The sequence below is a fragment of the Phocoena sinus genome, chromosome 19, assembly GCF_008692025.1.
Source record: "Phocoena sinus isolate mPhoSin1 chromosome 19, mPhoSin1.pri, whole genome shotgun sequence".
Taxonomy (NCBI): domain Eukaryota; kingdom Metazoa; phylum Chordata; class Mammalia; order Artiodactyla; family Phocoenidae; genus Phocoena; species Phocoena sinus.
The window spans coordinates 48,659,281-48,720,228 of NC_045781.1; the positions used below are offsets into that span (position 1 = coordinate 48,659,281).

A 60,948-nucleotide genomic window follows, 5' to 3' on the forward strand; every position below is an offset into this window, starting at 1 on the left:
ACTGACACCTTGAAAGCAATGAGCACATTCAGTGCACAGATCTTGGTTTCTAAACACCATTATCCATTAAAGGGAAACCAGAGCTCTTTGGAAAAAGGGCTGAATACAGGGCTGAGCCAGGTAAAACACAAGATGATCCCATCTATGTTATAAGGACACATGAATCAATATGAAAGAACGCCCAATAGACAAGGCTGGAACCATTTTCCTAGAAAACTATATAACAAATGGAACAATTAAAATATGGGACAGGGCTTCCCTGGTGGCACAGTGGTTGAGAGTCCGCCTGCCGATGCAGGGGACACGGGTTCGTGCCCTGGTTCAGGAAGATCCCACATGCTGCAGAGCGGCTAGGCCCGTGAGCCATGGCCGCTGAGCCTGCGCGTCCGGAGCCTGTGCTCCGCCACGGGAGAGGCCACAACAGTGAGAGGTCCGCGTACCACAAAAAATAAATAAATAAATTAATTAATTAATTAATTTAATTAAATATGGGACAATTTTCCTAGCAAAATAAATATATAATATTGAATTATACCCCAGAGAACAAAATAAATATCCATCAGCCCATACCAATATTTATAAAATACTGAATAAATGGAGGGAACAAATCTTCCTTATGGAAGAATTCCAAATAACATGTTGAGATACCTGCCTTCTAAGAAGTGGAAATTCATTTCCTTCCCCTTCAGTATGGGGAGGACTTGCCATATGGCAAAGAATAGAATATGGAAAGAAGAAAATCATGATTTTATAATAGAGAAGTAGTGAAGAAACATCTTAGGCAAGCAATCAAGGCTAATTTCAGCAGTGATAACTTTTACTGAAATCATATACCCCCTGACATGATGCAATGAGAAACACACTCTACCTCTGAGTATATTTTAGAAATATACTTTCTCTCTCAGAGTCATGGACATATACACACTAACAAACGTAGTAAGGTAGATAGCTAGGGGGAAGCAGCCGCAAGGCACAGGGATATTAGCTCGGTGCTTTGTGACAGCCTGGAGGGGTGGGATAGGGAGAGTGGGAGGGAGGGAGACGTAAGAGGGAAGACATATGGGAACATATGTATATGTATAACTGATTCACTTTGTTATAAAGCAGAAACTAACACACCATTGTAAAGCAATTATACCCCAATAAAGATGTTTTAAAAAAAAAAAAAAGAAATATACTTTCTCTCTTTTCAAAGTGAAATTTACTTAAACATGTAATGAATGCATTATATTTAAATTACAATTCCTTTGTAAGCCTCTGCTACAACGTACTAAATTTATGACTATATCTATAACCACTGACTCTAAACTAATGCAAAAAAATTAAATGCTGACCATTACAGATTTGCCCTCATTTTTTTTTCGTGTTGAATTTTCTCATCTAGGATCCACTAAGTTAATGCAAAAAATTAATCTCAAAATTTGACTACTGGAGTGCAGGTGTCTTGCCTTCTGGTCTTTCAGGATGTTTGCTGAGAATGTGACTCAAATGAGGTCCTACCCTGTGAGACTGCAACTCATGTTGTTAATGACAGAAGATGGAGATGTCTTAACCTTCATGATGCTTGGTATATATATGTTAAAAAATAATGCTCTTAGTAATTTCCAGATTTTCTTACAAGCATGTTCCAAATTTCTTTCACATACTCTGAGCTCAGTTTTTATTTTTGCAGGCTAAGGGAAATCCAGGGATCTGTATAACATTTGGTTGATACCACCATTGCTTGTCAGGGAGGTAAGGCAAACAAATGATAAGGATCAGATCTTCTACTAATTTAAGTGATCTGGGTGTGTGGTTAATGCACGCCCTTGACACCACAGCATTTCTATGTGGATGCAACTATCCCTCCTTTCCACATATGATTCTGTATTTAGGCTAGGCTTTAGGAATGCCTAATATTAAGGGTGAAAAAAATTTAGTGGATTTTCCCCTCAAGTTAGGCAATTTTCTAAAACTTATTTCATGATCTTGTCCCTAAATGATTCATCTAAGAGAAAAGAGATAACAAGACAACATCACTAAGTCTGTGAATTCACTCATGATACAACACCAAGTGTTACTAATCCCAGCATCAGATGTGAGCCTACTTTGAAGGGTGATGAAGGGTGACATTCTGGGGCTCTGTTGATGATTAGTTAGATGCTCTCCTTTGAAGAGACTTACAAATAAAACAAACAACCGTGAATGAAATGATTAAACAGGGCCTGTGAAGACCTTCAGAGACTGTTGTGGGTTTAGGCAAACAAGAGAATGCATTAGGTTGTAAGAGACAGAAAAGTAGCTCAAAGTAACTTAAGCAAAAGAGGAAGAATTTATGGGATCTCACAGTGAGGAAATACAGAACTGCCTCTGGCTTCAGACCTGGCTTGACGCAAAGACTGAGTACCTTGAGGCCTCCTGGTCTGCCTCTCCACCTCACACTCTGGATTCTTTTGGCGCCTTTCCTCCGATGGCCTCCTATATGCCGGCTCAGCCACCCCACTGAAAAAAGGCAGTCTTTTCTCTTTTCAGGCATGAAAATTTCCAAGGAGACCACCCCGGGGTCATGTGCCCTTCACCGACTGGTCACTAAGGTCTGGGCTGCGGTACTCCAATTGGACGGGCTTGGCCCAAGCCTTGATTCCTCTGTCCAGGGAAGGGTGAGGCCAGGTGATTCATGGACCAAAGGGCCACATGGGTGAGGGAGGAGAAGTTCCTAAAAGAGAAGAGGAGCGCCACTTTCAGAAAACAGGGGACGGAGATCACAGCCCCTACAGCTCTCTCAAGCGAAAGTGTCCTCTGACCAGAGACACCTGTGATCATATGGCAATCATCCACCAGGGCCTCAGAGAATGCCCCAGAGGGGGCCTCATACGCCATCCACTACCCTGTTACTGTTCTGAGCAAGATCTACCCAAGCACAACTATGGAGAGACGCTTCTCTGTCTGTTGCAGCCTTGTGGATCTGTGCACTCCATCCGGAGCCCCTCTCTCTCACACAGTAGGGACAGGCTCCCAGAAGCCATGTGTGTACCACGTGATCTTGCTCTACCCACAGCTGACTGGTAAAAGGCAAGTCTCAGAATTGAACTCATCAGATATTTGCTGAGGAACTTGGAACTGGGGCCAACAAGGCAGATCTTCCTATGTGGCTAAACACGAAACATGGGAATTTGAGAGCTTTGTGTGGTTAGGATTTTCATTCAGAAACAAGGAAAGCTGGGGGCTCAGAATTAAATGACAAAGATAGAGAGAGAGGTGTGGAGAGAGGTATAAGGATGTTTGGACAGAGGTACAGGCAGAGGGCAGAGAAAGAAATCTCAGGATTTCCAGTTTCTGATTCCATCCCTCCTGAAGTTCAGCTGCTTTCCATCCAATGTGCCATGAGGTAGGCTCTGATTCCTTACCTCCCTTTTAAAGAGCTCACCAGAGCTGGGTTCTCTTACTTTCAACCCAGCATCCTAACCACTAGAGCAGTGTTAGGAGATGGGCCAGTGAGTAGGGAGGCTGTTTTCTAGGCACAGGACCGTGGCACAACACATCTCTGACAAAACTCACTCAGTCCCAGGGGTGCTGAGGCTGAGCTGTTCCACAAAGCCCATGAGCATCAAACTAGACCACCAGAGAAACACATCAGGTTGGAAGAACTGAGTGATGTTCTGCCTGTGCAGGAGGGAGAAGATAGACTCAAGATGGTCCTTGGCAGCTAGGATGTGTGATTTAACCATTCCATCATACTAAAAGAGGGTCATGGGACTTCTCTGGCGGTCCGGTGGTTAAGATTCCACGCTCCCAATGCAGGGGGCCCGGGTTCCATCACTGGTCAGGGAACTAAGATCCCACATGCCACACGGCACGGCCTGAAAAATAACATAACAACATAACAGAACATAATATAAAATAGGGTCATGTAACCTGGGGCCAGCAAGACAGTCCTGGTTGAAAATATTCTCTAACATCAGCCTGGATGCTATCACAGTGCTCTCTTAAGCATTCATTTATGGTCACACTTACTCAAGATAACACAGCTAAAACTGTTTCCCAGATCTAGGAAGGAGAAGATTTTAACCCATGTGTCACAGTGTCAAGAGAACAATAACATTTCACCTGAATTCACAAAGCTCCAGCAATGCTAACAACAAGCACCACATTGTTAACTGCGTGTAGTATGAACAGATAAAAAGGAAAAGCCCTGAGCATTTTTCTAATTGTAGGACCTTGAACAAATTACTTGAACTCTCTGGGCATCATTGTACTTCTTAGTAAAAAAAAAAAAAAAAATTGTTAAATAGCCATCACTTCTTAGGGTTATTGTGAAAATTAAATGTGCCAATATGAAATGCTTCATACAGCGCCTAGCATATAGTAAGTGCTAAATAAATATCAGCTTTTGTTTTTATTACTAAAATTATAGGGCTGCCTCCACCAAGTTAATTTCAAAAGCACATGAACTCTTTCCTTGTCCAAAATTATTCACACACCATTCTATTACACATTCATCACTTTGGATTGCCAAATCTCTATTGTAATGCACAAAACTCTAGTAGGAAACATGAAATACCACATTCAAGACTTTTATAGTTTTCAAAGTAGAGGGACTTCCCTGGTGGCACAGTGGTTAATAATCCGCCTGCCAATGCAGGGAACATGGGTTCAATCCCTGGTCTGGGAAGATCCCACATGCTGCAGAGCACCTAAGCCCGTGAGCCACAACTACTGAGCCTGCACGCCACAACTACTGAGCCTGTGCTCTAGAGCCCGTGAGCCACAACTACTGAAGCCCATGCATCTAGAGCCCAGGCTCCACAACAAAAGTAGCCACTGCAATGAGAAGCCCGTGCACTGCAACAAAGAGTAGCCCCTGCTCACCTCAACTAGAGAAAGCCCACGCACAGCAACAAAAACCCAATGCAACCTAAAAAATAAATAAATTAAAATTTAAATCCCTAAAAAAAAAAAAAGTAGATTATTTCCTCCTAATGGGTTTTAACGAAGAGAAAGGTGAGATTAACCACAACACTCTTCTGACAAGTACAGATTTGGACAAGTGACATAGAAGTAGGTGGGCAGTGTTATAAGCGGTGGGCTGAGAACAAAACGTCTTGATGGAAAATTTGATGATATCACGATGATCTGTAATTCTCAGTACTCACCAGGCAGATGAGCCGGTGTCCTTAGAAAAACTCGAGACTGTCAAAGCTCCGTAATTTTTGGAGCACATGTCTACATATACAAATCATATATTTTTCTGCCATCTACTGGTCATTTTTGAGAAGGACCATAGTCTTTACGTGAGCAGAGACGGCAGGGTCTTGATGCTGCTCTTCTTTCTTGGCCTACCTGGGGCCTTGCCCACAAACCTCACTGGAACTGTGGAGTGTGAACTGGGTTTGTGGGATAAGTGACAGGGCTTTTGGGGTTGATGACGGTGGTGTATGGAGACATGTGGGGTAGTGAGTATCGATCCGTGGGCTTACAGAATGGGGTTTATATTTTCAGGAATGGGTCGTCTGTGGACTTTTATATCCCATCGAGACCAGTCACTGGATGTAGGCTGCCGCTTATGGGTAGGAAACCAGTCCTTGCACTCCAAGTGTGTGCCCTCCATGGCTGGTGGCTGTGAATGGACCCAAGTTGATGTGGCGCGCCCAATCCTTCCCCTCCAAAGAAGAATCCTGAGGTACACCTGCCCACTTACAGCCTGAATCCCAGCAGTTCCCCAGCACACAGGATAACTTTTCTGGACACAACTCTCCCGTTCCACCCAAGGACCCCACCAGCTCATCCAGCTGTTAATCCTATGACCTTTCCATCCAGACCCCTAACAACTACGTGGAATGCAAAAACTCCTCCAGTTCATTTAAACTACTTGAAGTAATCCAAGCAGTACTTCAGCCTGTCCTTTCACTGTAGGGTTATAATGTTTGGTTCCTTGATGTGGGAAATGGGGACAAGCTGAGGTGATTTTGTGAAAGTTCATTGAGTTGTACCCTTAAGTTTTGTTTACTTTCTATAAGTAACATATGCATTAATAAAATTTATGAAAATAAATCTCAGGATAACAAACTCCATCCTGATGAAAAATCCCCTTGATCCTCTGTATTCTTCATTTACCTTTTTTTTTTTTTTTTTTTGCGGCACACGGGCCTCTCACTGTTGTGGCCTCTCCCGTTGCGGAGCACACGCTCCGGACGCGCAGGCTCAGCGGCCATGGCTCACGGGCCCAGGCGCTCCGCGGCACGTAGGATCCTCCCGGATCAGGGCACGAACCCGCGTCCCCTACATCGGCAGGCGGACTCTCAACCTCTGCGCCACCAGGGAAGCCCTTCATTTACCTTTTATCTCTTATTCATCCAGCAAACTCATGCCTGACCCTAACCCTTCCCATTCCAAAATTCCTGCCATCTTCTCACTCCATCCAAAGCAAAACACAGCCTGGACAAAGAAACAGATCCAGTGGGATCTGGAGTCAAACTCCACCTGACATGCCCCGAACATTCCCTAGATGATTTGCTGAACCCAAGAATCATTGGGCAAGAGAAGGGAGGGTATTCTAGCTCCCAAAGAGTAAAACTTTTAAAATTTTATCATAACACAAAGGAGACTATCTTTAGGACTTCAAGATACAAAAGGCACAAAATATGCAGGAAATTGTTAGTGAGTTTGACTACTTTTAAGTAAAACATGTTTCCAAAAATAAAATAAAGCACAGCCAACACTATGACAACACAGTAAGGTGCAGACACAAGTTAGAGTTGTAGAAGATGTACAGCAGATATGAGTCTGAACAGTTCATATTTTGGGAACTGATTAAATGTCTCCTTTTAACATAATTTCACAACACCAAACTTTTCTAGAGTCCTTCAAAGACAGCGCATTCTCTATTTTGTTTTGTTCTATTCATTTTTAGACTTTAGAATAAATTTAGATTTGCAGAAAAGATTCTAAGATGGTACACAGAATTGTTTACAGCCTTAACCTAGTTTGCCCTAAGGAGAATATCTTACATAACCAGGGTACATTCGTCAAAACTGAACAATTAATATGGGCACAGTACTATTAACTAAATGATAGACCCTGTTCAGATTTCACCAGTTTCCCCATTAATGTCATTTTCTGTGCCAGAATCTAATCCAGAACATCACAGCATTTAGTCACCATGTTTCCTTAGTCTCTTCTGATCTGTGACAGTTTCTTAGTCCTTTTTTGTACAACTTAGAAAATGTAAACAGTATTTATTGATCATATATTTTGTACTATATCCCTCGATTTCTGTCTCCTGTATTCTCATTATTAGACTAGGGTTACGTTTTTTATGGGAGAAAAAATCCCCGAAGAGCAAGTACCCTTCTCATGAAATCATAACAGGAGTATGTTACATGCCCGTGGTATCTCTGGTGATGTTAATCGTGATCATTTGGTTAAGGTGGTTTCCACAATGTCTTCTCCACTGTAAAGCCACTTTCTTTTTCTTTTCTCTCTCCATACCCTATCTTTTCTTTTCTTTTTTTTTTTTTTTTTTTTTTGGCCGCACCGCAAGGCTTGTGGGATCTCAGTTCCCCAACCAGGGATTGAAACTGTGCCCTCAGCGGTGAAAGTGCAGAGTCCTAACCACTGGACTTCCAAGGGAATTCCCTCCATACCCTAACATTAGGAAGTGAGCCAGAAGTCCAGCCTACACTCCAGGGAAGGGAAAGTAATTGGAATCAATTCAAATTGTTCTGTAAGGAAGATCGACCTCCTTTCCCCCCATCTATTTATGCATTCAATGATTCATTCACATTATCATAGACTCGTGGATATTTAGTTTCTTGGGTTATATAATCCAGTACTAGTATTATCTATGTATTTGCTCAAATTGTTCCAGCTTTGCTTATTGGGAGCAATTTCAGGTTGGCTCCTGTACCCATTTGCAAACCCCATATTTTTTAAAATCAGAGAATGGTATTTAAAAGCCAGTATCTAGAGGAGTAATGTCAGCAAAATGGCAGCTCTAAGCTCTTGTCTCCCCACAGACACATCAAAAAACAGAAACTATCAGAACCAATTTTATCAGAACTCTCCAGCAATCAACAATGTACAGCAACCAAGCCAATGCTGAATCAGGAAAAAAATGAATCTTCAAAATTGTAGAAAAGTTTTGTGGTTATTTTATTTGCCCTTATTCCACCCCTCTCCCCAGCCAAGCAGCAGTTTTAAAGCAGTAGCAACCTGCATTCCCTGAAAGGAACGCTTCTCCCTGGATCAGGAAGGAACTGAGTAGACCTTTTTTTCAAATTACTGTATATCTGTTCAGATCTGTCTGGGGGCTACCTATAAAACTAATAAAAGTTCCTCATCTCTGTTTCATCTAACTTGGAAGCCAGCACAGGACAACAGAGCAGAAAAGTAACAGGCATTCCTCAGAAACACTACAAGGCCTATTAACTACCCTCAGATGCCTGGGGTAAAAATACTACCTTCAAAACATTCAATAGATTGCTTAAGGTCAGAGAGCAAAACTTCAGAGCAAAATCTGGGAAGACTTTCTCTGGGAAATCACGCATTCCAAAGCACTCACATAGACAGGGAAGTTAGAAGGTTACGCACAGGCCCAGGACAGACACACGCTCAGAGCAGACCTGAGAGGATCCTAAGTTTTCACCTGGGATTGATCCAGTGCAAGCATAGTTTATGTGGACCTGGTCAACTCAGAGTGAGCTGTTATTTGGGCCAGGATTCTATTAATTACCTGGATGTCATATGATGCCAAATCAAACTTGTTTCTCGGGATAGCAATGTGAACTCAGACCTGTGCTGAACAGTGATGGAAATGGTCAGTTAGACTCCTTGTCCCAGTATATAGTTACCAAAAGGTCCAGAGTCCCATTGGAGGACCAGGAAAATGTTTACTGTATGGTGTTAGAGGGTCTTCCCTTCTGTGGACCAATCCTCTCCAGCATTTAGTGTGTTCCCAGTAAAGACAGTGGCTCAGGACTGGGGAAGTGTTCAGTTTGACAGCTTCCCTGAGCCTCCCACCCCTCTTTTACTTCATTTGATTGTACAGATTGAGAACTACCATGATGGCTGCCCATCTATTCTGCTTTGGGGGGACTCTTTTCTATTACTTATCTCGATTACTTTCAGCCATTCAGGCCCCTTTGTCTTCCATTCCCACCTTGTAGCTCACGAAGATAATCGTGTCACCAGGCTTTTGACGGTTAAGTCCTATACCTAGTACCTATATTCTTGGTTACCTACCATTTCCAATGCTGTTAGCGATCTCAGATCTGAATGGCATTTCCTATCTTCAGTACTGAGCTTCGAGGGGAGCCACTAAATAACTTTCTATGATTCTGATGCCTTTCTCCCCAGTGCATTACTTATGGATGATATAAACGGTTATCTCATGGGCCCTCTTAAAGAACTGAGTTGTCTGATAGTTTTTCTGGTCTTACATAGTTTATCCACTCCAACACGCCTACTTCTGTGCATCTATGTTACCTTCTTCTGTCTGCTACGGCATTTCTGGTCTTTCTCCATCAAGTACTTTAGTTATTACACATTGCTAGGAGCCATCCTAGAGACAGGTTGACACCACCTAAAACAGTTCCCGCCTTGGTGTTAAATCCTGTATCCTTGGTGTTCCGATCCAAATGGAATCTTCAATACCACCTGGCCAGCAACCTCAGAGTCTGGTTCCACATCCACTCCATGGCTCTTGTCAGTACATGATATCTATGTACTGTCATTATACTGAGATATTGTCTCTATTCTCCTAGCATGCTCAACGTGTCCCTCACTGGGATACATTATGACCTTTTCATAGGTATTGACTTAGTGGGAAGCCCTTGAAAGGCTCTGAGTTAGAAAAATATTTGGTAGAACGTGACAGAGTGCAGCACCAGGGAGAAATGGCTGATTCCAGGACAGAAGCAGGGACAATGCAAAATGATCCCAGGGCATCATCTCGTGCCACAAGTCAAGGATGTACAGATTTTTCCAGCTTTATTGAGATATAATTGATAAAACTGTATATATTTAAAGTAGTTAACATGATGGTTTGATATATGTATACATTGTGAAATGATGACCACAGTCAAGCTAAATTAATACATCTATCAGCTCATATAGTTGCATTTTCTTTAAAAAATTATTTCAGTGCTATGAGAACGCTTAATATACTCTCTTAGCAAGTTTCAAGTATACAGTACAGTATCATTAACTATGGCACCATGCTGTACACTCAATCCCCAGAACTTATTTATCTTATAACTGAAAGTCTGTAACCCTTGAACCCACCTCTCCTCCATTTTCTCCACCACTCGGTGACCATGGCCGAGAAGAAAGCACAATTTTTAAATAAATACGTAAGAGTTACAGATATCCCAAAAGGAAACAGGAGGTGATCTCAAAGAGATCTCAATGGCTAAAGCTGGAATCATTTGCCCAAAGTATATAGCGACAGTATAGGATTATGCCCAAAAAGAACAAAATAAATATCACTAACTATATGGATATAAATTAAAGATTGAATAAAGAAATAAATGAGGAAAAGAGGCAAATCCTTCCTACAAAATTTTTCCAAATAACATACGTAGATACCCCTAGAGCAGTGGTCCAGAACTTTTTGGTACCAGGGCCCGGTTTTGTGGGAGACAATTTTTCCACAGATGAGTTGGAGGGAATAGATCAGGCGGTAATGCGAGCGATGGGGAGCGATGGGGAGTGGCAGGTGAAGCTTCGCTCCCTCGACCGTTGCTCACCTCCTGCTGTGCGGCCTGGTTCCTAACAGGCCACAGCCTGCTACAGGTCCACAGCCTGGGGGTTGGGGACCACTGCCCTAGAGGACTTCACTTCCTTCTTTGAGTGCAGACTGGACTTAATGACTCACTCACTTCCAAAGAATAAAGTATGGAAAGGTAAAATTAGCAACTTTACAGTGGAGAAACCTGACAGACACCTTCAACCAAGTGATCAAGGTGAATATCACCAGTGATGGTTCATACTGATATCATGTATCACCTGATATGATACAATAAGAAGGGGAATACACCTCTATGGTATTCTTCTTGAAAATCCATAACCCAAATTTAAACAAGAGAAAACACCAGACAGACAACAATGAGGGACATTCTATAAAATACCTGACTAGTACTCTTCAAAACTCTCAAGGTCATGAAAAGCTAGGAAAGATTGAAAACTGCCACATATTGTAGAAGACTAATGGCACTTAAGGAGTCAATGTCATCTGTTATCCAGAATTTGACCAAGGAAGTGAAAAAAGATATGGGTGGCAAGACTGATTAAACATGAATAAAGTTTATAGTTTAGCTCATAATATTGTACCAATGCTAATTTCATAGTTTTAACGAATGTACAATGGTTGCATACCATGTATTTTATGTACTTTCCCTGGGGAAACCGGATGAAAGGTATACAGGAACTCTCCATACTAAATTTCCAAAATTAAAGTTCATTTAACAAGTTAAAATGTAAAAACAAAATTGTGAAAAGGCCCTTCCTAAGAATAAACAAAATAAAGCAAAGGAGTCTAGGGCAGGTGGAGTTGGTGACTTGTATTAAGTAACCTAAGAAGAATGATTCCAATTGATTTGTGAACCCATCATCAGCCTGTATTTCTCTCACAGATATGCCCAAAAGACAAAAATAAACTACAGTTGACTAGTTATCTCCTAAGTAGCTTGAGAGCCCTGCAGAAGCTCTGTGGAGTGTCTCAGCCAAGAACGCCAAAGGAGGAGCACTTTAGCACAGTGGCCTAGGCCAGGTATATGTCATCCCCAGCATCTACGTGCAGAATTCTTTGTGCTTAACCTATTCTGAATTTGTTGAACTTCTTAAATGCACATAGTAATACTTTTCCTCATATTTCAGCTTTCAGCCATTAAATGTCTCTTTTTGACCCCTCCCTTCCTTCCTTCCTTCCTTCCCTACTCCCTCCCTCCCTTCCTCCTTTCCTTCCTTCCATCTCTCTCTGGGATTAGCATTGCATGTTTAATGTAGTATGTTTAATGGTTTCCCAAGGGTCTCTTAAGATTCTCTTATTTTTCTTTGAATACATTCTTTTATGTCCATCAGTTGGACAATCTGTATTGATCTATCTTCAGTTTTGCAGATTTTTCCTTCTGCTAGCTCATATCTGCTGTTGAACCTCTCCAGTGAATCACCCATACCAGTTATTGTATTTATTTAACTCCAGATATTCCTACTAGTTCATATGTATGATTTCAATGTATTTATTCATGTTATCAATTTTATGAGTCATGTAATTGTATTTTCTTTGATTCGTTAGTTTTTTTTTTTTTTTTTTTTATGCGTTACGCGGGCCTCTCACTGTTGTGGCCTCTCCCGTTGCGGAGGACAGGCTCCGGACGCGCAGGCTCAGCGGCCATGGCTCACGGGCCCAGCCGCTCCGCGGCATGTGGGATCCTCCCAGACCGGGGCACGAACCCGTGTCCCCTGCATCGGCAGGCGGACTCTCAACCACTGCGCCACCAGGGAAGCCCCGATTCGTTAGTTTTTAAAGCATATTTATAATACCTGTTTTGAAGTCCTTTTCTACTAAGTCCAACATCTTAGCCCCCTCAGAGAAGATTTCTATTGATAGATTTTTTTCTTCCTGTGTATAAGGAACACTTTCCTACTTCTTTGCATGCATTCTTGGAAAACTGGCATTTTACATAGTATATTATACTAACTTTAGATTCTGTTGCTGCCTTGTGGGTGGTTGTAGTTGATGGATTTTTATTTGTCTGTTTAGTGACTTCCCTGGACTAATTCTGTAGTCTGCTTCTCCCTCAGTGTGTGTGTGACTGCTGTCATCTTGTTGCCTACAGCTTGAAATTCCATTCCTACACCCTCATTGCTTCCCTACAATAACAAGATGGCATTTTTTCCTATCCCAACTAGAGAGTATGGGGAGCTTTATGGAAATGATGGAGCAGGAGAAAGGGAATCACTAAATCTGTATTTGATGTCCTGGTAGACCCTTAAGAAATGTATGTATGAAAGGGGCTATAACCAACACAGAAGAAGGTTTGAAAAGTGAATTACAATATAGAAAACCAAACAGCTTTCAAAATTGGCCTCTGGGTAGCATACACGTGAGGGAGACAAGAGTCACACTGCAAAGGCTTTGAAAGCTAAATTCATAGCTGAGCTACAGCCCATAAAAGCAGGCTAGAATATGCATTCCAAACCAAAACAGATTGATCACCTACTAAAATGGAAGATTTTCAAAGGAACCATGTACAAACAAACAAACAAACTCATAGAAAGAGAGATCAGGTTACCTGAGGCAGTCGTTGGGGGATGGGGAAATTGGAAGAAGTCTGTCAAAAGCACAAACTTCCAGTTATAAGATAAATAAGTACCTGGGATGTAACGTACGATATAAACAAATATAATTACCACTATCATATACAGTGCTCATATATATGTTATATATTAAAGTTGTTACAAGAGTAAACCTTAAGAGTTCTAATCACAAGGAAAAAACCTTTTTCTGTTTCTTTAATTTTGTCTACATAAAATGATGGATGTTCACTAAAGTTATTGTGGTAATCATTTCATGATGTATGTAAGTCAAATCATGCTGTACATCTTCAACTTATACAGTACTATATGTCAATTACATCTCAATACAACTGGAAGAAAAAAAAAGCAAATGCAACACCATAAAATAAATAAATAAATAAAAGGAACCATGCCATATAATATTCAACAAGCCCAAGACACAGTCTAAAATAGCATAGTTGCATTCTCCCTTGTAGACCCAGAGTTTGCCTTGCTGCTACTCCCAGCTAGAAATCATCCCTAGTAATTCCTGCTGCATATATTGTTTTAATTTCTTGTGATTCAGAAAGGCTCATGGGAACAGAGATCATAGCCCGGAGTCACCTCAGTGTGTGTAGATATCCACAGACAAGAACACGTTGTGGTTTACAAATAGTCTGTTCCAGAGACTCAGGGCACCCTGGGGCAGGTATAGAACGGACATGGCTGGTCAGTACTGGGAGACTCATGAAGAATAATGTGCAGGGAGTGGGACCTTTTGTCCTGGGAAGATGGGTTGGGTACACTTTTGAGGAACGCATACCAAGGGTTAGGGGTAGGACTCTGGACAATGGTCAACTTAGCCTAGATGAGGAACCAAGGTAAGTGCCTCCTGAGAAGTTCAACTTCTCCCGCGATGTCCACTTTTGGATGTAAATAGTTATCCTCCTTAGAAGTTATACAAATGAACTCATATACTCTCCCAGTTGCCTTGATCATCTATAATGAAAAATAGGAGTGTGGCATGGCCTGAAGAGTATGTAGGTGTTTTAGTCAGCTTAAGCGGCTATAATAAAAGAGCATAGACTGGGTGGCTTAAACAACAGACGTTTATTTCTCACAGTTCTGCAGCCTGGGAAGTCCAAAACCAAGGTGATGACAGATTTGGTTTCTGGTGAGGGCCCACCGTCTGGTTTGCAGATCACTGCCTTCTTAACCAAGGTGATGACAGATTTGGTTTCTGGTGAGGGCCCACCGTCTGGTTTGCAGATCACTGCCTTCTTAACCAAGGTGATGACAGATTTGGTTTCTGGTGAGGGCCCACCGTCTGGTTTGCAGATCACTGCCTTCTTGCTGTATTCTCACATGGTGGAGGGTGAGCAAGCTCTCTGGTCTCTTCTTATAAGGCCACTAACTCCATGATGAAGACCCATCCTCACGGCTGTCTAAACTTAATTACATCCCAAAGGCCCTACCTCCAAATACCATCACACTGGGGGTTAAGGCTTTAACATATGGATTTGGGTGGACATAATTCAATCCATAGCAGAATAATGCCCCCCTCCCAATATGTCTGTGTCTTAATCCCAAGAACCTGTGATTATGTTACCTTACATAGCAAAAGGGAGTTTGTTGGCATGATTAAATTTAAGGACACTGAGTTGGGGAGATTATTCTGGATTATCTGGGTGGACCCGATTTAACCGTGTGAATATTGAAAAGTAGAGAACCTTTCTTAGTTCTCAGTCAGAAAAGTAAATGTGGCGACAGAAGAGTACTCAGAGAGGTGCAACACTGTCAGCTTTGGATATGAAGGCAGGAGACCATGACCCAAGGAATATAGGAAGATTGTAGAAGCTAGAAAAAGTAAGGAAACAGGTTCTCCTCTAGAACCTCCAGAAAAGAACACATCCCCAATGATCTTTTTTTTTTAATTAATTAATTAATTAGTTTTTTTGGCTGAGTTGGGTTTTTGTTGCTATGTGTAGGCTTTACTCCAGTTATGGTGAGTGGGGGCTACTCTTCGTTGTGGTGCATGGGCTTCTCATTGCGGTGGGTTCTCTTGTTGCAGAGCACAAGCACAGGCTCTAGGCATGTGGGCTTCAGTAGTTGTGGCACACGGGCTCAGCAGTTGTGGCTCGCGGTCTCTAGAGCGTACGCTCAATAATTGAGGCGCACAGGCTTAGCTACTCCGCAGCATGTGGGATCTTCCCGGACCAGGACTCGAACACGTGTCCCCTGCATTGGCAGGCGGATTCTTAACCACTGCGCCACCAGGGAAGCCCTCCCAATGACATCCTGATTTTTAGCCTGGTGAGTGAGATCCATGTTGGGTTTCTAACCTATAGAACTGTAATAAGACACATTTGTACTGTTTTAAGCCACTGAAGTTGTGATAAGTTGTTAAAGCAGTAAGAGGTGATTAATACAAGGGAATCTGTGGGAATCCAGAGTCCTAATATTTCAAGAGAATTTGTTGGGCTCTAGGAATTCACCCAACCCCATTCACCCAGAGCTGTTTTTAAAGACTTTGTATTTTGGTGGGGACATGGAGGTTGGAAAAGTTCATTTGTTTAAATGTTGACTTCATGGACAGGCATATTCCTGCTAATATGGCCAGGATCCTGGAATTTAACACAGGAGGCTGGCCAGGGTAAGAAAGGAGTTACAATTCAGGAATTCCCTGCTATGAAGAGACTAAAGAATTTATCCTTACACATAGACCCAAACCTTTGGAGGAGAAAGTGTGCAGAGACCCTTTCCAGGCTCCCCTAACATGAATCGATGGGCCTGTGCAATCTGGGAGATTTGATGGGGGTTGAAAATGAAGGACATGGGCTTCCCTGGTGGCGCAGTGGTTGAGAGTCCGCCTGCCGATGCAGGGGATACGGGTTCGTGCCCCGGGCCAGGAAGATCCCACATGCCGCGGAGCGGCTGGGCCTGTGAGCCATGGCCGCTGAGCCTGCGCATCCGGAGCCTGTGCTCCGCAACGGGAGAGGCCGCAACAGTGAGAGGCCCGCGTACCGCAAAAAGAAAAAAGAAAATGAAGGACAATCTGTCTTCCTGTGGAGGCTGCAGTGACACTGAGGGGACCGGCCACAGATACCAGATAATTCTGGATTAAATGTGAATTCCCAGTTCGGTTTCTGATATTCAGTATCTGTCACGTACTGATTAGTCACGTGCATACCTTAGTTTAAAAAGTATCTATTAAAACCCTTTGCTATTTTTATTGGGTTGTATTCTTCTTATTAAGAGTTCTTTCCATATATTCTTTGTCTGAGAATTTGAGACATTAAAAAATTTTTAAATGTGCAGTGGTATCTCACTGTGGTTTTAAATTGCATTTCTCCAATCCTTAATGATGTTGATCATCTTGTATGTGCTTATTTACCAAATGCACACTTTCTTTGGTAAAATTTCTTTGTCAATTATCTATCTATCTATCTAATCTATCATATTCTCTCAGTCTGTGTTTCTGTTGTTATTCTTGTGGTGTATTTTGAAGTGCAATTCATCGTTTTTTTTTTTTTTGGATGACTGATGCTTTTGGAGACATAAGTGAAAAAAAACGTTCCTAACCCAAGACTGTGAAAATTTTTCTTCTATGTTTTCTTCTAGAAATGTATAATTCTAACTTTTATGCTTAGGTGATTGACGTATTTTATATTAATTCATTGTATGGTGTTAATTTAGGGTTGAGTATTTTTTTTCTGTATGAATATTTACTGTTCCAACTCCATTTGTTGGCAAGACCATCATTTCCCCCACTGAATTATCTTGTCATTTTTGTTGCACCGTAGAGGTGGGGGGTGGGGGGGAGGAGTTCTCTAGTGTGGTCATTGATCTATATGTGTAAACTTTCTCACTATCATATATATTTCTTTCTTTTTTTTTTTTTTTTTTTTTTTTTGCGTTACACGGGCCTCTCACTGTTGTGGCCTCTCCCATTGCAGAGCACAGGCTCTGGACGCACAGGCTCAGCGGCCATGGCTCACGGGCCCAGCCGTCCCACGGCATGTGGGATCTTCCCGGACCGGGGCACAAACCCGTGTCCCCTGCACCGGCAGGCGGACTCTCAACCACTGCGCCACCAGGGAACCCCTGTATTTCTTTAATATAACCTAAGTATGTGATTAAACCTGCTAGTGTAGGTCTTCCCTCATTTTTTAAATGGTTTTAACTACTCTAAAATATTTGCATTTTCATGTAAATATTAAAATAATCTCATAAGTTTCCTCAAAAATGCACATTACGGTTTTCATTACTATTATATTAAAAAATGAAACTTCTGTGGAGTTCTCCAATCAATGATCATGGTATACATCCCAACGTATTTACATCTTCTTGGTTTCTTGCAGCAAAATTCTATAGTTACCTGGATACAGGTCTTGCACATATTTTGCTAAAATTCCCACTAACTGTCTTGTGGTGTTGATGCTATTGTTTATCCTCTTGATTTTTTAAATTTCATTACTTTTTTATGTTAGACATTTTATTAAATATGCAGTAGTATCTCTTTGTGATTTTAATTTGCAGTTCTCCAATGACTAATTAGTTCAGCCCTTTTTATATGCTTATTTACCATATGTAGAACTTCTTTTGTAAAGCAGTTGTTCAATTTTTTGCCAATTTTGTATTTGGTTATTCATATTCTTGTTGAAATTTGAGAGTTCTTTATGTATTCAAAATACAGTCCTTCATTAGCTATGTGATTTTCCCCTAATTTGTTGCTTGCCTTTTATTCTTTTTTTGCGGTATGTGGGCCTCTCACTGTTGTGGCCTCTCCCGTTGCGGAGCACAGGCTCCGGACGCGCAGGCTCAGCGGCCATGGCTCACAGGCCCAGCCGCTCCACGGCATGTGGGATCTTCCCGGACCGGGGCACGAACCCGTGTCCCCTGCATCGGCAGGCAGACTCTCAACCACTGTGCCACCAGGGAAGCCCTCCTTTTATTCTTTTAACAACATCTTTCAAATAGCATAATTTAAAGTTTAAGGAAGTCCAATGTTTCAAAAGGTTCTTTTTTCAGCTTTGGTGATTGTGGTTCAGGGTGATTTGTGAGACTATGATCAAGATGAAAATCAGAAGCACAGATATCTGAAGACTCGAGTGTAGGAGGCTATGCCTCTCAGGTTACTTACTTGGCTCTTGGCAGAACTCAGTTTTTTGCCTTGAGACCCTCTTCACCTGCCTCATGACACGGCAGCTGGCTTCCCCTAGAGCAAGAGAGATGAGGGAGATCAAAAGAGTTTGCCCAAGAAGGAAGATGCAGTCTTTATAACCTAATCAGCAAATGGCATCCCATTACTCTGCAACATTCTATGCCTCAGAACCGTCATTAAATCGAGTGCACACTCAGATGAAGGCTTTACACACAAGTATGAGCAACAAGAGGCAGGAATAATCGAAGGATATCTTGGAGGCTGTTTACTACAGTTCACCCTCTGGCACCTAAAATTCACAACACTTCCACAGGCAAAATACTCTCATCCCCTCCCAAGGACTCCCAAATTCCCATTAAAGTATAAGCTAAAGAATCCAGAATCTTATCATCTAGATCAGGTCCAGATATGGGTGAAACACCTCTGGCGTGTTTCCTTTTGCAAATTACCAGAATCATCCCATTTCATGGAAGGGAACAGAGATCTCAAGTACTTATGTAGCCATACATTAGGCCCTGGGAAGGCCCTGGCTAGGTCTTGTGGAAGGTCACACAAAGATCTGAGGCCAGTTATGAAGCTCCCAGGTCCTAGATTGGGCTAATTATATGCAACATTAATGGCTTCATCTTCAACCTAAGAATGTTCAAGACCTGTCAGGCCCTCAGTGGAAGGAGATGCACAGGTCAATAGCTCGTGGCTCCCACCCCAATCTATGGGGCTGGCCATGCCCAAGCCAGTACTAAGACCAGTCCATGCCTCGTTATGGGACGGGGAGAGAAGCAGGCTTTCTCTTATCTGAGTCTTTGAGGCCTCAACCAGCTTATCTGGTCTGCACTACAGCTTGTTGATGTCCTAAAAGGTCTCAGGTCTCCTTGACCCCTGGAGACCCTATGTGCAGCAATCATAGGAGAGCACAAGTCGAGCAAGGAAATGTGCAGATTGCATCAAGGACTTAGTGAGAGGGCAATTACGGGTCAGAAAGCAGTCACCATGCCTTCATAAATTCTGGATACACACTGGTCTGTAACCAGACCATCAGCTCCTTCCCAGTCCTGGCAAGGCCCAGGGCCAAGGAGGTGTTTGGCTAGAGGATGCAGGCAGGTCAGGCTCTGGTGGCCCTGTTCTCCTCCAGGGCTCTCCTCTTGGGCTGTGACCCCAGGTCATAACCATTCTCCAAGATCTTCTCCGTACATAGCAGGAGATCACTCACTTCAGAATTAAATCCATTCGATCAGGCACGCTCTGGACCTCTCAAAGTCCCCAGGGTACTGTGGAGGAGGCAGGGTTTGGCAGGATGGGCCTTGACTAGCTCATCTAGTCTGCCATGACGCCTGAACTCCCAAAGTGAGTGCCTCCTGCCTCGAGCCCTGTAATCCCCCAAAGACCCTCTGAGAACAGGAGAGCAGGAAGAGGGATATAGGGCCACTGGGATTCAGAGGAAAACCAGATTGTAGATAGGAGGAGGTCACAGGCAGTACAGGAACCTCTCCCCATGCACCATGCCCTTTTCCACAGACCTGTCCATTACCCCATGAGCCATGGCCCTGTCCCTGCCTTGGACTGGGAGCCAGGCTTACAGGCTCATCTGAGAAAAAGGGTCAAGCTGCCAATGGCATCCATGAGGCACGACCCTACTCTTCGAAGTACACCCACATCTCAAGACCATCTCCTGTGCGTGTCTAAGACCTTGTGGGATTTACCAGTCAAATGTAACACTCAACCCTCCAAACAGGCCAGATGTTCTCCCTGTCTCCCTATCCCAGACGACTCAAGGCTTCCATGATCTTTAAGAGAGGTTCACAGGGCTTCCCTGGTGCCGCAGTGGTTAAGAGTCTGCCTGCCGATGCAGGGGACACGGGTTCGTGCCCCGGTCTGGGAAGATCCCACATGCTGCGGAGCGCCTGGGCCCGTGAGCCATGGCCACTGAGCCTGCGCGTCCGGAGCCTGTGCTCCGCAACGGGAGAGGCCACAACAGTGAGAGGCCCGCGTACCGCAAAAAAAATAAAATAAAATAAAAAAAGAAAGGTTCACAAGATGAAAGTTTTCTTACCCCCAAAACACTCTGGATCTAGCACCCTCTCTAGCTTGAGGTTTTATACTCTCAGTGGGGTAAAGATGCAGACTATACTTGAGATTGAGGAAAAAACAGCGCCAGGGTGTGACTTGCAGGTGAGGAAGAATTCAAATAGCAAAGTACACAGAATGAAGAGGCAGAGAGGAGAGGACAATTTAGGTATACTTACTTATTCTATTATACTGATGTGTGAACATCGTAAGGTAAGTGTACAACTCCGTGAATTGTTACAAAACAAAACAAGTGCCCACACACAGATAAGAATTCATGTGCTTAGTGAGCTTTGGGGGCTTGGAGGAGGGGTGATGGGATTAGCAAGAACGGTGTTTGGAATGACTGGTGAGCCTGGCAGTCTTAAAGTGTTTGGGAACATTGACAGGCTTGGGGAGATTTACGAGCTTAGAGATTAAGACAACTAACCAACTGGGTGAGGTGCAGTGAAATGCGGGAGGCTCTTATTTATATAGTTTCATTGACAGTGGGCAAGCAGAGAGGACATCAGGAGCCGGTCACCAACAAGTGGATTGAACTCCATGTTTTCATGCAAATGGGGCTTCTTCATGTGACAGCAATTCAGGAAAGCAGCAACCCACATTTGTTTTGAAATCTATCTTCAGAGTTCAAAGTACAGCAAAGTCGGTCCCCGTCTGCTCTCCATTACTGCAGTCTACCCCAACTAGAGAAGAGAAGTGAATCAAATATTTGAGAAGAAGAAACGGAGTCTTGGTGAAGCCACGGAGCAGATAGATGGAGACAGGCTGAGAGTGAGCGGGAAGAGAACGGGGAGGAAATACAGAGACCAGATCACACAGAGAACAGCAACGGGATCAGAAAGTAGGAAGAGAGGGATCGGGGAACGTGGTAAAGGAGCTGGGAACAGGGACAGGCATTGGAGAGGAGGAAGGAGAGCAGGGTCAGTGAGTGAACGCAGGGAAGGAGAAGAAAAAGCAGAGAACAAGGAACACGGAGAAGCAGTAGGGAACATGGAGGGAAAACAAGCCATAGTCCTGGAGCTGCAGGGTCAGCTGCTTGTGGTGCCGTTTCATCCCACGTGTTGTGTACCAGGAAACCTGGTTTTGCTCAAAACGCAGCACCATCCAGGAATCCATAGGGCAAATACTGTGACTCAGATAACCTGTTATACAGATAACTTTGAGGGAACACACGGTACAACATTAGCGCCAGAACAATGTGTCCAGATAGCTCCATAAAAGGACACGTTGTGGTTCACAAGGGTCAGTTCCAGAAGCTCAGAGGACGCCGAGGCAGGTAAGGAATCCTCTAGGACTCCTTGTTCTGCAGCACAGTGTCCTGGAGACAACTCAGAGGGCAGAAGACCTTTCGTGAGAGGTTGTGTGTGGCCAGGCCCATGTCTGAGACCCAGCTACAGGGAATCGTGCAGGGCAAGGAGACTGGCGTGGGTCACGAAGCCCACATGAGGAAATCTTTGCTTGGGACTCCAGCCTCATGGCTGTTCTCAAGCAGAATCAATGACATAGCTAATTAGAAGACAGCAAATGTCCTTACAAAGCTTTTGGTCATCTACGGGGAGAAAAGGAATGAAATGGGACAGAAGAGTTTCTGTGGGATGAAGGGCCAGAGTCCTGTTCTTTCAATAGGACCTGCTGGAGGCCTGAGACCCACCTGGCTCCCTCAGCTACAGGAGACTGGGGTGGGGAGTGAAGGGTTCTGGGGCTACAAGTAGGAGGAAACATTGAAGGATATACCTGCCTGACGATGAACTCATGAAGTGTGTATTATCAGTAACCTTGCTGACATCACCACCAACACTACTATGTCAACATAATGTGGATGACGCACAGACACTAGAGGCTTGTGACGAGTTTCCACAAGGCACAGCATCAAAGAGAATGGAGCCAGACCCCTAGGATGAAATCCAGGGTGTTTTCTTCCTGACGTTTATCCCTCGGCTTTAGGTCAGGTGTCCCGGCCTTACCTCAGGTTCCCGGCTTCACAGCTGGTGCCACAGCTTTATTTCACGTTCCCTCTTTACGTCTGGTCCTTGGGCTGAACGTCACGTGCCCAGCTTTCGTAACATAACTGGCACTAAATACAAGGGTCCCCAGACTTTACCTCAGTTTCCTGGCATTTACGTCACCTGACCCTGCTTTATGACACTTTACCCTGCTCTACGTCAGTTGACAATGCTTTACGGCACTACCAGGCTTTCTTTACATTTATTTCCCAGGCTTTACGTCACCTTACCTGTTTTACATCACTTGACAACGCTTTACGACACTTCCAGGCTTTACATCAGCTGACTTTGCTTTACCTCACCTGACCCTGCTTTATGGCATTTCTCCTGCCTGGCATGACCTCGGGTTTTCAGGGTTTTCGTCAGGTGATCTGGCTTTACCCGTCTTATCCCGGTTTAACTTTCCTAACCCTGCTTTTCGTCAAGAGCCTAGCTTTATGTCAAGAGCCTGGCTTTCTGTAACGTGCCTGGCCTTACATAAGGCCCTGTAACAGGGAAGAACTAATCTGGTTTCGTATTACATCTTTCTTTTAACTTTTGTTTTCTATTTTTACTACAAGATAATCACTAAAGGAATGTTGCCTATAGCTTAAAATATACATAATGGCCTGTCTTCTCTGAGAGCCCCGCCGCACCCCCAGCCCCATGCCTGAATGTTAAACTAAAATACCTTTGTTCAGCTCACAGGAAACATCCTGACCCAGCCCACCTGTGAATGGCTGCAGGCAATAAGAAATTAACACATCCCCTCGGGGAGTCTGGATTAAGCCAGGAGATGTTTGCAACAACTCATGGCCTTTTATTTTACCTCCTCACCTCCCCCTTTACGTGTTGTCTAAAAGAAACTAGCATCCAGACCCTAGTAAGATCCTTCTCTAGGACACTGGTCCGCCATTTTCTCGGGCTCCCGGCATTCCAAAGTGGTCATTCCATGCCTCAACACCTTCGCTCCGGATTTATTGGCCTGTCTTGCAGCAAGGAGGATGAGCGTGGACTCGATAACAAGACTAGAACTAAGAAAGAGATGATATTATATTGTAATAGTGTATGGCCACAATATGTGTTAGGATCAGAAGAGCGATGGCCCCTGAATAACTCACTCAATTATTATACGATCTTGCAGTTAGAATTGTTTTGTGAAAGAGCAGGGGAAAATGACAAGATCCTACACACTGAAGCATTTATACTATTACATCAGGAGGAAAAGGAGTCAGAGGGCTAACGCCTTACGGTGCATCGGTCGGAAAGGAAACCCAAGGGAAAATCTGTTCTACAAGAGGGAGAGAGAGGGAGTGGCAGCGGGGACATGTTATGTCAAAACTTACCCCGGGGGTTTCCCTGGTGGCGCAGTGGTTGAGAGTCCGCCTGCCGATGCAGGGGACACGGGTTCGTGCCCCGGTCCGGGAAGATCCCACATGCCGCGGAGCGGCTGGGCCCGTGAGCCGTGGCCGCTGAGCCTCCGCGTCCGGAGCCTGTGCTCCGCAACGGGAGAGGCCGCAGCAGTGAGAGGCTCGCGTACCGCAAAAAACAAACAAACAAAAAAGAAAAAAAAAACCGGAACTGTAGCCTATCCGCTTCCCCCATCGTCAGAGCCGATTGTACCAGCAGCTGTGCCGACCGTCTCCATGCCGCCAATATATTCACCCCTTTTACCGCTTCCTGTTTCCCCTACTTATGGCAATCAAGTAGACGTTTCTATGTTAACTGCTGGGGCATGGAGACCTGGTTTGGTATCACCATTTAAAACCCAACAGCGCACTCAGTTTGGACCTGGAGCCACTTCCGGAGCTGGGAAATTTCCCTTGTGCTGATATCCCATAGAAGGCTTTAATGCAAATGGCCAACCAGATAGGTTTCTATGGATGCACAATCCATTCTCAACTTCATATTTGTGTAAGGCCAGCAGGTCCGGGGAAGGGCCCAGGGAGCCAGACGGAACCCCCGCCAAAGTGGCTGATGCAACCGACACCTGACATTGCCACAACACCCGAGAGATTACCAAAAAAGGGCTGCTTCACACAGCAAGCACCTCCCCTGCGTCCGCCCCTATAAATTTTGTTCATGCCCGCACCCGGGCGCGCCTTCTCTGGCCCCTTTCTCTCGGACCAGTAAACCTGGACCAGTAAACCTCGCCCGGGAGCGTTCCCAAATAAAGCTTGTTTAAGCTCTCCTCCGTCTTTGGTGCCGTGCCTTACAATTTGCTTAACTGGAAAGACCATAACTCTGCTTACCGAGAGGACCCCCGCTGCATGTCTGAACTTTTTATATCTGTCTTTGCCACTCAACATGCCACTCGGGCGGACATTCACACTCACGAATAGGATGCTTACTGGGGATGAAAGGAGGATGGTTGTTGACAAGGCTAGAGAGGAAGCACACCAGCGCCATCTAGCGGATCCAGGTGAAACCCCAGAAGCAAATCTGGCATTCCTATTGCTGAGTCTAATTGGGACCTAAAAATGGACGCATGCCACACCTAGAGCATTATATAAATAGAAAGTGTAGCGGGTCTTCAAAAGGGGGTACCTAGGCAAAAGAGCTTAAACAAAATTCGGGAGATAGAACAAAAACCCAGTGAGAATCCATCAGAGTTTATAGAATTTATCAAGCTCATAGATGCTACAGGGATGCAGATCCTGAGGCCCCTGAGAATAAAAGGATGGCAAATATGACCTTCATCGGGCAAAGCTCCCCAGATGTAAGAAGAAAACTACAAAAGTTAGATGGTGCATTTGGAATGGACCCTTCTCAATTGGTAGGTGTTGCTTTTAACGTGTTCAACAACAGGGGATGACGACAGAACAAAGAAGATGCAAAACAGAACCACTTTTCTGGCAGCAGCATTGGATTCCCAGAAGGTGAGTAACCCAAAGAGAGGTAAGCCACCACTGGGGAAAGAACGATGGGCTTACTGTAAGGAGGAAGGGCACTGGAAAAAAGATTGCCCTAGGCTGAAACAGGAATAAAAACGATAAAAGGAAGCAGGGAGGCTCTCTTGCATGGTAGAAAGAGAGGAAAGCTCATGGTAAGTGAAGAGGCCCGGGGACTCCCTTGGACTTGACGCATCAAATTCCAATCTCCCCACAGGAGTCCGCATCAAATTCCAATCTCCCCACAGGAGTCCCTTGACAGTGCGGAACAAGTTGATTGACTTTCTAATAGACATGGGTGCAACATATTCTGTGGTAAACACCAAGGTGGCACAGGAAACATCTCAATCCATCCTGGTCATGCGAGTCTCTGGAGAAGTACAAAATCGTTCATTCTTACAACCTCTAGAATGTCAACTAGGGGACCTCACCCTGAAACACATTTTCTTATATATGCCAGAGTGTCCAATCCCTCTTTTGGGACAGGACCTCCTTTGTAAATTAAAAGCTCAAGTAACATTTTTGACAGAATAGCTTGACATCAGGGACCCACGAGAGCACGCTTTGAGCCTACAGATGGGGCTCATGGAAACCCCAGAAAATGAGACAGAGCTCTTTTCCCCCCTGAAGTCTATGAAAAGGTAAGGCCAGAAGTGTAGGCTGACGGCACCCCAGGGAAAGCCAAAAATGCATGGCCAATAGGAATCCCATTAAAAAGGAATGCTGGGACACCTAATCTAAAATAATATCCTCTGAGTCAAGAGGCCCAAAAGGGAATTCAGCCAATTCTCGAAAAGTTTTTGAAAACAGGACTGATTAAACCTTGCAAGTCCCCGAACAACACCCCTATTCTGCCGGTCAAAGCCAAACTCAGCAGAGTTGCTTTGTCCAATACTTGAGGCCTATTAGTGAAATAGCCCAAGATTTGCGCCCTGTGGTACCTAATCCATACACTGTGCTCACAATGAGTGCTGGAGAATACAGCTGGTTCTCGGTTTGGGACTTGAAAGATGCTTTTTTCTGCATTCCTGTTGCAGAGGCATCACAGCAGCTCTTTGCTTTTACATGGCAGGACCCAGAAACACAGGTAGTCCAACAGTATTGTTAGATTGTCCTGCCTCAAGGATTTAAGAATTCCCCTACTGTAAGCTGCTCTTTGCAGGAAACCGCCCTCAGCAGGAAGCCTCTTTCCTTGTCACTTTAGCAAGGCTATATTATAACTAACTTTTAAACCAAGCAGCCCCATGCTCTACTCATATCTGACCCAAGCACACCTTTCAACTCTTTTAATCAAACAATACCTTACCTAACTTTTCGATTCTTTCCATAGATCAAAGCAGTAAAAATGAAGAATAAGTAATTAACAGATGACCAGATCTCTTCCCTAGCTTCCCTTTCAGTGATCTCTGGAACAAACTGTGTGAGCAAACTCTGTGAACAAGATAATGTCTAGAGGAAGATCAGAAGTCGACAAGCCTGCACACAGTGGGCGGTGGCGCTGACTCTGACCCCCATCTCAATGATTAACTGAGATTCCTTCTCTGTTTCCCTTTCAAAACTTTGAGGCCTGAGCAGAATCTTTGGAGGTGGTTTTGGGCTGAGGCCACCATTTTCCCAGATTGCCGGCGTTCTGATTAAAGGCACCTTTTCTTTCTACCGACATTTGTGAGTATTGGTTTTGTAAGCGGCAAGCTGCAGGACCTGATTCATTCAGTAACACTACTTTGTTTGGGGAAATGTTGGCTAGGGACCTCAGAAACTTAATATTGGATGAAGGACTCTAACTCCAATATGTGGACAATTTGCTCATAGCAAGTCCTACATATGATAAATGTCTATAAGATACCATCAGAACCCTGGACTATTTGGCCAGTTGTGGATATAAGGTCTCCCAGAAAGAGGCCCAGATATGTAAGCAAGTCACCTATCTGGGCTCTTTCCTCTCCCAAGGACAGCGGGATCTTTTGCCTGATAGGAAACAGGCAATTGCAGGCTTGGGAATACCCAAGACCCACAGGCAACTGAGAGGGTTCCTGGGAATGGCAGGGTTCTGTCAGATTTGGATCTCACAGGAAAACCCCTCTATGAGGCTTTAAAGGGACATGATGTTGAGCCCCTTACTTGGACTAAAGAGTGCCAAACAGCCTTTGAAACAATAAAAACAAACTTAGTCTCAGCCCCGACTTTGGGATTACCAGACTGAAAGAAACCTTTTGAATTGTATGTCCATGAAAGACAAGGCATAAGTCTTGGGGTGTTAATTCAGGCTCTGGGGAATATCCCCCCACCCACTGCCTACTTCTCAAAACAACTAGAAGAGACTGTTAAGGGATGGCCACCTCGCCTTCGGGCTGTAGCCACTACGTGTGACAGACTTCAGGAAGCTGAGAAGTTTACTCTGGGGCAACCCACCACTGTGTATGTCCCTCACCACGTCCTTTCTTTACTGGAACAAAAAGGGGGCTGTTGGCTGAGTTCTGGGAGAATGGGAAAGTATCAAGCCATTCTCTTAGACAATTCCAACGTAAGACTTCAGGTCACTTCAGCCCTAAATCCAGCCCCATTGCTCCCAGTCGATGCTGCACAAACACCAGAGCACAGCTGCCTACACTTCATCGAGCTAGTGTACTCTAGCAGACCAGACTTAACGGACCAACCCTCAGCTGAGCCAGATATGGAACTGTTCGCCAACGGAAGCATGGACCGAGGCAGCCGACACACTGGGTATGTGGTGGTAAACCTTAAAAAGATTGTTGAAGCAAAAGCCCTGCCCCGCAGGGAGCTCAGCTCAGAAGGCGGAAATCATTGCACTGACAAGAGCCCTACTCCCACTGAAGGCAAGGGAGTAAATATACACACAGACTCTTTGCTATGTGTTCTCCGTGATGCATGCTCACGGGGCAATCTGGAAGGAAAAGGGGCTCCTCACTTCGAACAATAAAGACATAAAACATCCTTCTGAAATCCTGTCACTATTGATAGAGACAGAGTAACGGGACAAAGTAGGTAATTAAATAGTTACTCCCACTAGGGTATTGTAGGTAAAGAAAAAGGGGTGGGAGACCCCTGTAAGTTAATGATCACTCAAGAAAGCAGGTTTGCTTAACCGCAAAACCAAGCAGGCTTGCTTAGCAACAAAACCATGGAACAGAAGCATGAGAAATGCCCCAAAACAATAAAACGATGGTGTCATGAGACCCATATCCTGCCCAGTGAGCTCAGTAAGTTAATGACCCCTAGGACATGCTCTCTGCACACATAAAAATCAATAATTTATGGAAAGGTGACATTTCAAAGTGAAAGACCCTCATTGTACCGAGAGCTGAAATCATTTTTCCATAGTGCCATGACACTCCTGGCTTGACCATGTAGGGACAAGAAAACTCCCCTGCCCAACCTGGAGGATGACCTGATGATGGGACTGTGACGTCTACTCAAGAATGAGGAAGAAGGTGGTCTTCTCCCCCTCCCCACTTTTCCTCTGATTATAAAACTGTAGCCCACCGAGTTCTCAGAGTGCAGCACCCTCTCACCCACCCACTTGCAAGCCTCACAAGTGTCCTATTCTAATAAATCACTTCTTATCTATCACTTCGCCTCTCGCTTAATTCTTTCTGTGCTGAGGCATAAAGAACCGGAGCTCCTTGGAGCCCCCCGAAATGCCACCTAGTGGTTTCACTGTTAGAAGCAGTCCATAAGCCCTCCCAATTGGCCGTAATGCACTGCCCAGGCCACCAAAAGGGTGAAACTCATATAATAGAGGGCAACTGGTTAGCTGACCAAAGCTGCAAAGAAGGGAGCAAAGAAGGCAACCATCAAGCCATGATAGGATCACTTCTCCCACAGATTGACTTGTCAAAACACCAGGCAGTGTATTCAGAAAAGGACAAGGAGAGGGCCGAAGAGTGGGGTTTCACTCTTGACCACACATCACCTGGCTGGAAACGTAGTGCACAAGGAATTGTTTTGATTCCTGAGATACTCCTGGACACTGTGCCGTAGCACATTCATAACCGTACCCGTCACGGGAGAGATGCCACCTTACGATGGATTCAGAAGTATATAACGGGGCCTAACCTACAAAAAACCATCCAGTGAGTCACTCAGAATTGCATGATTTGGGCTAAAAATAATCCAAAGACTGCCTGTCAGGCCTCCCCAGATGGGGACCCAACACAGAGGAACCTGCCCCACTGAGGACTGGCAAATAAAATTGACTCAAATGCCTTGAGCTGTAGGAAATTTCAGATATCTGCTAGAGTTTGTGGACACTTTTTCAGGATGGGCGGAAGCATAACCCACCAGGACAGGAAAATTCTCTGAAGTGGTTCCAGCCCTCCTTAAGGAAATTATCCCCGGGTTTGGACTGCCTAACACCCTTCAAAGAGATAACAGGCTTGCTTTTGGCCTCTGGCATAATCCAACAAATGACGTCTAAAGCACTACAAATTAATGGGCAGTTACATTCATCCTGGGACCACAATCAACAGGAAAAAAAATGAGAAAATGAATCATACATTAAAAGAAGCACTGCTAAAATAGGTCAAGAGAATAATTTAACTGGGGATAAGGCTCTGCCAACTGCCCTGCTGTGGATCAGAGTGGCTCCCAGAAGCAGGCTTAAATTAAGCCCCTTTGAAATATTTTATGGTAGGCCATTACAGGTGTCTACCTGGACCAGGGAATCTGTAAACGCGCTGAAAGATCCAGCTGTTGCTAATTAGTTAAAATTCGGGGCACTATACTGACCTCTCTTCAAGAGTTTGCCTCCAACAGGTCTGCCTATCCAACTGAAGTAGCCTTACATCCTTTCCGACCCAGAGACTGAGTCTTCCTTAAAACCTGGAGAGAACAAGGGCCTGAAGCTCAGCTGACTGCAAGGTGGACAGGACCACATGTGGTATTACTTACCGTGCACTCATCTGTCAGGTTAGCTGAAGAAAAGCCATGGATTTATCACACTCAGATTAAAGCAGCACCACTGTCATCAGAAAATGGCCCGACTCCCGAAAGGCCTAGAGAGCAATGGGTTTGTGAACCCTTAGAAGACGTAAGTTTGCTCTTCCAAAAAGATAAATATTGAGACTGCAATTTCATTGTAGCTGGAGAAGGGTGGGTCAACCTACGTGTTTAATCTTGTTCAACTGAACAACACAGCAATCTAGTGTAATTATGACACCGTGGGAAAGTTAAAATTAATAGATATGTATAGAAACTGGAACCAAAACCCCCAATTCCAATTACAAATTAGACAAGAGAAGGACTGAGGGATTTCATCGGGTTCAAATAATTGAGAATTGTCCTATCTACCAAAGATTCTAAGGACTATTCTTAGACTAGAATAGAATATTCTTATCAACCCAAGGCTGATCAATTCCATTCTACAATCACCCACATCACCCCTATTTAGCAGGAAGTAGCCAGAGGGGTCATTGCCCCTTTTCCCGTAAGATTGTGGAATGGACATTGACAGTGGGGAATTGTAATAGGGAATAACAAATCTGACTCCATATTAGATCTGTTTCTTTTACTTTAACCTTTGATTTCTGTTGCTTTTGCTACAAGTTAATCACTAAAAGGATGTTGCCTATTGCATGAAGCATACATAATTGCCCGTCTCAGGTAACCCTGCCCCCTCTGCCTGAATGTTAAACTAAAATACCTTTGTTCAGCTCACAGGGAAACATCCTGACCCAAGCCACCTGTGAATGACTGCAGGAAAGAAGAAATTAACATATCCCCTCCTCGAATCTGGTGAAACCAGAAGATATTTGCAAAACGTATGGGCTTTTTACTTTACCTCCTCACTTGCCCCTCTCTGTTCTATAAAAGAAACTAGAATCCAGGGCTTCCCTCGTGGCGCAGTGGTTAAGAATCCGCCTGCCACTGCAGGGCACACGGGTTCAAGCCCTGGTCTGGGAAGATCCCACATGCCGCGGAGCAACTAAGCCCATGTGCCACAACTACTGACCCTGCGCTCTAGAGCCCGTGAGCCTCAACTACTGAATCCCGCCCGCCTAGAGCCCATGCTCCGCAACAAGAGAAGCCACTGCAATGAGAAGCCCAAGCACCGCAAGGAAGAGTAGCCCCCGCTCGCCACAACTAGAGAAAGCCCGTGCGCAGCAACAAAGACCCAACTCGGCCAAAAATAAATTAATTAACAAAGAAAGAAACTCGCATCCAGACCCCCTGCAAGACGGTTCTCTAGGACCCTAGTCTGCCACCTTCTCAGACTCCCAGCTTTCCAAATAAAGTTGTTATTCCTTGCCCCAACACCTCCTCTCTTGATTTATTGGCCTGTCATGCGGCGAGCAGAACGAGCTTGGACTCGGTAACAATGAGAGTCAACTTCTCCTAAGATTGCTCAACGTAAATAGGAATCCTGTGGGCAGTGGAGGTCGGGGTTCCAACTAGGCTGGTCCTCAGGGACTTTGCCTCATTGAGCTCCATTCGGCTGACCAAAGGGGAAAGAGTGGGAAGCCAGAGATCAAGCGGGAGCAAAGTGAGAGCGACACAGAGGAAGAGAGAGAAAGGGAGATATTGGAGGAGAGAAAACTGAAGAACGACTAAGACAAAGACCTGGAGAAAAAGACATAAAAAGAGCTAAAGGGATAAGGAAGGAGGGCACACAGACACACGGAGACATAAACATCGGAAGAGAGACAGAGATGCAGACGCAAAGAGACATCCAGACACAGAGAGAGAAAGAGGCTCAGAGACAAGGAGTCGCGGGCAGAGACATTCAGAGCAAAGAAGGAGAATCCAGAGCAGGACTGTCTACATCTGCGCTCACGCTCACACTAAATTTGTCGGCTAGGACCGCCTGGTGCAGCCCAGGAAAAGAAGATCGGATCATCCGGACCGCGCACTCCTCTAAGCTAGCTTAGACACCCTCCAGGGGACGGATCCCAGCGGCGGGCATCTTGCCCTACCCTCGTCCAGCCAGTGGTGGCGCTCAGAGGCCGAAGGGGCATTTTCCCCAACCAACGAGGTCTCAGAAGGCTCCCAAAGCCTCGCCCACAAGCACCCCAGTTAGGCCTGGGCTCCTAATCTGCATGGCTCCGCCCACAGAGCCCTATCTTCGGAAGTGAGGTCAGCTCGGCCTTTTGCCGGTCTGGGCAGGCCCTGATCAGCCTACACATTGCCTTTGCAAACTCACCCCTCTGCGCCATGAGCATGTCCACGGCTCGCGCTTGCCTTTTTCCAGAGGCCGCTAAGCCCTTCGCCTGCCTTAATACCCAGACACCCACGAATACTTCCTACATCTGAGAGGCCCGCCTCTCGCCTCAGAAGCTGAGTCCCATAGGCTGACCAGCCTGCGCACGGCACTCCGATTGGAAGCGGCGACTGTCCGTCCGTCAATCATTTTCTCTCTGTCAGACTCCACTCCACCCTCACGCCCCTGCCTTTCCTGGTGGATAAATGAGGGTGAAGTTGCCTCAGTTCTGGCGAGCACGTCTATAGACCAGGCACGGGCATCTATCATGACCTAGGCTGCGAACCTCCTCCAGTGAAGAGAGGAATAGGCTCGAATCTTCGATTGGGTCCAGAGAGACGTCAGTCAAGGGATCGGCGGGTGCAATAGCAATCGGACGCACAGTATTGGTAGAGATACGAAGCCGACGGAAAGCGGCGGAACGGCTTCGCTTGATTGGGCCATAAAGGAGGCAGTGCCACCCTCCGTACTCCGGATTGGCTGAACGTGATCCGCGCTCCCCTCACGCCGGCAACCTTGGGTACGAGAAGTGGCCCGGACTCGGCCCTGTTAGCCGCTGGTGCGGGTGCGGTGGGAACGAGGGCAGAAGGGGCTCTGGGTTCCGGGCCAGATCCGACGTAGATCCGGGAGTGGCGCGCTCCTTCTCTACGGTGAGGGAACACAAGTGGGCGGCGGGAGAGAGGGGTCCGGCGCCCGGCGAGCGAATGAAGGTCCGCAACCGGAAGTGTCTTCAGAGCCGCGTCGCACCCGGAAGTGTGGCAAGAGAGCGGCCACATCCGGAAGTGTGATGCTTCCGCGGCTGCGGGAAGTAATGGTACCCGGCCAATTGAGATACGGAGTTAAAACAGGTGTTTATATATCTTTATTTCCAGAGGCTCGGTAGAGCCTCACTTTTCGGAAAGTGTTGGAGGTTGCAAGTATGTGGTCGTGTTTTTGAATGTCTCATCCTGTTGAAACGCGAGGGGAAACGAGCCCCAGGAGTGTGTACAAGGGGGCCAGGTTCAGTAACAGCTTTTACGAAGTTTCTTTTGCTGCGGGTCACTTTCCATTCCCCTCCCCCACAGGGATGTGCAGATGGAGGCCGGAGGAGGCACTGCTGCCCCAGCCCCCGGGGACGCGGAGGACTTGGAGGAGATGCGGTTCCCCAGTGGGGAGGCTAGAGACGGTGGAGGGATTTGCAGGGACCTACCCGGTACTGGAGATGCGAGCGTGGAAAAAACAGGTATGCATTCCCTTCACTGGGGTCTTGGAAGGAATCCCTAGTGGGTGTTATTGTTGGGGGAGGTCCAAGGGGGACCAGAGGGGAGCCTTTTGGGACTCGGGGAAGTAGTTTAAACCATAGCTTGGGTCAGTGGGAAGTCATTGTGTACTCAGGTTGTAGTTTAAATCATTGAGGAGTGAAAAAGAAATGAATGGGCGTCAATGGATGTTCACTGGGGAGTTGGTATGAATTTAGGTAATGGAAGAATCAGAAAGGGATCCGTTGGGGTTAGAAAGGGGCACTAGGGATTGAGGATGTTAAGGTCAGTGAATGACCAAAAAAATGTTAATACGGTCAAAGGGGGACTATTTAGAAGTCAGTCCCCCTTTGACCCCTTTGGGGTCTTTAAATCACTGAGGTGGGAAAGGGGATCAGTGGGGGCCAGTGGGCGCTCAGAGTAGTTACATCATTGAGGAGTTGATGGGAGTTGTTGGAGGGCGTCTTTAAGGAACCAGATCTTTGTGGACGTTAATGATGATCATTGATGGGGAGACAGTGGACATCAGTGAAATTATTTGGGGAGTCAGAGGACCAGTAGGAAGATCTTTGAAGACTCTGATGTACGTGTAAAGGTATAGAGTGGAGGATCAGCGGAAGTCATTGCGGAATGAGTGCTCATTGACCACTTTGGAATTAGTGGATGTTAATGCGGTCATTGGGAAGGATCAGTACACTTCACTGAAAATCAGTAATTGTGGGGGGAGGGCGTCTTTGAGAGCTTGTTGGCAAGTGTTGGGAGTAGGTACTTGGGGACTGTCAATGAGAAAATGAGGGAATATGAGGTCATTGGGATTTTATGAGGAAAGTATTGATACATAGTTTGCCAGTGGATAACACTGGCTGTCACTGGGGATCAGTGGACATCAACTAAAATAAATGGGAGGGTAGTCAGTAGAGGGCAATGAAATTGTGGATTTCATTGGTGAATGTTAATGATGGTCATGGTGAAGGGCAACAGAGGTCATTAAAGTCCTGTGTGTTAGTGGATGTTATGGTGGTTATTGTAGGGAGGGGAGTGGATAACAGTGAGAATAAAGGGAAGTCATATCAATGAGAATAAAAGTCAGGGGAGTCAGTGGAGGTCACTGGAAGTCTTGGATGTTAGTAGAGGTTAACGGTGGTCATTCTTGGGAATGCAGTGGACATGGAGTGGATTAAATTGTGGGTCGGGGCAGTCATTGAAGGTCATTGACGACCCAGGTATTAGTGATGTTAATGTGGGGTCATTGGAATGTTAGTGAACAGCAGTGGGAATGAATGGGGGTGAGGAGAGTCCTAAAGATCCAGATGTTAGTGGCTAATCATGGCAGAATTTGGATTAGTGGTCACCACCAAGACTGGGAGAGTCAATGGGGTCATTAGGACCAGTGGACATCAGTGAGAATATATAAGGGGTTAGGGTGGTGAGGGGCACATTCAAAGACACAGATGGTAATAGATATAATGGTAGCTATTGAGGGGTGAGTAGACACCAGGAAAATAAATGAGAGGTCCGAGATTAATGGGGGAATCATTGAAGAGGAAGATATTGATAATCATTCAGAGGCAGTGGAGTGCTTTGAAGACTTCGGAATGGCAGTCATTGAAAGGGGAATAATTAGTCTGTAGGGATATAAAGGGTTCAGTAATGACAGTGAGATGGGATTATTGGAGTTTTAGGGGGATCGTTGAAACCTAAGTGTTAGTGGATGTCATTGAGGGGCAGAGGAGACACCTGGAGGTCTGTGTCAGCAGCAGGGGGTCATTGCAGGGCTGGTAGGGATTTGGTTGGTCTGTGGGCACATGGGGTTAATGGGAGTCCACAGGCAGATGACTCACCAGGGGCTCCCTTTCAGGATCCGAGACCAAGGACCAGCCACCCAGCCTGCTGCTCCAGTCCGAGGCTCCATCATGCACCTATGGGTTCTGGGGTCCGGCAGCCTCTGAGAACAGTCCCGTGGGCGGCCCTGAGAGTGGCTCAGGGGGCCAGGGCGGGGACCCCAGTGACGAGGACTGGCGCAGCAAGCGGAAGCACGTGTTTGTGCTGAGTGAGGCTGGCAAGCCCATCTACTCGCGGTATGGTAGCGTGGAGGCATTGTCAACTACCATGGGTGTGATGACAGCTCTCGTGTCCTTTGTGCAGAGTGCAGGAGATGCCATTCGCGCCATCTATGCTGGTGAGCAAAGGGGCAGGAGGCAGAACAGGTGACGGTGACTGGGACTGTGGCTGTCTGTCCGGCAGTAGGTCTTTCTGTCTGGCTGGCTGCCTGGGGGACTATCCAGCTAGTTAGGAGTGAGTCAGTGTGTGTGGAGGCTGGCCAGGCGTGTGTCTGTCTGTTGGCCCTGCTGGGTTCTGAGTGATTAACTCGCTGGGATCTAAGTAACTGGCTGGATATTTCCTTCTTGCCTAAGAGGGTGAGTTTGGGGGCTGTTTGGCTGAGTTGGCGCCTTTCTAGCTCTGTTAGTCCTTGCCGCATCTTCCTCACCCCATGCTGTGTGCCTGATTCCCTGACCATCCCGTCGTGTCTCTGCAAATGTCCAAACTCCCCCAGTTTGTCCTTACCTTAGTGCTGTGTCCCTAGAGTGACCGTGTGGGCTTGGACCAGGAGTGTATGCCTTCTGGGGAAGGGTGGAAGAGCCCCACCTGAGCCCGTCTTGTCACCACTGACGCATCTCTACCCCCTGCCCCTTCCCTCCCCCAGAGGACCACAAGCTGGTGTTCCTGCAGCAGGGCCCACTGCTGCTGGTGGCCGTGTCAAGGACGCCTCAGTCAGCGGCACAGCTGCGGGGGGAGCTTATGGCCGTGCACGCACAGATCGTGAGCACCCTGACGCGTGCCAGCGTGGCCCGCATCTTCGCGCGCAAGCAGAACTACGACCTCCGCCGCCTGCTGGCCGGCTCGGAGCGCACTCTAGACCGGCTTCTGGACAGTGTGGAGCGGGACCCGGGTGCCCTGCTGCTGGGCGCCGTGCGCTGCGTCCCTCTCGCTCGCCCGCTGCGGGATGCGCTGGGTGCGCTGCTCCGACGTTGCACGGCGCCTGGCCTGGCCCTCTCGGTGCTGGCGGTTGGCGGCCGCCTGGTGACAGCAGCCCAGGAGCGGACCGTGCTGGCCGAGTGCCGGCTGGACCCAGCCGACCTGCAGTTGCTGCTGGACTGGGTGGGGGCACCAGCCTTTGCGGCGGGCGAGGCCTGGGCGCCTGTGTGCCTGCCCCGCTTCAATCCCGATGGTTTCTTTTACGCCTACGTGGCCCGCCTGGACGCCATGCCAGTCTGCCTGCTGCTGCTCGGCACCGACCCCGAGGCCTTCCACGACATGGCCACCTGCCGGCGCCTGGTCGAGGACGGCATGCACTCCCTTGGGGCCATGCGCACCCTCAGGGAGGCTGCCAGCTTCTCCAACACCCCATCGGCCGGTGCCTCGGCCTACAGTGTGCAGGCTGTGGAGGCCGCCGGCCTCCGGCACTTCCTCTATAAGCCGCTGGACATCCCCGACCATCACCGCCAGCTGCCCCAGTTTACCAGGTGGGCCCCTACCCTGCGAGCAAGTGGCCCGGTGGGAAGGCTTATCTAACTGGAAGGTTCGGCAACTCATAGACGTGAGTCTGGAGAGACAGCCAGCCATGCTCTAGAGAGATGCAATAGAATGGGCCTGCCCGATGCGGGAGGTTCAGCCACCAACCTCGAGAATTCCCCTGTTCTAATGGAGAGGAGGGCCCCAGGACTCAAGGAATCCCCGAGTTTGATGGGGAGCTTAGGCCCTGTGAAGCCTCCAGTCTAATGGGGGAGGCTCAGCTCCTAACTTAACTGAACTCCCTAGACTGAGGGGAGATAGGCCAGCCAAGAAAGCCCAAGACTGACCTTGTCCCCCACCTCCGTCCATCACTGCAGCCCAGAGCTGGAGGCCCCATACAGCAGACAGGAGGAGCGACAGCGCCTGTCCGACCTGTACCACCGCCTGCATGCGCGCCTCCACAACACCTCCCGGCCCCTGCGCCTCATTTACCACGTGGCTGAGAAGGAGACGCTGCTGGCCTGGGTGAGTTGAGTGGGGGTCTCTGAAGGAGTTAACTGCCCCACTTCAAGCCTTCTTTCCCTCCCCTGTATCCCCTCCAGCTGTGACAGCCTCCTTCAAGTGCACCACGACTTGGCCTGGGCTGCGGTTCTGCCTCCAGAAGTGTCCTGGCCCCACTCCGTGTGTCTGTGAAACCCAGCAGTTGCAGTGTCCAGAACCTTTAGTCCCACCATTCTGTTGACCGTTCCCTCGGTCAACAGTAACCATCTGGTAAATACCAGAGAAACAACCAGTAGAGAGTCTGGTGGTTTTTTGGGTTTTTTTCTGGAAAAACAAATTTATTTTTAAAATTTTAAAATTACTGAAAACATTTAAAATGTTCTAAGTAGCAATAACTGTCTCTATCAGACAATACAAGTGTGAAAATTGCTAGCAGAAATATGAAAAGACGCATACTATTTCAGGTAAAATTGAAATACAAAGTTTTCTGAATTTCATTCAATAACATGTTTCCAGATATTAGGATCTTCTGCCATCATGTGGAAATTTTTGAAATTACACTTACACAAAAAATTCCTGTATCTGACTGGAGTATTCCAGTCAATACTAGAAGGAATAAATGAATCCAGTTGTAAACAAGGTAAATATTCTTAGAAGAATTTAGTGAAAATTACCATGCACAGTTGCTCCTCGTTTCTGTCTCCTTCCAGAGAGAAGATGGTGTTCACTGTAGCTTAAGGAAACTGCATGACAGACACTCAACTTCTTTTTCTGTTTCCAAGATTCTTAGCAGTTATGCCTAGGACTCTCCCAGTTCATGATCTTAAATTTCTTAAATACTCTTTAATTATCTCTTTCCATTCTTAGGCACTTAAAACACAAAAGTGCCAAATCTGAATTTGTTCTTCACATAAAACAGAAATTAAGTTTTCTTCTTTTTAGACACATGCATTGACACTTGTAGACAAACCACCAGTCTACAGTAGAGTGTCTCCTGGTTAGCCACCAGTAGAGTGTCTTTGACTTTCAAGAGGCCCCGTTATCCACCATCACTGTGCTCGCCGATTTCCCATGAGCCCCGCCCACATGTCTGCAGGTACCGGTTGAGCTTTGACTCCATGAGTTCCCAGCAGTCTTGAACACTATAGGCTTGGTCCCCTGCTGTGCCTTCCACCTGGGGTATCCTTCCCTGGGGTCTCTTCAGGGCTCCTGTCCTCACTTCCTATGGGTCTATTCAAGGTCAGCTTCAGGGAGTTTGGTCACGTGACTCCACTGGAAATGGCACTTTCCCCTAGATTCTGCTATTTAGTGCATATTTATTAAATCATTTATTTGCATGCCTGTTATGTATCAGGCATTGTTCTAGGCTGAGAATTTTATTTAATCAAATAAAATTTCTTTAGCTTTCATTTTCAAGCAATTTTAGACTTACAAAGAAGTTGCAAAAAGTTACTTTAAATAGGTCCTTCACGTAGTTTCTCCAGATGTTAACATAACCACAGGAACCCATTAAATCAGGGAATTAACATCAGTACAATCACATCTTATCCACAGACCTCATTCAGACTTCACCACTTGTCCCACTAATGTCCTTTTACTGGTCCAGAATCCAGTCCAGGATCACATATTAGATTTGTTTATTGTGTCTCCCTAGCCTCTTTTATTCTGGAACATTTCCTCAGTCTTTTTTTTGTCTTTTATGACTTGGGCAGTTTTAGAAAGTACCAGCCAGTTAGTTTGTAGAATATCCCTCAACTTGGGTTTTTCTAATATTTTATCAAGACTAAATTGAGGTCATGCATTTTGGGCAAGTGTATCACAGAAGTGATGTTGCGTCCTTTTCTGCTTCATATCAGGAGGACCGCAATGTCACTGTATCCCATTGATGATGTTAACTTCTGTCGCTTCATTAAGGTGGTAGCTGCTGGGTTTCTCCACTTTAAAGTTAGGTGTTTTTGCCCTTTGTAATTAGTAAATATCTTGTGGTGATTATGTCAGTGTTCTCTTTTTTACCGTATTTTCATCCCCTAATTTTAATATCCATTAATGATTTTTGCCTTTGACAGTTGTTTCTCCAGTATTTACCAGATGGTTACTTTTCTAACTCCATCATAACTTCATTTATTGGTTGAGATTCTACTGCATGGAAGAACTTTCCCTGCTCCTATTTATTTGTTGAATTTTGAATTTTATAGTATGGAATTTTCTTGAATTCAGTGGGCTGAAGTCTTTTCCTTTCATTTATTTTTGTGCTCAAATTGTCTGAGTTAGCCAGCAGAGCCATGATTTAGCCAGACTGGCCCCTGTGTCTTTTTGACACGTCTGCATGACCGCTTAAGCACTTCTAACTTTCTGGCACAAGAAGACAGTCCAAGCTCATTTTGTATTTTCTCTGTGCCAGTCCTGAAACTGGCCATCTGTCCAATGAGCCCTTGTACCTTTCAGTGGAGGACGGTATTTCAAAAACAAGATCTGGTAGGCCCAGGATTTTAAATCGGGTGGTCAGGAAATGACATCCACTGTCATGTCATTTGGGAGGGGAGGTCCCAGGTCGTGTGGGTATCTCCAGGAACAGTACACCTGGCAGAGGGAAAGGACTGTGCAAATGCCATGAGGTGAGGCTGAGCCTGGTTATGTTTGAGGAACAGCAAGGAGAGGCTAGAGTGGCTGGACCAGAGAGAGCGAGGGGGAGAGCAGAGAGAGGTGATGTGGAAAGGTGCTGGTGACCTGGTCAGGTTAAGCCTCTCAGGTTGGAAGGAAGATTAAATTGCGTTAATCCTCCTATTATGCCCAGGCTACAGATGATAAAAACAGGTGTGTGGAGCTTAGAACAGGACTTTGTATACAACCATTGCTCATTAAACGTTAAGCATTGTTGTCACCATCCCCAGTGCACACGAGTAAACTGAGGTCCAGAGAGTGTACATACGCACACACAGAGCCAGCATCACCCAGCTGAAGCCACTAGATCTCGCTGATCCCTTGGCCCACTCATGATACGATAGCATCAGCTTACCCACTTTAGCCCACTGACCAGGCAGCACCAAGGAGGAGCTGCTGCCAGGTGCACCTTCCAAACGGGACAGGTATGGGGCTAGGGTGGGGTGGACAGCACCGGGCACGGCTGACCCTGTCTCCTCTCAAACCCCCAGGTGACCTCCAAATTTGAGCTGTACACCTGCCTCAGCCCCCTGGTGACCAAGGCAGGTGCCATCCTCGTAGTGACCAAACTCCTGCGTTGGGTGAAGAAAGAGGAGGATCGTCTGTTCATTCGTTACCCACCCAAGTACTCCACGCCCCCAGCAGCCCCAGCTGCCTCCGCGGACCAAGCTTCCCATAATGGCCTGTTTACTGGACCTTGAGAGGCGGAGCTCCCAGACTGTGCCGTGTGGGGAACCACCACCTTTGGCTTTTACTTCCTGTCTCCACCCTGGAAATGGGCCGGGGCGGGGGGGAGGGGGGGGTTGCCGGTGGTGGTGTCTGTGACTGGTCTCTGTCTCCCCGGGCAATGGAGCGAGATCTGGGGGGCTGCCCACACATGAGCGATGGGTGGCAGTGTGACTGCACACAGGTGAGCAGGCTGCTTCCCCAGCCCCCTTCTGCCCCTCCACCGCTGGGGAAATCCTTAGGACTCCCTCTTCCCCTCCCTCTGCCACACCTCCACTTGGATGATGTTACAGCCTCTGTCAGGGACCGTCTCCTCCAGTCCTGGGCACCACACCCTCCGTCCTGCATCAGGGGTTTGCCTCCCCCACTGAGATCTCAGCCCTGAGGGTCCAGGGCTGGCCAGGGTCTCCTTGGGTGGCCCACGGGGGTTCTGGAATTGGAATGCAGGACCAGCCTGTGCCCAGAAACGGCCTGAAGATATTTTACAGAAAAAAACTGCATATAAAAAGCCTAAAACCGACCCCCATAAGGACATTCCTTTGTGCTTCATGTACTTCATCTTTACCCAGTCAAAAATGACCCCCATCAGTGCTGGCTGCTGCTAATATTGAGAAGATGGCCTCCAGCGTCTACCTGTCTGTGTAACCCGGGGCAAAGCACCTGACTTCACATGGTGGCTGAGATCCAGAATTTTTACATAGATCCACTTACCTTCCACGGCCCATTCTACTCACTCGTGAAATGGCGATACCTAACCTCTCATAGGCTGTTAAGTGAGGATTCGTGAACGAAAAGGGACTCAACGCTTGCGTACCACCACACAGCGTATGGCCATTTGTCCCAGACTTGCACAACCTGCACAACACAAGCATCTTAGAGAGGGAGATGGCGAGACCTGCCTGTAATTTCCATGCGTGCACGCAGCGCTCACTCGCCAACGACCAAGACCCTAGTTTTGCCCTTCTTTTCTCTAACCTGGAGTTGCAGGCCTCGTGGTGCACGCGTGCGGGCCAACTGTCGCTCGGGGGCTCTGGGCTGTCCCCTCCCGGGAGCTGAAAGCCCATCGCTCCTCACCCTGGTCAACTGACGCACAGACACGCACTGGACGCGTGCGCTCTGCACAGCGTATACGCCCTCGCGTGATTTTTTTTTTTTTTAAGCCAATCATCGTCCCAAGCGCAGGCGCGCCAGTCGTGCGAGCGTTGGAAAATGGCGGGGAAGTTGGACCCTTCCAAAGCGGCGCCACCGGTAGTCCTTGAGGAGGCAGAAGGTATTGAGGGCAAGTGGGCCTCTGGTGGCCAGGGTAGAAGGAAGGGAGGCTTCGTGCCCTTACAATAATGAAATATTGAGAGCAGTACTTAAAGCAGAAAAATTGTAAGCCTTTTATAAAAACAAAAAAAAGCTCTTCAACAAAGTGCAGATAAATAACATGTATATTCTCAGCAGGTCGATTAATTGCTGTCAACTTTATTGGCTATATTGCTTACGTATTTTAAAGTAAACAATAGACTGAATACTTCAGTATGCATCTCTTCAAACAAAAGAGGGGTGGGTGGTCTCACAGAACCCACTCGGCTGCTGCCATAGCTAAGAAAATCAACAGTAATTCCCCAATATCATGAGTTCACACCCAGCACATCACACTTTGCATGGACTCTTAAATCTTAATTGTGAATGGCCACTCTCACAGACGGCTTCTTTGGAGAAAATTCTCCAGGGCATTTTGTTGATATTGACATCACACACCCCAGTGAGAGGAAAGCCAAAATTTTCCTAGAGGGAGTTAGAAATTTAGGTCTAGCCAAAAGAAGAAAATCTCCCAAGACAATGATCCCCTGTTAGCCACTAGCATTTTTTTTTAATTACAGAAAGTTTCAAAATGTACCAAAGCACAGGAAATAGCATGATGAATGCCCTTGTACCCATCGCTCTGTATCAACTGTTTCGACTCTCGGCCCTCCTTTCATTGATCTCTGACCACCTTTCCTACACGCTCTAAACCATCATATTAACGAGCACATTGGATTGCATCTTTCCAGATATATCTATGCAGATGACAATAATTATGCACTTGTATATTGTCTGTCTTAGGATGTGAGCTTCATGAGAACAGACCAATTATTGCCGTTTCCCCAGCACCTGAAACAATGCCTGCTTGGCATATAGTAGGTGCTCAGTAATTTTTTTACTGCGTGAATAATGAAATAGCTAACACTGAGAGCTCTCTTAGATTTTGGCCTCACATTGAGTGCAAGCTTTCAACAAGAAATAAGACATGCCAATAAATCTTCCTTATTAAGCACTTAGTATAGCTGCCACTGTGCTTTAAAAAAAGAAAAAGACTATTATTATCAATTTTTTTTTAAAAAGGAAGTTTTGATCAACTTCGCCAGCAATGGAGAAAGTTGAAAAGCATATCAAGTTACCATTTCTAACCCATCAAAATTGGCTTCAGAAAAATATATCTGGTATTTTCATATCTTCAGTCACCATGCTTGGTAATCTTAGAATACACAGATGTGTGGACCAAGCAGGGTCATTGGAATGTTGTTGATGGAAGCAAAACACAGGCGCAATCACGAAATGACTAAATTTAGGTATATCCATGCATTATGGAATGCCTGTATAGTGGACATTTTTTCTTAAGAGGCAGGAAAAAAATTCCCATTTAATTTAATTAATTAAAATTAATTTTAAAAAGAGAAGATGGTGATTCATTAACAGCGAGTGAGCTTCAAAAGAGATCATATTCTTATGAGAGAAAAGCAAAGTTGGGATTAAAAAAAGAAAAAAAAAAAGAAGAGGCAGTTCAACTACAGCGCTATGTGTGCTGCTTAGAAAAATGTCTGAAGGCTAAAGGCCTAACTGGTGACTCTCAACAAGAGACTTGGATTTTGGGGGCTGTGTAGAGGTGGAAGCATTTTTGTAAGTTTTTAGAAAGGAAAATGTAAGTAGTGCTAAATAATATTAAAATATAAGAGAAAAAATGCTGAATGGCATCTGAGGATCATACATTAATATTGGTCAATATTAACATCTCTGTTTTGATGGTTATACTGCAGTTACCTGGTAGAGTCCCCTTCTAAATAGGAAATACATACTGGAATATTAAGAAATAATGGGTCATGATGCCTGCAATTTATGTGCAGTAATGCTCACAAATGGGAAATCTGATACAAGGGCAAATAACCCTGTGGCCTATTTCTACAACTTTTATGTATTCAGTACATCTGAAATTATTTCAAAATAAAGTGTTTCAAAGGGGTTCATGCTCTATAGGCTGTTTTGTTTTGTCACATTGATTTTTTTTGTTTGTTTTGCGGTACACGGCCCTCTCACTGTTGTGGCCTCTCCCGTTACGGAGCACAGGCTCCGGACGCGCAGGCTCTGCGGCCATGGCTCACGGGCCCAGCTGCTCCGCGGCATGTGGGATCCTCCCGGACCGGGCCACGAACCCGTGTCCCCTGCATCGGCAGGCGGACTCTCAACCACTGCGCCACCAGGGAAGCTCTGTCACATTGATTTTTTAAAACTTTTGTCAAGATGTTAGCTGGACTATTTGAAAGATTAACTGATCACCTATGATCTTACTGTGTGACTAGGATTAGCAATGCAGTGGAGAGGATCACATGGTCGTTCTATTTGTAGTTTTTTAAGGAACCTCCATACTGTTCTCCTTAGTGACTATACCAATTTACATTCCCACCAACGGTGCAGGAGGGTTCCCTTTTCTCCACACCCTCTCTCCAGCATTTGTTGTTTGTAGATTTTTGGATGACGGTCATTCTGACTGGTGTGAGGTGATACGTCATTATAGTTTTGATTTGCATTTCTCTAATAGTGATGTTGAGCATCTCTTCATGTGCTTTTTGGCCATCTGTATGTCTTCTTTGGAGAAATGTCTATTTAGATCTTCTGCCCGTTTTTGATTGTGTGTTTTGTTTTTTTTTTTAATTGAGCTGCATGAGCTGTTTGTATATTTTGGAGATTAATCCCTTGTCAGTTGTTTCATTTACAAATATTTTCTCCATTCTGAGGGCATATACCAGAGAAAACCATAATTCTAAAAGATACATGTGCCCCAGTGTTCACTATTTACAATAGCTAGGACATGGAAGCAACCTAAATGTCCATCAATAGAAGAATGGATAAAGAATATGTGTTACATATATAAAATGGAATATTACTCAGCCATAAAAAAGGACAAAATAATGCCATTTGCAGCAACAGGGATGGACCTAGAGATTGTGAGACTGAGTAAGTCAGACACAGAAAGACAAATATTGTATGATGTTGCTTATATGTGGAATCTTAAAAAAGGTACAAATGGGTACAAATTTACAAAACAGAAGTAGAGTCATGGATGTAGAAAACAAACTTATGGTTACCAGGGGATAAGGGTGGGAGGAGGGATAAACTGGGAGATAGGGGTTGACATATACACACTACTATATATAAAATAGATAACTAATAAGAACCTGCTATATAGCACAGGAAACTCTATTCTATACTCTGTAATGGCCTATATGGGAAAAGAATCTTTAAAAAAAAAAAGTGGATATATGCATATGTATAACTGATTCACTTTGCTGTACACCTGAAACTAACACAACGTTGTAAATCAACCATACTGCAATAAAAAAATAAATGCAGTGGAGAGGAAAAACACAGATGGAGCCTTCACAGAAATGGTTCAACAAGCCAGCTGTGAAAGACATATGGAGACAATCAGGGGAAACCACATATGTTGTGGGCATTTTATGATATAAATGATCCGATGATTAGTGATGATTGCTAATCTTGTCGGTGTGATTATAGGATTGGAGTCATCTAAGAAAATGTCTTCTAGTAGTTGAGACTTTCTTTTTTTTTAGTTGAGACTCAATGAAGTATCTAGGGATGAAATGTCATGAAGTCTGGGGCTTGCTTGAAAATACTTTAGCACAAGAAAAACATAGCTGAAGCAAATATGTGTTTTTCGGCTGAAGCAAATATTAATGATTGTCAGATCTGGACAAAGTAAACTGGAGTTCATCATGGTATCCTCTCTACTTCCATGTGCCTTTGGAAATTTTCATAATATTAAAAACAAAACAAGTAACCACAAATATCTCCCTTCATTATTAAAGTAGATTTAATTTTTTTATTTCATCCCAACTATTAAGAATATTTAAAGAACATAAAAGTCTCCAGAGGAGACATACCAACCAATGATACCAGATAAAAGCAATGAGATTTATGCAAAATTAAATTAATACATACCAATTTGTAAAAGATCTCAGACAAGACAAAAAGATGTAAAGAAACTGAACATACCACCAAATATTTCAACAAAATTTAATAAGCTTAGGTCAAGAAGCCCTGATTGTTTTTTCCCCCCGAGGCTCGTGGGATCTTAGTTTCCTGATCAGGGATCAAACCCAGGTCCCGGCAGCGAGAGTGCTGAGTCCCAACCACTGGACCTCCAGGGAATCCCCAAGAACCCCTGATTTGCAACATGAGTTTTAATGGCTGCAAAGAATTTTATCCTCTGAATGTACTGTAGTCAACCAAGGTACCTGTAAGTTGCTTCCGTCTTTTAAGATTATGAACAATGGAACGATCTTGCCCACCATCCTTAATTATTTCCTTAAAATGTCTAGAGGTGGAATTTCTGATCCAGAGGAGTTGAGGAAGTTTTTAATATTTACTACCAGAAAGTTTGAAATGAAATGCTGTTTTTGCCTATCCCATTGGCAAAGGTGACAAAGGTTGACGTTTCCTTTTTTTTTTTTTTTCGGTTGGGATTGAGGGGAGCAGAATCCTTCACAGGTGGTGTTATGTTCTTCCATCAGGAGGCTTATAATATTCAGTTGTCTTTCGTGGATGTTAGCAGCCATTAGTAAACCATTTCCTAGACCCATCAGTTCTTTAAGAATTTGCAAATTGTGGCCTATACTGATTTTAAAGAAATTCATATGAAATTGTTCTGTCCTACTGCATTGCTTAAAACTTCATACTGATTTGGAACAGCAGTAGCAGCAAAAGTGCATCCCCTTCTCTCACACCTGAATTTCATTAAAGGGATGTCTGTGGTGTTCTCTGACCTCTCAGGAAGAAACGGCCATTAGGGGTCCTGATTCATCTAGCACACACCATCAACCCTAGAGACACAAGACGGGGTTCTGGGAGTTCCTTGATGGTCCAGTGGTTAGGACTCCATGCTTTCACTGCCAAGGGCCTGGGTTCAATCCCTGGTCAAGGAACTAAAATTCCACAAACCGTGTGGTGCAGCCAAAAACACAAAAAAGGACAGGGGTCCTGCAGGGACCCTGCTCTGGCTGGAAAGCTGCCCCTCAGCCTATCTTTGGTTCAGCCCAGGGGTGTCCTCAGAACCCAGTGAGGCTTTCTTCCTCCCTGCCCAGATTAGCTTGGACCTCTCCTCAGTCCCCTCTCACTGTCACTGGGTGCTGCAATTCTGATTTTTGTCTCCACAGGTCAGACCAAGGCTTCAAAGAAGACTGAAGAGTTGCTGGAAATGGTGAAGAAGCTGCAGAAAGGTCATGTGCCTCCTCGTGTCTGAGGCTTAGCCTGAGGTTTTGAGTCAGGAAGATGTGGTTCAAACCCACCCTCTCAGCTCACAACCTTGGGAAATTATCCCGTTGCACTTTCTCCCTCTTATACAATTTAATTCTTTAAACCAAAAACACAACTTCAAAATTCAAGAAGTAGGGCTTCCCTGGTGGCGCAGTGGTTGAGAGTCCGCCTGCAGATGCAGGGGACACGGGTTCGTGCCCCGGTCCGGGAAGATCCCACATGCCGCGGAGTGGCTGGGCCCGTGAGCCATGGCCGCTGAGCCTGCGCGTCCGGAGCCTGTGCTCCGCAACGGGAGAGGCCGCAACAGTGAGAGGCCCGCGTACCACCAAAAAAAAAAAAAAAAAAGTTCAAGAAGTATAAAGGGATGGAAAACCCTACCCTCCAACACTCATATGCATGCACGCACATACACACACGCACACACACACACACACACACACACACACGCTCACACACACCCCAGCCATCCATTTCCCTGACGCATTGCCAGCAGCAACTATTTTTAAATTCGTAGGTATTTTTCTAGACATTAAAAAACATACATTCTTGGGTGTGTATTCTTTGCCCTCCTTTTTAATATACAAATGGCAATGCAAACAGCTTTGCTTGTTGATGGGAGACTGGGAGCCAGCCAGCATCCAGTACCCACAACGGGGCTGGGGCAGAGTTCTGGCCGTGTTTGAGGTTGGATCCCCCCCAGTCCATCAGCAGCTTAAAATACTACAATCCATTGGTCTGTTCCAAATAAAGGGGAACCTCCCCTTCCCCTGACTCTGTGGCCACATGCAAAAGTACATTGGAACTGCTGCCTAGACTAAACTTAGGTAGAGGAATTGCGTGATTGAAAATGCAGTGACTGCCCGTCTCCAGTAAAACAAAGACCCCAGGGGTTTGTATCATAATCAGCACCTCGGAGAGCACTCAGTCTCCCGGAAGTCACAGGAGATGAAGGTAGTGGCCTCTGGAAATCCAGAACTTGAACTTAACTCCAGAGTGTCTCACAGGCTGGTAGTGAGACCCAGCGAGGGTTGGGCAGATTTTTATCTCAACCCTGTGCTTCCAACCTTGAAGCCAGAGAGAGACGAGGAGGGCTTCCCCATACGGAGCACTGAAATTCGGAATGTGAGACGTTAGCGATGACGCCTTAAAGAGACAGTTGATCTCCCTGTCATTGGAGAACTTGATAGTTGTCAAAATGACATTTTCCCCATACCTCATATGAGGTCAGCACCAGAGTCCAGGTGGACAGAAGCGACAACCCACCCCGCCAGCCTTTTCATGGGGGGGCAGGGGGGTCTCCCTTGTCTCCCAGCACATTCAGATTTCCATGTAGAAGCCTCTACCACATCCCAGGAGGCCCTGGGCGATCTGCCACTCCCACTTCCCCACTTGGCCTCCAGCTACTCTCCACTAGCTCACTAGAGCCACGCGAGCCACAGCAGACCGCTTGGCCATATATTTTGGGCATGTGCCTCACTCAGCCCCACTGCGGGGGCTTTGCACTCATCGTCCTTCTGTCTGGCGTGTCCCCCACCCCACAGAACTGCAGGGCTGTCATCCTTCACATCATTTGGGGCCTCTCCACATCTCAAGAGGCACCTTCTACCCTTTCATTCTTCAGCCCCTTGCTTCACTTTATTTCCCTTCCTGGCGTTTCCTGCCACCAGCATTGACATCATGAATCTTTGTTTAGTGTCCATCTCTCCCACCCAGCATGCAAGCCCTGCAAGGGGTTCTTACAGAGCCTGGGACACAGCGCACACGCAATAATTCTGATCCATAGCAGCAGAGACAGAGTGGCAACACCCGCCCCCTCCTTCTGCCTTAGACAGCCAGGCATCTGCCTTCTCTGGCTCAATCTTTCTTTCCTTCTGCAGAGGGAAGCCTGGAGCCACAGGTCGAAGACCTGATTAACCGGATTAATGAGCTTCAGCAAGGTAAGCTCTGGGACGTTAGACGGCCAGCTGCCCAAGAGGGACCTGGGCTTTGAAAGTCTCCACTTCTTCATCTATGAGATCCAGGCCCCTCCGGGCTGCCTGAAGATGAGTGCGCAGTGTCATGGTCTGTGAGAGAATAGCAAGGCTAGTGGCTGCAGTCACACCGTCTCTTCTTCCCTTTTTTGACCCAGCAAAGAAGAAATCCAGCGAGGAACTGGGAGAAGCCCAAGCTCTCTGGGAGGCCCTGCGTAGGGACCTGGACTCCTGTAAGTGGGACCAGAAGAGGGACCCAGAGATCTCATGACCAGTGCTGACATTCCTGTGCACACCTCAGGGTCTTTGCAAGGGCTGTTCCGTCCACCTGAGAGGTTCTCGTCCTACATAATCCACATTGCCTCGTGCTATCTCGAGTCACCTTTCAGCTCTCAGCTGAAACTTCACCCCAACAGGTCTACCTTGATGGCCCCCTCTAAAAATAGAACACCACCTTCTCTCACTCCCCTGCTTGATTTATTTCTTCACAGCCTTAATTTCTACTTGATGTGGTGTACTTTTGTATTTCTCATCATCTCTACCCTCAGTATAAACCATAGGCATCCTACACAAGGGAGCCCTTCAGCCCTTCACTACTTCGGCACTTACAGGGAATGTGTGCCCCGAGCGGGAAAACCTGGACCAGGATGGTCCCCAGCGGGAGATGGGTGCACGGTTGGTGAGGAGATACCTCTCCTCCCCTGAGGCTGTATCATATCTTCTTTGTGACCTTGGGCCTTCCCTTTGCATGAAGTTGCAGTCGGGGCACAGGATGAGGCCCCTGGAGACTCAAAGTGTCATTGTGTTTTCCAGTGAATGGAGAGAAAGTGCACCTGGAGGAGGTTTTGAGCAAAAAGCAAGGTATTTACCAGCTGCTTCGTCCTCATTATTCTACCACATCACCCCACAAATGCCTGAAGTTCTCAGACAGCCAGAGGAATCCCCCTGACATCTGAGTCAGGGTGGCCCCCTCTCTGCTCAGATCTCTCCCTTGGCTGCCATCTGACTCGGAGTAAGCACTGAGTCAGTGCCCTCCAATGCCCAGCATGAGGCAAGGCCCCTTGCTTCTACCCAGCCCTGAGTTCTCAAGAGCTCTCACAAAGCCCCTTGGTTCCTCCTCCCACAGAGGCACTGAGGACCCTCCAGCTGCACTGCCAAAGGAAGGAAAGTGAGGCTCAGAGGTAAGAGGTCCTGCCCAGCTCTTCCCCGCCTTTTTCCCCAGCCCGAGGGAGGAGTGGGCAAGAGCTAGGGAAAATAAATCTTGGACACACACTCCTCAATTTCCCTTTCTATAAAATCGAGTGGCCAGACAAGAGACACCCCTTTTCATCATTAATATTAAGTGGTGGTGTTAAAATGAACTCATTTAATCATTCATTGCTAGTTTCTTTATCAAATAAATTTTATCCGTTGGTATTATTCTAAGTCTTCCCCTATTGGTTAGCCAGTTCTTCTGCCATCCATTCATTTGTTTATCTGTCTACTCACTTATGACCCCAGCCACCCATTTACCCAGCCATCCATCTACCCACCCATCCACCCACTGTCCCACTCATCCGTACATACATCTGTACAACTATCCAACTCTTCATCCAGACAGACAGCCATTATCTCTCCAGCCTTCCATCTAATCATCTTTCACCCATCCAATCATTCATTCATCTTCTCTCCACCTTTCCAATCATCCATTTAACCATTCATTTCTTTCCCCAGCCATCCATCCAGACAGCTATCCATCCTTCTGACAATCTTTCCTTTATTTCTCCATCCCTCCATCACCCCTCCACTCATCATTTCTCTAACCAGACATCATCTCTCCAGCCTACCATTCACCCATCCAGTTCACTGTCCATCCAGCCATCTATCCATCTATCTCTCCATCCTTTGAACCTTTACATTCTTGTGACCAGAAGTCTCAAATGCTGGCACATCATGATTTTAATAATGTGGTAAAACTTGTTGTTAGTTAGTTAAAGTGTATATATGCTTAACCACACCACACCTACCACTGTCTGATGAGCAGTTTATGTTCATTTATCAACTAATCCTCGCAATGACAGTACCACCATTTTACATATGAGGAAACTGAGACCCAGAGAGGTTAAATAACTTGTCCAAATCACAGTGGAATAGCAGATCCAGGCCTCAATCTAGGACTTTATAATTTATGAAACTAAACTACTGTACCCTTCACAAAGGTTTCTTGGGAAGGCATGGTTTGATGGGGGACAGAATGGACAGGGTGATAGTGTCAAGAGAGGCCTATAAAGGTTCACATTTGCTCAGAGGAAAGGAGAATGAGGACACCCAGCCCCTCTCCTGCTGGAAGGAGTGGGGGCTCATTCAGAGAATATAACTGAGGGTTCTCTTTCCTTTCCCAGGAAGTACATGTTGGCGGAGCACATGGAACAAATTTCTATCCATAACTCTCAGATCACAGAGAGTCAAGGACAGAGGAAGCCGGGGTAACCCTGGGTCTAGGGCCTGGGGTGGCGCGGTGTGGGGAATGGGAGTGGGGCTTGCATGAGGGAGAGTTTGTTGGAAGTGGTGCTGTTGGAAGCAAGGCTTGGAGGAAAAAGCCCATAAAGGGGCTCCTAGCAAGGGACCACCAGGCAAAGATCTGAAGGCCTATGAATGAGAAACCCCCGGACTGGGCCAGGTTGGGTGTCAGTCCCACCATGTGTTTTCTCATTCCTGGATGTCGGCCCCTAGGTTGCACGTGGAAGAACGACTGGAGGATTTGACAGGCCAGCACAAGGACCCCTGGGAATTCCACGTGAGCCATTATCATTGCCTCAACCAAAGCCACTCCTCCCCTGGCTTCAGTGTCTCTGCTGATCAGCCCAGGGTCCACCTACTGCTCAGGCCCAATGCCGAGGGGTAGTCCTTGACTCCTTTCTTCCTCTCACCGCCTCAACTCAGTCCTTCAGCCTCTACCTTAAACCCAGCCACGTCTCATCATCCCCCACTGCCACACCCAGCATCCATTGCCCAGAGTTTTGCAGTAGCCATTGCTGATCGTGCTTCCCTCCTGCTTGCCTAGAGTACTTATCCTGCAGTGGCAAATGGGAACTCCGAACCAGACAGACATGTTCAGGGCATTCCTTCGTTCAACCAATGTCTCTGCATGTGTCCAACAGCATTCCAAAGGGGCCAAGTCTTTGCTGTCCCCAAGTTGGTTAGGAGCAAGGAGATGCATACCCAGACTCTAAACAAGAAAATAAGTAGATAATGTAAACGCCAGTGGGGAAGTCCTGTCTGAGCAGGTGTCATCTGAACACAGACACGAAGGAAGTGAGGAAGCCATGCGGGTATCTGAGTGCCAATGTCCCTGGGAGGCTGAACTGTGCCTGGAGTATTTGAGGAAGAGCAAACAGTGAGGCTGGGGGATGAGACAGTGGGAAGAGATGAGGTTTAAGGTACACGGGGACATGGGAAGTGATTGAGGGGGAGAGCATCTATGCCAGCGCCCGGCCACAGCAGAAGCTGCACACAGAATTCACGGAGAGCTGAATGAATGAATGAACGCCCTAATTCAAGTAAGGACTTCCCGAGAGGCGCGAAGGAGGAGGGGCCAGGAGGACAGCTGGACGGACAAGGCTTCTCTCTCTCTTCACAGATGCTGAAGCAGCGACTGGCCTGGGAGATCCGTGCCCTGCAGAGCAGCAAGGAGCAGCTGCTCACCGAAGGTGGGACTCCTGCGCGGGGTGGGGTCGGAGCCGGGGCGGCAGGCGGGAGCTCCCGGCCCCGCCCATGACGCCCCGCCCACACGCAGAGAGGCAGGCGCGGGCCAAGCTGGAGACGGTGGAGCGGCGGCTGCGCTCGCCGCCCGAGGTCCAGAGCGCCCCGGCAGAGAAAGACGGGTAAGAGGGGAAAGGACGGGGGTGGGGCCCGAGGTCCGCCCCGCCAACACCTCCCCTTCTGCCCCTCCCAGAAGGGCGGGGCCTCCGCGGGCTGGGGTCTCCTCCCGCCGGGGCTTCTCTGCTGTCTTCAGGGCTCAGAGTGTCAGTCGCTTCCTCCCTGTGCCCCCTCCACACTCCCTCTCTCTTCCTCCTCTCCTCTGACCCTTCTCCGCAGGCTGAAGGCGGAGCTGGAGAAACTCGGGGGGCAGGTCCCCGCCCAGACTCAGACCACCCCAGACGACCGGGCCGGAGAGGTAGAGAGCCCGGGATGGAGGCCAGACGGGCCGAAGACACAGCGGGCGGGATCTGGGATCCGGAGCCCCTCTGAGAGGGGGGTGTGCGGGTGCAGGGCGTCCTCGGGGCGGTGGGGACAGGGAAAGGGCGGCGCGGGCCAGCGTGGGCGGGCGCCAGGGCCCCAAAGCCTGACTCTCAGCTCCCGCAGGCCGGCCCCCAGCTCCCCGGCGAGGGCGACCTGGCGCCGCCGGCGGAGCTGGCCCTGACGCCCCCCTAGGCCAGTAGGACCCACCCGACCCCACCTTCCTTCAAGTGCCGCCCGGAAATAAAGGCGACGTTTGCGGACCATCCTCCAGCTCCCCGGCTGAGTCTGTGCCACAGGAGTCATTGCGGGTGGGGGTCGTGCCCTTCCTCTCTCCGGGAGAAGGGGGAGTGGTTCCGGAAGTCTGGGCGGGGCCTCGCCGGACTCTGCCCACCAGTCCCTTGGCCGGCTCAGGACGCGGGAGCTCTGTATACGCCCCCGACAGCTCAATGACTGGGTGGGTGTCAAGACCACTCCATCTCCACGGCCTCATCTCGGGTTCCTGAACCGTCTGTTTTACCACTAAGGGCTAGAAGGGACGTGTTAAAAACCCGCTGCAGGTCCTGTCAGTCTCCTGTGGTTCAGAGTAAAATCCCAGCCTCCTAGAGTCCCTGCATTACCCACAGACTCCCTCGGACCTGCCCGCCTACCTGGCCTCACCTCTCACACCCTCACACGTTTGCTTCAAGCCACACAGCTGATTTTCCACCCTTCTCCAAGCACCTTGTCATCTCAGGGCTTTTGCCCTGCTGTGTCGTCATCTGGGGTGCCCTTACCCCAGTCTCCTCGGAGTGCAGGACTGTTAAGGATGTCAGCAGCTCAGGAGGCTGGCCTGGGGGACCCAGTTCCAAAGGGCACCTTGCCACCTGCTAAGCACGTGTGGGTTAAACAAGCATTTGCTGAATGTCTGCTTGTGTACCAGGCACTATGGTAGGCCCCGGATTTTAAGTAGCAGTGTCAGGGAGGATGTCACTGAGGTAGTGGTGTCTGAGCAGGGAGGTGAGGGGGCAGGCGAGGGAGCGAGCCCTGTAGGTGTCTGGGCGAAGGGGCGCTGGGCAGAGGGGATGGCGCCCACAAAGGCTGTGGAGGGGACTGAGTTTGTCCAGTGCGAGAAGCGTCTGGAGGAGGCCAGTGTGGTGGAGCCGAGCGAGGTGACCAGGCACGGGGTAGAGTGCTGGCCCTGGAAGGGGGACGCCTTCGACACTCGGACATGCATTGTCCGAGGAGACACACATGCTGACAGAGCAAGACACTTCATTGGGGAGGGGCGCCCGGGTGCAGAGCAGCAGGGTAAGGGAACCGAGGAGGACCGCTCTGCCACGTGGCTCGCAGTCTCAGGTTTTATGGTGATGGGGTTAGTTTCCGGGTTGTCTCTGGCCAATCATTCTGACTCAGGGTCCTTCCTTGTCTCCTTTTGACCTTTCCCGAATTCTTCTGGTTGCTGGTAGCTTGTTAGTTCTGCGTTCCTTACCAGGACCTCCTGTTGTAAGAGAACTCCTGCAGGTGGTACTCTTGGGCCTGGCCAGGGCAGGTGGTTTCAGTCAGTGATTCCCTTAACAATATGAGAGACTTCCTGGGGATCCATGGCCCTTGTCTGTCTAGTCTGTTCTTCTCAGAACAGGACCTGGCATATAGTAAACACTCAGTAAAACGTTAGCTATCACTAATTACAATGATGATTTATTATTATTCCCAATCCATCTGTGAAGGAAACTCAGATGCATGAATCACTTTGAACGGGGGCCTATAATCCATTAAGTATTTAATAAATCATTCATATCATTTATTCTTATTATTACTTTTATTATTATTCCCAGGCTACAGATGAGAAACACCAGGGTGTGTATTTCTCTTAGAACAGAGAGTTTCATGCAAAATATATTCAATAAATGCTACCTATCATTTATTATTCTCATTACTAGTCTTGTTATTACCAGTCTAGAGATGAGGAAAATTGAGGCAGTGAAAGTATACAGTAAGCCCACGATAAATGTGGGGTCTCACCGTTGTTGCTATTATTATCCCAAGTCCACAGACAAGTCCCAGAAGGCTTTAATCCCTGTACCATGGCTCACACCAGGTCCAGTTGACCCCCCAGGCCTGGGTCCTGATCCCCTGCCCCACTGACACTCCCTGCATGCCTTAGACCACCGTCCAGTGATCTTTAGGGAACTTAAATGTTCTCTATGTCACACAAATGGGGACAGCCCGGATATTCCATTGACATCACTTTCCTCCTAAGATTCAAATCCTGGCTTCCCTGCTCACTGAGTGACCTCAGGCAAATTGTTTAATGTCTCCAAAACTCAGTTACCAAATTTGCAAAATGGTGCCACCAACTGCACAGAACTTACTATAAACCTGGCCAACTCCTCGCTCCTTCCAAAACCTCCTCTGAGGGAACCTGAATCTCCTCCTCATGTGAATACAGTGTGATACACAAGGAGATGGTGCACGGGAATGCCCCTCCGAGACTGAACTCTCTGAAAGTGGAGACTGACCCGACCCAGCTTGTGGAATACTCACATCTCAAAAGGCACTGGGAAAGAATGCAAGTTCTGCCACCAAGGGCTCTTGTTTCCTAAATTCAGAGGTTTTACAAATATCTGCAAGCCATTCGAGATGAATGTTTGGGGCTTGGTAAAAACAATAGATTTGCTTTGAATTGTTTCTAGAGCCACATGTCTGGTCTTGTAAAGACCAGATTTGTAAGACAAGTACATTTTTTAATTCCTCAAAAGATTGGGGCCCACCTGAATAATATGGAGGTTGACCCACTCACCCAACTACATTATCCTCAATTTGCTTCTTTATATCAGGGAGAAGATTATCCACTAAGATGGAAATCAAAAGGTTCCTATGTTCTAGATTTAGAGCTGTGTGTCTTTGGAATGTTTTAGTAAATCCTTCCACAAAGGCTTCAGAATGTTTTTCCCCCCTGTGGGTACATAGTTTTATTTTAGGTTAAAGGAGAAAGCCTAAAAAAAAAGTTCTTAACCAGGTTCTGAATATCAGTTTCCAACTTGGCCAACTTCAGACCACAGAGCTATTTTTAAAAAGAATCCTTTCAAAAAAAAAAAAAAGAATCCTTTCAAATATCTTGTCAGGCTTCAGCCGAGAAAAACAGTAAATATTCCTGGCAGTATTGAACAACCGCTTGGGTGTGTAGGGATGGAAAATTTTCCGCCTTCTTCCCTTCTAACTTCTTTGGTCTAATAATTAAATTGATACGAGAGATTAACAGGAGAAACAAACATTTAGGGAGCCCTGTAAAGATATGAAGGCTCAAAAGACAGCCAAGTAAGGACATCCTATATAATACCTGAGCTAAGGAAAGTGTTAGGGGGTCTGATGATACCAAGAGGAGGAAGGTCATTCACAGGAAGGCAGAGATGTTCAGAAAACAAAGATTGCCTGGTTAAGCACATAAGTTTCTTAGGTGAAACTGAAACCACACACCTCAGATGTGAATCAAACCAGACCAAAACTCAGTTTGGGTCTTGAACCCATGGACTGGGACTCGAACCCACTGTCTTTTTTTTTTTTTTTTTTTTTTGCGGTACACGGGCCTCTCACTGTTGTGGCCTCTCCCGCTGCGGAGCACAGGCTCCGGACGCGCAGGCTCAGCGGCCATGGCTCACGGGCCCGGCCGCTCCGCGGCATGCGGGATCCTCCCGGACTGGGGCACTAACCCGTGCCCCCTGCATCGGCAGGCTGACTGATTCCCAACCATCTGCGCCACCAGGGAAGCCCCCCACTGTCTTTTAACTGAAATCGCACACCTGGTCTCAGGATTTAATGAAGCTCAAGTTCTTTATGTCTCATCGTAAAAAGAATTCAGTGAGAGGCAAAGTGACAGGTAAGAAGTGGATTTGTTTAGAGAGATACACATTCCATAGACAGAAAGCAGTTCGTCTCAAAAGGTGAGAGTGGCCCTGAAATATGGGGTGGTTAGTTTTTGTGGTCTGGATAATTTCATGGCTAACAAGTGGGAGGTTTATTCCAATGATTTTGGGGAAAGAGTGAGGATTTCCAGGAATTGGGTCACCAACCACTTTTTGCCCTTTTATGGTCAGCTTCGGAATGGTCATGGCGCCTGTGGGTGTGTCATTTAGCATATGCTAATGTATTACAATGAGGCTCAAGGTCCACTGGACATCAAATCTTCCACCATCTTGGACTTAGTTGGTTCTAAACAGTTTATGTCACATCCTCAACAGCTATGTCCTTCTTTTAAAGGTTGTGCCCTGCTGCCTTCCCTCCTGTTTCCAAATGATATCTCTGATAATAGTTTTCTTCCTGGTATAGGCCTTCTTTCCCATGTAAATTAGGCAGTTGAAGGGAAGGTAAAGGGCTTTTCCTGAATCTGCTGGGTTCAGGAACTCAAAAATAATCAAGAGCTCAAATAATAATCCTCATGTGTAAGTGGCATATTTTGGGGTGGCAAAGACTGCTCCCCTTCAGATGCAAGAGATACTCCCAAGGGGGGTGCAAAAGATACTACCCTCCCAAGACCCAAACCATTCCCAAAAGACAGCTGAGAGAGAAAGATGTAGACAGTTGCCTTGAAAGCTGACAACAATCAGTAGAACTCTAGTTGCCAATGGAGTGCAACCTGCATTTCTTTCTGGCCACATTTTGGGACACCCAACCTGATGGTACCAAAGCTAAGTTCTCAGGACACAAAATGAGACAGACAAAAAAGCAAAAGCTGTTCTGGGAGAGAAAGCTTCAACAACCAATGGGCATTAACAAAATGAAGGATAAAAATCATATGATCGTATCAATAGATGCAGAAAAAGCATTTGACAAAATTCAACATCCATTTATTATTAAAAAAAAAACTCTCAACTGAGTGGGTATAGATGGAATGTACCTCAATATAATAAAGGCCATATATGACAAGCCAACAGCTAAAATTATATTCAATGGTGAAAAAAAGCTAAAAGCTTTTCCCTTAAGATCAGGAACAAGACAAGGATGCCTACTCTAGACACTTTTATTCAACACAGTATTGGAAATCTTAGCTAGAGCAATTAGTCAGAAAAAAGGAATAAAAAGCATTGAAATTGGAAAGGAAGAGGTAAAACTGTCACCGTGAACAACATGATTTTGTATATGGAAAACCCTAAAGACTCCACCAGAAAACTGTTAGAACTAATAAACATATTTAGTAAAGTTGAGGTGTTAAAAAAATCAATATACAAAAACCTGTTGTGGGGACTTCCCTGGTGGTGCAGTGGTTAAGAATCCATCTGCCAATGCAGGGGACACGAGTGTGAGCCCTGGTCCGGGAAGATCCCGGACTGTGGAGCAACTAAGCCCACGCGCCACAACTACTGAGCCTATGCTCTAGAGCCCGCAAGCCACAACTACTGAGCCCATGTGCCACAGCTACTGAAACCCATGTGCCTAGAGCCCGTGCTCCGGAACAAGAGAAGCCACCGCAATGGGAAGCCCATGCACTGCAACGAAGAGTAGCCCCCGCTCAGCGCAACTAGAGAAAGCCCACGAAAAGCAACGAAGACCCAATGCAGCCAAAAATAAAAAAATAAATTAATTAATTTTAAAAAACCCATTGTGTTATTATATACTAACAACAAACTATCAGAAAGAGAAATCAAGAAAATCTTATTTACAACTGCATCAAAAAGAATAAAATACATAGGAATAAATTTAACCAAGGTGGTGAAAGATCTGTACACTGAAAACTGTAAGACATTGATGAAAGGAACTGAAGAAGACATAAATAGATTGGAAAAACTTAATACTGTAAAAATTTCCATATTACCTAAAGCAATTTATAGATTCAGTGCAATCCCCATCAAAATCTCAGTGGCATTTTCACAGGAATAGAACAAATAATCCTAAAATTTGTATGGAACCTCAAAATATCTTGGATGGCCAAAGCAATACTGAGAAAGAAGAACAATGCTGGAGGTATCATGCTTCCTGATTTCAAACTATATTACAAAGCTACAGTCATCATGGGACTGGCATAAAAACAGACACATAGATCACTGGAATAAAATAAACAGCCCAGAAGTAGACCCAAGCATATATGGTCAATTAATTTATGACAAAGGAGGCAAGAATATATCAAAACAATGGGGAAGAGACAGTCTCTTTAGTAAATTGTGTTGGGAAAACTGGACAGACACATACAAAAGAGAGAAACTGGACCACTATCTTACACCATACACAAAAATTAACTCAAAATGGATTAAAGGGCTTCCCTGGTGGCACAGTGGTTAAGAATCCACCTGCCAACACAGGGGACAGGGTTTGAGCCCTGGTCCGGGAAGATCCCACATGCTGCGTAGCAACTAAGCCCATGCGCCACAACTACTGAGCCTGCGCCTAGAGCCTGAGCTCCGCAACCAGAGAAGCCACCACAATGAGAAGCCCGTGCACTGCAATGAAGAAAAGCCCCTGCTCACTGCAACTAGAGAAAGCCCACACACAGCAACAAAGACCCAACGCAGCTAAAAAAAAAAAAAAAGATTAAAGACGTGAACGTAATACCAGAAACCATAAAACTCCTAGAAGAAAACATAGGCAGTAAGCTTCTTGACATTGCTCTTTGTGATATTTTTTTGGATCTGACTTCAAAGGCAGTGGCAACAAAAGCAAACATAAATGAATGCAACTACATCAAGCCAAAGAGATTCTGCACAGTGAAGGAAACCATCAACAACATAAAAAGGTAACCTACTGAATGGGAGAAGATATTTGTAAATCATGTATCTGGTAAGGGGTTAATATCCAAAATAGATAAAGAGCTCATAAAACTCAATAACAAACAAACAATCCAATTAAAAAATGGGCAGAGGATCTGAATAGACATTTTTTCAAACAAGACATTCAGATGGCCAACAGGCACGGGAAATGATGCTGAACATCACTAATCATCAGGGAGACATAAATCAAAACCACAATGAGATATGATGTCACACCTGTCGGAATGGTTA

The 60,948-nt window shown here is 46.3% G+C and overlaps 2 protein-coding genes across 5 annotated transcripts; both read left to right on the plus strand.

Moving 5' to 3' along the window:
- The first annotated feature begins 32,963 nt into the window (after positions 1-32,963).
- On the plus strand, positions 32,964-44,478 carry MON1B (MON1 homolog B, secretory trafficking associated). 3 transcript variants are annotated; one of them, XM_032613300.1, is made up of 6 exons: positions 32,964-33,094; positions 33,639-33,796; positions 35,671-35,991; positions 36,517-37,336; positions 37,703-37,850; positions 40,979-44,478. In XM_032613300.1, the coding sequence occupies exons 2-6, from the start codon at positions 33,649-33,651 to the stop codon at positions 41,186-41,188; spliced, it is 1,647 nt and encodes a 548-aa protein (XP_032469191.1). In that variant the 5' UTR covers positions 32,964-33,094; positions 33,639-33,648; the 3' UTR covers positions 41,189-44,478. The 3 variants fall into 3 exon arrangements, with proteins under 3 accessions (XP_032469191.1, XP_032469190.1, XP_032469189.1); XM_032613299.1 differs by having other exon boundaries at positions 33,086-33,224; XM_032613298.1 differs by lacking the exon at positions 32,964-33,094 and adding an exon at positions 33,238-33,422.
- Positions 42,370-54,245, plus strand: SYCE1L (synaptonemal complex central element protein 1 like). 2 transcript variants are annotated; one of them, XM_032613303.1, is made up of 12 exons: positions 42,370-42,483; positions 47,690-47,752; positions 49,667-49,726; positions 49,918-49,992; positions 50,573-50,620; positions 50,886-50,940; positions 52,141-52,224; positions 52,472-52,535; positions 53,379-53,448; positions 53,535-53,622; positions 53,837-53,915; positions 54,104-54,245. In XM_032613303.1, the coding sequence occupies exons 1-12, from the start codon at positions 42,423-42,425 to the stop codon at positions 54,170-54,172; spliced, it is 816 nt and encodes a 271-aa protein (XP_032469194.1). In that variant the 5' UTR covers positions 42,370-42,422; the 3' UTR covers positions 54,173-54,245. The 2 variants fall into 2 exon arrangements, with proteins under 2 accessions (XP_032469194.1, XP_032469193.1); XM_032613302.1 differs by having other exon boundaries at positions 53,837-54,234.
- The last annotated feature ends 6,703 nt before the right edge of the window (positions 54,246-60,948 follow it).

What these genes read in the sequence shown, in the direction of transcription:
- MON1B (XM_032613300.1), top strand. Translation starts at nt 33,649, where the DNA reads ATGGAGGCCGGAGGAGGCACTGCTGCCCCAGCCCCCGGGGACGCGGAG. An exon ending in CAGCTGCCCCAGTTTACCAG is followed by an intron (nt 37,337 to 37,702) that starts GTGGGCCCCTAC and finishes CCATCACTGCAG; the next exon opens with CCCAGAGCTGGAGGCCCCAT. An exon ending in AGGAGACGCTGCTGGCCTGG is followed by an intron (nt 37,851 to 40,978) that starts GTGAGTTGAGTG and finishes TCAAACCCCCAG; the next exon opens with GTGACCTCCAAATTTGAGCT.
- SYCE1L (XM_032613302.1), top strand. Translation starts at nt 42,423, where the DNA reads ATGGCGGGGAAGTTGGACCCTTCCAAAGCGGCGCCACCGGTAGTCCTT. An exon ending in AGGACCCCTGGGAATTCCAC is followed by an intron (nt 52,536 to 53,378) that starts GTGAGCCATTAT and finishes CTCTCTTCACAG; the next exon opens with ATGCTGAAGCAGCGACTGGC. An exon ending in GGAGCAGCTGCTCACCGAAG is followed by an intron (nt 53,449 to 53,534) that starts GTGGGACTCCTG and finishes GCCCACACGCAG; the next exon opens with AGAGGCAGGCGCGGGCCAAG.